General features: G+C 43.3%; 2 protein-coding genes and 1 pseudogene across 4 annotated transcripts in view; 2 read left to right on the top strand and 1 right to left on the bottom strand.

Moving 5' to 3' along the window:
• TAF9B (TATA-box binding protein associated factor 9b) overlaps positions 1 to 1,405 on the top strand; it is a 14,735-nt gene extending 13,330 nt beyond the window's left edge. For both annotated transcript variants that reach the window (XM_079765254.1, XM_079765255.1), the window contains one exon: positions 1 to 1,405. This exon is cut by the window's left edge and continues 776 nt beyond it. The gene's annotated coding sequence lies outside the window, so the exon portion shown is untranslated.
• Positions 1,406 to 11,112: 9,707 nt separating this feature from the next.
• Positions 11,113 to 52,114, bottom strand: PGK1 (phosphoglycerate kinase 1). The gene is made up of 11 exons (XM_079765252.1): positions 51,959 to 52,114; positions 26,860 to 26,910; positions 23,223 to 23,378; positions 22,963 to 23,107; positions 18,785 to 18,888; positions 18,035 to 18,154; positions 14,356 to 14,470; positions 13,942 to 14,121; positions 12,341 to 12,518; positions 11,969 to 12,067; positions 11,113 to 11,593 (listed from the first exon to the last, which is right to left on the bottom strand). The coding sequence occupies exons 1-11, from the start codon at positions 52,021 to 52,023 to the stop codon at positions 11,553 to 11,555; spliced, it is 1,254 nt and encodes a 417-aa protein (XP_079621378.1). The 5' UTR covers positions 52,024 to 52,114; the 3' UTR covers positions 11,113 to 11,552.
• Positions 38,016 to 41,916, top strand: LOC307095716 (charged multivesicular body protein 1b-like; annotated as a pseudogene). Its single transcript has one exon. The product of its transcript is annotated as a charged multivesicular body protein 1b-like (transcript).
• Positions 52,115 to 72,089: the final 19,975 nt, after the last annotated feature.

Consider the following 72,089-nt stretch of genomic DNA (forward strand, 5'->3'; position numbering starts at 1 on the left):
TAAAACTTTTTAACCCAGGAAAATCTTATACGCCCAGTCATCTTATACGCCGGAAAGTACAGTATTTGTTTCTTGGTGTTCCCTAACTTCCTACCTCCACAACCTCGTTTCTAGATCCCATTCATTTTCTGCACCATCTCCTCCCCATAGGCTTAAGTTTCTCCCTATTGCTCTTAAATTTAAAAGGCCAAAACTGGAATTTTAAAAATATCATTCCTAATAATACACCTTAGTACCATTTTCATATATTTAAAACCTGTTTTATATGCCCACTGTTCTACAGTTCACTTTAACTTGGATGTTTCCATTTGCTTTTTCTCTCTATACCAGAGCAATTTGTTATCCTTTGCCTTTTATGCCCATTGAGCTTTACTCTTTTTGATAGGTAGTTTATATTCAGTCTTATTTTCCAAGTTGATAACTCCACCATATTTCACATTTCTAAATTTAACATAGATGATGCTGTAGCTTAAAATCTGCCTTGATGAGTATATTTAATATTTACACTGGACGTAGGCAAAACCACTGAAGAGCAAGTATTTTCTTCCTTTTTACCACATGCATACATGCTTTGATCACTACTGCTTGAACTTCCCTCCTATTGGTATAATTCAGATCATTTCTTCTAGTTTGTTGCTGAGGATGTCACACTTAAGATGGGATCACAACTGAAAGTTTTCTAATGGTTTTCCTTCCCGTAGAAGGCCAACAACAAATTAGTGACGTGAACTGCACTTAGATACACTCTGCTGAGATTTCCCAGTAATGTTACTAAACACCTTTCCCTTTTTATACACATCTAAATACCTTATTGGGAAAGATTGCTAAGCTTTCAAAAATATAAACAGGTTTGTGCAATTTCTGTTTAAGTAAGTTTGACGTATTCAACATATGATTACTTTTACAGAATTTCCTGTAATGAATTTTCATATTTGAGGATTTTCAAAATTTAAAAACACAAACAAGTTTTATCTTAGGATGCCATTTGATAGAGAATTACTCCAGTAACAGGGAAGAAATGTATTATTTTGAGTGCTTTTGGATGTTAGGAAAAGGTGGTATCAAACTTATAAAAACAGATCTGATCAACATCATAGGAGAGAAATGTTCATTATATATAGCATAGAAAATCATTACTTGAATGTTCTCAGGGAGGCAGCATGTCAAAAGGCCTAAGTTTTAGTCCTGGCTCCATCCTTTACCAACAGTGTGACCTTATTTTACCTCTGAGCCTTGTTCTCCTCACTAGTAATAGGAAAATAACACTGACCCTGCCTACCTCACAGGGATGTTGTGAGGGTTAATTGATATATGTGAAAGTTCTTTCAAAATTGTAAAATGTTATATAACTAATGAATTGTTAATGTATTTGTTCCAAGATTATTAATAAAATTTGTTTCATTTATCTTTCTTTTTTGACTTACGAGCATCATCCTGTACACTAAACAATTGCGGGTTTTGATTCCGGGTCAGGGCACATACCCCGGTTGCAGGTTCTATCCCTGGTCGGGGCAAGTCAGGGGACAACCGATTGATGTTTCTCAGATCAATGTTTCTCTTTCTCTCTAAAATCAATAAACGCATATCCTTGGGTGAGGATTTTTAATAAAAGATACAAGGAAGATGAACAAGGCCCAGTAATTCTGAGGACCAAAAAGCAATTAAGATTTAATGGATGAATTAATTCTAAATCAAGGAACTGTTTGCTTTTATTTAGAACCAGCATGACTCTAAATAGTGAAGCAAAATAAAAAAGAATAGAGATTTAAATATGTTTAAAAAATAACATGCTGTCTTTGGTGGGAATTCATACATGTAATTGATTGTTCATTCACTTACTAGGTCAGCCAGTGGGTGTATTGCTCTTTGAGACGAAGACCACTTTATCTTGCAGATAACCCTTCCCTAACTACCTCCACCTAAACTAGCTTTAAGAATGACTTAAGGCAGCTCTTGTCCTCCAGCTTCTAGGTGGATTTTTTAAAATGTACTGATGGTAATTGAGGCGAGGACATTGTTATCCCAAGTTCGTTCTTTCACAAATAGGAAACAAGTGTCTTATCAGAGTATGAATATAGGAATATAGCCAGCATGTGGGAGAATGGAAAATATAAGGCACACTGTGATCTAAGAAGTCCAGAGTGCAGGGAAGTTAAGTACTCAAAGGCAAGGAAGAAAACACTAATCAGAAGAGCAAGTACAAATTCATGTGTATAATATGCCACCACATATATCTTACCTTATAATAGACAAATATGCAAATTGACCGCACCTTCGCTACGCCCAAGCCACGCCCACCAACCACGCCCCCCCGGAAACCGTTGCAGGGATGTTGGGGTGTGGCGGAGCCCAAGGCCGGGAAAGCCTCGGGCGGAGGCTTTCCCGGCCTTGGGCACCAGCGGGGAGCCTGCACGGATCGCAGGAAACGACTGGGGGTCGGCTCCTGCGATCCCTAGCAGGGACGCTGGGTGCGGCCGAGCCCAAGGCCACCGCCCAGGGCCAAGCCCCAACCCTGAAAGAAGGCAGAAGGCGGTGGCCACAGCCAAGGCCTGGGTCCCTGGTGCAGGCAGCCAGGTGAATGAAGGTCTATTGCACGAATCTTTGTGCAAACGGGCTACTAGTCTTAATATATTTATATGTATATGCACACATAGATAATGCTTTTTATACGCAGTAAGTAACTCCACATTGAAGGAAACAGGTCTTAGAGTGGTTGTTTCTAAGGAGGGAAACGGGCAGCTAGGGAACTTGGGTAGAAAGGAGTCTCATTCTGTACCTCTTTTTTATTTTTTCTTATGTCCTACAGGGAAGGTTTGGTCATAAAAAAGGAAAAGAAGGGAAGCAGAAAACACTGAGCCAAAGGGATTGAATTAGTTTATGACATGAAGAGTATAATCTTGTCTATATACAGGCATGCATATATTGTCTATGTGTTGAAAGTGAATATGCTACACTTGAGCCTAAACATTGGCCATGTTTTATCAGTAATACCTAATTCTATATTAATTCAGGAAGCACATCCTGGCACTATTCTAGTTTATATGCTCATAAATTGTCCTCAAAGAGTTGTAAACTACTTCAGGACAAATGTTATCTTACATTCCCTCCATTATGTCCTAAGCATAAAGCAGGTACTCAAATATTTGCATTTCCCCATTCATCCTCTGGATTAATGACCCAAATAAATGGGAAGTCCTGGAAGCAGAGTTTAGTAGAAAGTACTTAAAAGGTACAATCAGATTGATGGGTGGATAAATTGGCAGTTATAGAGTCTAAGTGCTAGGTTTATGTGTTTTTACAATTTTTTCAATTCCTATGTACATTTGAAATAAGATATTAGGGGAAAAATAATGGGGGGGGAGGGGTGCGGAGACATCAGTATGCTAAAATTCTGGCCCAGCTGTGACTTTAATTGGCTGGATCTATGGGTAGCATGTCTGGGTCTCATCTTCAAAAAGAAAATTAGGCTAGAATTTCTGCTTTTCAAACCAAGGTACATCATACCATTAAAGTTATGCAGAAACATGGTGCATTTTAAAATTAATTACAACTATAGGGACAATATTAATTAAAATACAAATGTATTTTTAAGAAAAAACATTGAGCCATAAAATTTTATTTTGTTAAAAAAAAAACCACTAAAATTTTCCTTTGCTGTTTTCTCCATTAGTTAAACAAAAGAGTGCTAGTCTAGAAGCATCATTTCAGAGAGGCACAATAAGAAGCACCAGCCATTAGAGTCAGACAAATCTGGACCTGACTACCTGCTGTTATTTACTAGCTCTGTGATCCTGCCCAAGAGGTCAAGTATTTCTCTATCCATAAAGGTAAAATAGATATTTAGTATGCAAAATGTCCAGCAGAGAAGTTCTGGTTAAACATGGACTTTTGAAATTTCATGTTTACGTCTGCTCACTCCAGAAACCCCATTACAATGACAGGAAAGGAAAAGGAAGGTAAAATTATTTAGACAATAAAGAATTAGAATGTCACTAGAATTGCTTCTTGGTCTTTTGGCTAAGATCAAGTGCAGAATGATTTTCAGCAATGACAATGAAACGAAATCTTCAAATCTGAAAAACTGATATATAAGCTGAAATTCTGTAGTCAAACAGGCAAGTTTGAATAAAGATATTTTCAGATGTATAAGGTCTTAAAAATATTGCCTCCCAGGCACTCTTTCTCAGGAAGCTAGTTGGAGTTTCATGTCTCATAAGAAGAACAGTAAACCAAGAAAGAGGGGAGAAAGGGAATACAGGAAAGGGGAGTTCCAATGCAGGTGAAAAGAATCCCCAAGAGCGTTACCTAGAGGGCAGCCAGGATAAACTGGAATGGGAGCACAGAGAACTCCTCCAACAAGGCCATCTCTAATAAGGTGTTATGTTATGGTTTGTTTCAGGGGAACATTTATTTTAATTTAAAAAAGTAAATAGAAAACACATGAAAATTTAAGCAACTGGATCTAAGTTACTTTTTTAAATATGTAAACAATCTTAAGACTTAGTTGATTTTTGTTACAATAAAAAATATAAAACTTTGTTCAATAAACACAAATACATAAAAGAAGGTGAGATAAAAAATATGAGAATGACAATATGACATATCAAAACTTCTAAGATGCAGCAAAAGCAATAATAAAGAGGGAAGTTTATATCGTTACAGGACTATCTCAAGAAACAAATAGAAATTGCAAGTAAACAACCTAGCATTATATCTTAAAGAACTATAAAGTTAGAACACGATCAACCCAAAGTCAGCAAAAGAAAGGAAATAATAAAAATTAGAAAAAAATTGAATGAAATAGAGAACAAAAAGACTATACAAAAAATTAATATAACAAAGAGCTGGTTCTTTGAAAAGATTAATAAAATTGACAAAAATCCTGCCTAGATAAGGATAAAAGAAAAATGACTCATTTAAACAAAATCAGAAATGAAAAAAGTTACCACAGACATCACAGATACACAAAGGATCATACTAGAATACTATGAAAGACTATAGGCCACCAAATTCAATAACCTAGAATAAATAGGTAATTTCCTAGAAAAATATAAGCTCCTTAGACTGAATCACAAAGTGAGGAAAATGAAACCATCAAAAACTTCCCAAAAATAAAAGTCCAAGACCAGATAGATGGTTTCATGAGTGAATTCTACCAAACACTCAAAGATTTGAAACCTATTCTTCTCAAACTCTTTCCAAGAAGTTGAAGAAGAGCCAATACTTCCTAACACAATTTGTGAGGCCATTGTAACTCTGGTACCAAAACCTGGCAAGGATAACACAAAAACAGAAAACTACAGACCAATAATATCTCTGATGAATATAGATGCAAAAATCCTAAACAAAATACAAGCAAATCAAATACAATAATACATTTTAAAAATAATACATCATAATCAAGTGGGTTCATTCCAAGGGCACAAGAATGTTTCAACATACATAAACTGAACAATGTAATACACCACATTAACAAAACAAAGGATAAAAATCATATGATCTTAATAGATGCAAAAAAAGCATTTGATAAGATATAACATACATGTATGATTAAAACACTCAATAAAATAGGAATAGAAGGAAAGTACCTGGACATAATAAAGGCCATGTATAACAATCAGTCAATATCATACTCAATGGTGAAAAACTGAAAGGTTTCCCTCTAAAATCAGGAAAAATACAAAAATACCACTCTTACCATTCCTATACAACATAGTTCCGGAAGTCCTAGCCAGAGCAATCAGGCAAGAGAAAGAAATAAAAGGCATCCAGATTGGGAATGAAAAAGTAAAAGTGTCACTTTTGTAGATGACATGATTGTGTATACAGAAAACCCTAAAAACACCAATATTAGAAAAATTAAACAAATACATTATAGGATACAAAAATCAATGTGCAAAATCCCCTGCTTTCCTATATATTAAAAATGAAACTTCAGAAAAAGAAATTGAAAAAAAATCCTTCTGCAATTGCAACAAAAATAATAAAATACTTAGGGATAAACTTAATAAAAGATATGAAGTACCTATATAATGAAAACTACAAAGCATTATTAAAAGAGATTAAAAAACACAACAAAATGGAAAATATCCTGTATTCATGGACTGAAAAAAATCAACATAGTTAAAATGGCCATATTACTCAAAACGATATACAAATTTAATGCAATCATCAGATTTGTATTGAAACATAAAAGATGCCAAACAGCCAAAGCAATCCTGAGAAAAAAGAATGAAGCCAAGGTATCACACTACCTGACTTCAAATTATACTACAGAGCTGAGATCATCAAAACAACATGGTATTGGGAGAAACCAAGATGGCGGCATAGGTAAACAGCTAAACTGCTGCCTCGCACAACAATTTCAAAACTACAACTAAAAGACAAAATGTCTATCACCCAGAACCACGGGAAAGCTGGCTGAGTGGAAGTTCTACAACTAGAAGGAAAGAGAAAAGAGCATTGAGACGTGCACAAGCGCTGAAAAGCTGAGGTACGGAGGCGCACGAATCGGGCTGGCGGCAGGCGACTGGGTGCATTGCTTTTTTCAACCCAAAGGGAGACAAGCTCCCGATTACTCCAAACTCCAGTTTCGGGGGTGACGCTGGGAACCCAAACTCCTACGGGGAGAAGCTGGACTGTCTGCCATCGGGTCGGAAAGTGAGGGTGACTTTCTTGCAGAGGTGCGCCCAGCAATCATTGTTTACTGCGCTGGGGCGCGGGATACGGGGACTTGGAAACGCGGAAACGCAGAGACAGCTGACTGACAGCCATCACTGTTTGCCACGCCCTAGCCTAGTGACTCCCTGAGACCCCGCCCCGCACAATCTACAAACCCACCCAAGCTCCACACATATAAATGGCCTGCCCTATCACAGCTTAACCTAACAAACTGCAGCTCTGGTCAGACAGCTCCAAAACCTCCAAACCCCAAGCAAAGAGGAGAAAACTGTAGTTCTCACTGTAGCTCCTGCTGGGTGGCCTCAGACAGTAGCTGACCTGCACCCCATTGGAGATCCAGAAGCTAGTGTATCTAGTGGTCAGTGTGAGACGACACCAGATTTCAACTACTCAAATCCATAAGTGACACATTCAAGAGGCAGACTTAGTGAGTACCAAAGCCCCACTGAAACAAGTCCTGCCCCATAAGTATGTCTCCAGCACATCAGTTCTTCCATTATAGACACAGCGGGTCCTCACAGCCAATTGGCCTAGAGGTCAATTCCTCCCAGTGACACCAACAACAATAAAGAATTAACTACAAGGCTGTACACACAGTCCACAAAGGGGTACACCAAGAGTGTCCACCTCAGGTAACTGGGAGGCCGACCCACTGGGCCATATAGGACACCTAGCACACAAAGCCACCCTACCAACTCAGGGAAGCAGCGAAAATGTGGAGACAAAGAAAGAGATCACAAACAAAAGAAATGGAGGAAAACAAATGACTGGATATAGAGTTCAAAACCACGGTTATAAGGTTCTTCAAGAATTTTCTAGAAACCACCGATAAATTTAACGAGACCCTCAAGGATATGAAAAAGGACCAACTAGAAATTAAACATACACTGACTGAAATAAAAAATATTATACAGATACCCAACAGCAGACTAGAGGAACGCAAGAATCAAGTCAAAGATTTGAAATACAAAGAAGCAAAAAAAAAACACTAAACCGGGAAAGAAAAAAGAATCCAAAAATTTGAAGATAGTGTAAGAAGCCTCTGGGACAACTTCAAGCGTACCAACATCAGAATTATGGGGGTGCCAGAAAAAGAGAGAGAGCAAGATACTGAAAACCTATTTGAAGAAATAATGACAGAAAACTTCCCCCACCTGGTGAAAAAAAAAAAAAAAGACTTACAAGTCCAGGAAGTGCACAGAACCCCAAACAAAAGGAGGACCACACCAAGACACATCATAATTAAAATGTCAAGAGCAAAAGACAAAGAGAGAATATTAAAAGCAGCAAGAGAAAAACAGTTAGTTACCTACAAGGGAGCACCCATACGATTGTCAGCTGATTTCTCAACAGAAACTATGCAGGCCAGATGGGAGTGGCAAGAAATATTCAAAGTGATGAATAGCAAGAACCTACAATCAAGAGTACTCTACCCAGCAAAGCTATCATTCAGAATGGAAGGTCAGATAAAGAGCTTCACAGTTAAGAAAAAGCTAAAGGAGTTCATCACCGCCAAACCAGTATTATATGAAATGCTGAAAGGTATTCTTTAAGAAGAGGAAGAAGAAAAAAGTAAAGATAAAAATTATGAACAACAAATACATATCTATCAACAAGTGAATCTAAAAATCAAGTGAGTTAAAAATCTGAGAAATAGAATAAACTGGTGAATATAATAGAACCAAGGGCATAGAATGGGAGTGGATTGATAATTCTCAGGGGGAAAGGGGTGTGGTGGGTACGGGAAGAGACTGGAAAAAATCGTACACCTATGGATGAGGACAGTGGGGGGGAGTTAAGGGCAGAGGGTGGGATGGGAACTGGGTGGAGGGGAGCTATGGGGGGGAAAAAGAAGAAACAATTGTAATAATCTGAACAATAAAAGATTTATTAAATTAAAAAAAAACAGCATGGTATTGGCAGATAAATGGACACACAGACCAATAGAACAGAACTGAGAGCCCAGAAATAAAACCACATGTATATGGACAAATAATTCTTGACAAAGGAGACAAAAACACACTATGCAGAAAAGAAAGCCTCTTCAGTAAATGGTGCTGGGGAAATGGGAAAAAGCCACATGCAAAAGAAAGAACTAGATTTGTCCCCACATATACAAATTAATTCAAAATGGATCAAAGAGACTTCCAGTCAAGATGGAGGCATAGGTAGAATTCCTTCTTTTTTTACCACAGCCTAGTATTCCATTGTGTAGATGCACCACAGTTTTTTAATCCACTCATCTGCTGATGGGCACTTAGGCTGTTTCCACTCAGCACAGAAGCTGCCATGACACACACTGGCCATTTACAGAGAAATGGCACCGCAGACCTGGTGCCGACAAACCAAGACTCGGCTTCCCCCAAGTGGGACACAGGCCGTGCCACCACCCTAGAGCGACACCCCAACAAATTGCAGCCAATGCTACCAAGACCCCATGGTGCAAAATGTGGCCCAACACCCAGCCCAGCCCTGAACCGGTGGTGGCTGTGGGCACCGGGTAATGACATCACATAGCAACGCCCAGCTTTCTCTCCCTAGCGACTGGCCTCCTTGGAGTTTCTTCAGCCCAGGAAGCCACCTTGCTTTATAGCCAGGTGCAAACATTTTAGTTTAACCAAATGTTTGTGAAGCGTTTTCCCGTGCCTCATCTCATTTGATCTTCACATTAGTCCTAGAGTAGGTAGATAGGAGACTTGGTAGAATCCTATTTTCTTTTCATTAGCAAGATGTAAATAGCGATATTAAAGTATTTCTTCTAATTAATTTCCTTTCAATGTGCACGAATCCGTGCACCAGGACACTAGTAAAATAAACAAAGGCTGTTATAAAAAAAAGAAGAAGCCACATTAAGACTGGTATGGTGCTTCCTGAAAAAAATTAGAGTTACCTCTTCTGGATATCTACATGAAAATTTTGAAACCATTTATTTGCAAAGATATATGTACCACTATGTTCACTGCAACATTATTCATGGTGGCCAACACATGGAAACAGCCAAAGTGTTCAATACAGGATTGGATAAAGAGGATGTGGTACCTATATATAATGGAATACTACTCAGCCATAAGAAAAGATAAAATAGTGCCATTTGCAACATGGACGGACCTTGAGGATATTATGGAAGTGAAATAAGTCAGTCAGAAGAAACTAAACCAAGAACTATATGATTTTACTCATGTGGGATATAAAACTGAAACTCATAGACACAGACAACATATGGTGGTTACTAGAGGGTAGGGGTTGGTAAAGGGTAAAGGGGGGCATATATATATTGTGACAGAAGATGATCTGATTTTGATTGGTGGGTATACAATGCAATATATCATGTATCAGAGAAATGTACACTTGAAACCTATATAATCTTATTAGCCAATATCACCCCAATAAATTTAATTTAAAAAAAAACAACAGAACTCCTAAATAAAGATATTTCCTGTAAAAAAAATAACAAAAGTCACATAAGTAAATGTAATCATAGCATATGACATAGCTCAGCTGTGAATAATACTTACAATTGTATAATTTAATCTAGAATTATGATAAAACTATATTGGGAGAATGAAGAATAGAAGTACTGTGGAAGAGTCTATAAGTGAGCTAATTGTCCCATGTATAAAATTAATAGACACCTTTCTTAAAAAAATATCAAGAAGTTAACAGAATAAGCATAATACTTAAAATATGGAGGCAAATACCATAAAAAAAAAAAAAGCTAAGAGTTGAAAGTGAAAGTGATCACCTCTGGGGAGTGGGAATCACAAGTGGGAGGAATGAGATGAGGCCTATTTTTCTGTTATAAGCCTTGACTTTAAATTATATTCATGTGGCTCTGGTCAGTGTGGCTCAGTTGGTTGAGCATTGTCTTGTGCACCGCAGGGCATATAACCAGGTTACGGGTTCAAACCCTGGTCAGGGTGCGTGTGGGAGGCAACCAATAGATGTTTCTCTCTCACACTGATGTCTCTTTCTCTCTTTCCCTTCCTCTCTTTAAAATCAATAAAAACATATATTCAAAAAAATTAGCCCTAGCTGGTTTGGTTCAGTGGATAGAGTGTCAGCCTGTGGACTGAAGGGTCCCGGGTTCAATTCCGGTCAAGGGCACATGCCTGGGTTGTGGGCTCAATTGCGGTGGGGGGTGTACAGAAGGCAGCCGGTCAATGATTCTCTCTCATCATTGATGTTTCTATCTCTCTCTCCCTTCCTCTCTGAAATAACAAAATCTATATATTAAAAAAATTACATTCATGTGTAACAGATAAAAATAAAATGTAAAATAAAGTATCACAATGTGTGGCATAAAAGAGTAGACATTTATCTAATCCCACCTCCCCACCATGGATGCCCCATTTCTTCCATTCAGAAATGTAGATAATTTGATCCTTTGAAAAGTCTGTTCTCACTCTAACAAAGTATGACAGGAAAAGAATCCCAGTTTCAATGAATACTTTTATTTATTTAACAGATGACCAACTTTGTCTCCCTCTCTCCCTACAACTGGAATTTCACCTGGTTTTCATGCGAGTAGCAAACAATGACAAAGCTAATAAGAATAAGCTACTCCAAGAAGAGAATTAAGCTAACAGCTTACTTTTTTTAACAGACAAAATATAAATATATGCACTGTAGAATGCATAATGGTTTAGTCACTAAGAAATTCAAATGGGATCCTGAAGAATGGAAGCAAGTCTAGGGTGCAGTAAAGTTGAGCTGAGATGTTGTGCAACCGTTTAAGTGTTCCTGGGCTGCATCTCTTGGCCATTAGCTGAATCTTGACATGGGGGAAGATTTTAGCTAATATCAAGTAGAGATGTGGAAAGCACTAAGTTCACTAAGGGGATGTGCACAGGAACCAAAAGGCAGGAAAAATATTAAACATTGCTGAGAGCATCCACCCCAGGAAGGACTTTACCTGTTTTTGAGAGAACACACACAAAGAGACAGTATTACTATAGTATTCACTAAGCCAGATCTGTCACTTTCTACCTTCCCAATAATATGTCAGCTCTTCTTTACGATATATGGCCAGGAGTTGGCTATCTTTTACAATTTGGGTCCCAGTTCTACTAGACCATAACCTCTTTGAGAATAAGTTTTCCCATAGGCCCCTCCCCACCTCAAATGGATGTCAGGAGATTAATTTCAAGCTCCTCCATTTGTAATGCCCAGCTAAAAATGACTGCTAATGACAATACTACCTACTATCACCACTCCATTCTACCCACCTCTCACTGCATAACCCTCATCCTTCCCCCAAATAAGCCAAAAAATCAAGGAAGAACCTCACCTTCCAGGAGCTCTAAACTGGCACCACCCCCAGTGCTCACATGGCTGACTTTATCCTCTGTGTTCCATTTGGCACAGCAAGTGGCAGTGTCTCCACCACCTGTTGAATGGAAGCCAAGTAAAAATGGGAAAGGAGGAAAAAAAGAATTGGCACCAAAACTTCAGAGTCATGTACTTGCAAGCCCAAACCAGAAGCTGATGAAACCCCAACTCCATCTCATTAATAGGTTCCTCCATAAATAATATAACTGTTTAGCTCTCAAGATTCACTGTGCCAAGAAACCCAGGAAAACTTACCTATTTCCCTTCTACTTTCCTCTGATCAGAATTCTGCCAGCTCACATTGGTAGGAGCTCCATAGATGACCCCTTACCTATGATGGTGATGCAGCCCCTGGAAGTGGCTTTCACCACCTCATCCATGAGGGCTTTGGTCCCTTGGGCAAAAGCTTCCCATTCAAATACGCCCACAGGTCCATTCCACACAATCTGCTTAGCCCTAGTGACAGCCTCAGCGTACTTCTTGCTGCTCTCAGGACCACAGTCCAAGCCCTATGGGATAGAGTTAATAGAGAGGATGAGCTACCAAGAAAATCTACTTAGAGAAACAAATATCACCTTTACCAAAACCAGAACTTAAGGCTGAACACCAGAGTTTCTTCTAGAACCAATATACTCTTCAGTCTTTTAAAATTATAAACATGTTCATGCCCTTTATGGAAGATCAAGTCTAAGGGAAAACCTCAAAGGTTTTTGATAAAATAACTTTCTTAGCCACACTATTATCATTGTGTATTATTGTGAAGAACTAGATTGGTGGTTTTCGATCAGGGTCAGTTCTGCCCCTTCCCAGGGGATACGTGGCAATGTCTGGAGACATTTCTGGTTGTCACAACTGGGGAGTGGGGGATGCTACTAGCACCTAGTAGCCAAAGATGTCTTAAACACCCTCTAATGCCATAACAGTCCTCCATAACAAAACAAAAACTACCTGAGATGTCAATAGTGCCAAGTTGAAAAACACTGAACAAATCAGTGGTTCTCAAACTTTGGCATACATAAGAATCACCAGGAGGGCTTGTTTGAGTATAATTGCTGGGCTCTACCCCACCCCCGCCAGAATTTCTGATTCAGTAGGTCTGGGGTGGGCCCAGGAACTTGTTTTTGTTGTTGTTGTTGTTTTTAACAAATTCCAAAATGATAGTAATGGTTCTTGGGACCACACTTTGAGAAACACTGAACTAAATAAAATCTACATGACTAACAAAAGAAAATGACTAAGCAAACTAGTATGTCAACATGATACAATTTTATACAGCTATTAAAATTGAGAACACTACAATCAACTAAATTAGTCTTGAATATACACATACATTTTTCCTTGCTTGTAATCAGTATATTTTTACTATCTTTATATTTTCATAGATTTCTTATACCGGTTTCTACATAGCAAAACAAAAATTCAAAATAGCCCCATCCCTAGCACATAGTTAAATACTTAAGAAATCAACAGATGAACAAAAATGGTTTTGTCCCCACATTACTTATGAAGACAACAGCAATCTGATACCATTGCTTTTCCCCCATGGATTCTCCTCTAAGGAGGATCTCAATGCAACATTTGGAGCCTTCTCTAACAGACCTCCTTGGAGATTCTTTTAAAATGCTTGTTGGTTGGCCCAGCCGGCGTGGCTCAGTGGTTGAACATTGACCTATGAACTAGGAGGTCACGATTTGATTCCTGGTCAGGGCACATGCCCAGGTTGTGGGCTCAATCCCCAATGTGGGGCGTGCAGGAGGCAGCCAATCAATGATTTTCTCTCATCATTGATGCTTCTATCTCTCTCTCCTTCTCCCTTCCTCTCTGAAATCAATAAAGATATTTTTTTTTTTAAAAAATGCTTGTCGGTTGGTTGAATGAATGATACCAAAATATTTTTGTTCACTCACACTATCAACCACCCAAGTGACTCACCATCCAGCCAACAGGTATGCCAGAAGCCACAGTGGCTTGGCCAGTCTTGGCATTCTCATCAAACTTGTCAGCAGTGATAAAGTCAACCGGCAAGGTAATCTTCACACCATTCTTCTCAGCTTTGGCCATCAGGTCTTTGACAATCTTGGCTCCCTCTTCATCAAACAGAGAAGTGCCAATCTACACAAGGGACCAAAATTATGAGGATCAGCCTCTATACTAAGAACACGATTACCTCACAAAGTAGACAGGAAGAAGATACAATACAATATAAAAGAACAATTCCAAGATAAAAGAAAAACAACTTGCCAAAATAAATAAAAATGGGAGTTTTTAGGGCTCATGTCAAAAGCTGGTTTTCTTTCTATTTCTCATCAAGAGCTATTTCACATCCACTTGTCATTGGTTTCCTACCTCCATGTTGTTGAGCACCTTAAGGAAGGTAAAAGCCATTCCACCACCGATAATCATCTCATTGACTTTGTCCAGCATATTATTAATCAGCTGGATCTTGTCTGCAACTTTAGCTCTAGAAGGGAAAGCAAGAATCATCACCAAAAGAACAAATAATTGGCAAACAAAGTGATAATACATAGAGCCTGAGTTTTTATATCAAGGCACAGAAACAGAGAAATGTCCCACAAAGTGACGAAAGTATTGGCTAACTTTGCCTATGTTTCTTTAACCCAAAAGGCCAATTCATTTCTAAGAAATCCTTTTATGGTATGGCTCTAGACCAAAAATGGCTAAGAAGACCTACTATCATCTAAAGCAGTGATGGGCAACCTTTTGAGCTTGGTGTGTCAAACTTCGCCAAAAAACTGAGCATAACTCAGGTAGTGTGTCACTTTGAGGAAAAAACATTATTTCGCAAATGTTTCATCCTCAGGAGCAGCAAATGTTTCATCCTCGGCATGCGGCCGCCTCAGCGGCCGCGTGTCATCAGAAATGGCTACGCGTGTCAGTGCTGACACACGTGTCATAGGTTCGCCATCACTGATCTAAAGGAACCATGAGTTCCAAATAGGTCTATTTTGTCTCTTTTCCCCAAAAAAATCAGAGGGTCAAGATTACTAATTATGCCTGAGCAAGATTGCTAATTGTGTGTTTCCCTGAGCCTACTCAAAACTGTCTTAACTCTAGAGCAAGGATCAGATTATTTACCAAACTAATACATACTGAGCAAAAATAGAAAGATACGCACTGGGACATGCTTTATGGCATTCATTATTCTTTTGGACCACCTGATCCAACATATTTACAGAGTACCTATTATGTGCCAAGCACTATTCTAGGTCTCAAGAAAAATCACTTGACAAAAACCAAGACCCTTACCCCTTTGGTAGAGGGAAATAAGACAATAAATACAGATGTCCTTCCATCTCCCTGTGAAAGAAAAAAGCTCTAACGAAAAACGAGTTCACTTGAAGCACAACCTTTAATGTCCCTCACTAAGTAATAGCTTGCCTTCCATTCACATTCCTATATATCTAAATCCCACTTAAATGAACAAATCACCTGGGCTTATTTCCTCTTCATTCAATAAAAAAGATGATGGCTACCTTGTGAGAGGCACTATGCTAGGATTTGTGAAACAGGGTTTCAGAACAATAGTGATGTGGGGAAATGGATGACAAGAGACTGTTTATCTCACTTCTGAAGATTGGTCATCATGAAGGGTCAGAATGGAGTAACTGTTATACAGAGAGAGAAGGAGGGAGGGAGGGACCTGGGGAGAAAATAAGAGGAAAGTAAAGAGACTCAAACTCTTCTAAAGAATGTGGGATATAACTCAAATCCCCTACTTCTTCAATAAATCAATGGAATGAAAATACTAAAGAGGGGACTGCCCTAGCCGGTTTGGCTTAGTGGATAGAGCATCTGCCTGTGGACTGAAGGGTCCCAGTTTTGATTCCAGTCAAGGGCACATGCCTGGGTTGCGGGTTCAATCCCCAGTAGGGGGCTTGCAGGAGGCAGCCAATCAATGATTCTCTCTCATCATTGATGTTTCTATCTCTCTCTCCCTCTCTGATAATCAATAAAAGTATACTTTTAAAAAAAGAAGAAGAGGGGACTATCACAGAATAAAAGATACCTAACAACCAAATGTAATACATGGACTTTATTTGGATCCTTATTCAAACAAACTGTAAAAAGACATTTCTGAGATGATAGATAACTTCTGAATACAGATGAGGTACTATAGATGAAAGTGTTAAATTTTGTTAGGCCGTTATTTAAAAGAAGTATCCTTATCAGTTATGAGATGCATGCAGAAGTATTATAAGTGAAATTATATGATATCTAAGGCTTACTTTATTTTTTTTATCCTCACCCAAGGATATGTTTATTGATTTTAGAGAGAGAAAGTAAAAGAGAGAGAGAGAGAGAGAGAGAGAGAGAGAGAGAGAGAGAGAGAGAAAGGGAAAAAGAGATAGAAACAATGTGAGAGAAGCATCAATTGGTTGCCTCCCATATGCACCCTGACTGGAAATCAAACCCACAACCTAGGTTTGTGCCCCAACCCGGAACTGAACCCACAATTTTTGGTGTGCTGAGTGACGAGCACACCAAAAGCCGGCCAGGGCTAAGGCTTGCTGTAAAATACACTTGATAAAAAAAAGCGTTAGACAGTAGATGAAACAAGATTGGCAAAAATGTCAAAAATTGTTGAAGCAGGGTGACAGGCACCTGGGGGTTTATTATACTATTCTCTCAACTTCTGTGAGTGTTTGAGTGCTTCCACAATAATGTCTTTTAATAAAAAGTAAAATTTTTCCCAAAATCATTAATGGTCTAAGGAGACTACACTGCAAGAAAGGTGGCCAAAAACAAACAAACAAACAAAAAAAAAACCCTCCACATCAGCTTCCCCAAAACAAGTATTTCAAGCTGAGTTTAAAACCTAATCATAACCACTAGGTGGCACTCACTCCCAAATTCCATGTCTACAGAAGGTTGGAAAATAAGACAGCTCAATTCCTAATCTCCAGGGAAGCAACAATCAGTCTGAACTTTATAAGGTCACAAGACACAGATGACCCGTAGCCACCTGAATTATTTTTAGGACCCTGAAACTGGGCTCACAAAACCTGGAGAGCAATTATGCTATGTGAAATTGACACTCAACTCCAGAGTCAGCTTTCATAGGGAAATGCTGAGCGTGTTCATTCCCATGAGAACTAAAGCCCTGCTCATAGAAGGGTCAGAGGCTCCCAGTCATAAAGAGGCTGGTACCTAGTTAGCCATGCCAAGTGATAGGAAGTTATCTTTTCCAAGCAGTGCCAGGTCCCTGTCCCTACTCTATTGCCTAAAATTTACCCAGCTAGCCTCTTGACCCACAATTCTAAAATTTCTATTTTAACTAAGCCATCACAATATAATTATTCACATAGTATCTTTACCCATAGGAGAAAATATAAAATGGTATGTGATCTGGAGAAATGAGTTCTAAATGATATATTAAACACAAATGAGGAGATTCTCCTAGTTTTTCCTGGCCAGATTATATGGCTATGAAAGGCTCAAAGGCATCAAAAATTAAAATTGTTCGATGAGCACCTGTGGTGGACCTTTCCCATTCTTTTCTCCAGAACCATTTTTTATTCCTTCTCAGCCCTATTCTCTGTCCCAAGAGGCTGACCTGCATGGACTTCCTCAAGGGACTCCCTTGCCCTCTGGCTTCTAGTTGGGTTGCAGCCAACTGGGGGTGAGAGGAGTACATCAGTAGGAGATTGAAGGGACATCAGAATATTATTTCCCTGGCTCCCTCCATGACATATATCTATCCCTATGTCCCCTGTCCTATCAGAGAGCCCTCTCCATACAACTACCCTCTCTGGATTTTGGAAACCATTCCCTCTCTTTGTCCCTTCAGGCCTAGGGATGGTAATAGCTGTTGCTTGGCCCAGATTACTGCACTATCCCCTTTAAGTTTCTCTGAAAGCTACCCATACCTTTGTAGATAGTCTCTTTATTAAATTCTCCTCTATTACCCAGTTTGATTGTGCTATCTGACAATAAACACCCAAGTTATGGCCTCCTACCAGGCAAACACATTACTGAAAGCATAATCTTGAAGAGTTCTTCATACCCGCCCAGGATGGCCAGGAAGGGTCGCTCTGGGCTTTCCAATGCCTTGGCAAAGTAGTTCAGCTCCTTCTTCATCAAAAAACCTCCAGCTTTCTGTGGCAGATTGACACCAACCATAGAGCTAGAAAAGACCAGAGACATTCAAATTGTAGTCAGTCCCTACCAATTCTCCCAATACTAGACACCATCTCCTTATCACTGAAATACTTTGGAGATTCCAGGAGACCATGATTTTCATCCCTAAACTGCAACAAAAACACTTAGGTATAAATTTTTTACTAATAGTGCAGTGTCAAGGGGCAAATGAAAAGCAATTGCCTTAAGCAGAATTTAATATACCCAATTATTAGTAGTCTTCAGGCCAAGGGTTTAATTCCAATAAATAATCAGCCAGTTGATGACAAGAGAAGATTCCTAAATTTTCTTCCTACTGACAGCATAAGATTCTGATCCCAAAATGTTCACAGAGGGTGAACTTTACATGAAACATCCACAATGAGAACGAGCAACTGCTTACTGAAGCTCAAAAAAAGCTCCAATTCTCAACTTTTACTTTTATTTCCTCTTTGGATCAGAGACATGCCATGCCACTCAACAAGAGCCACAATCTAAGTGGTAGCTACAATTAGAGATAGGATCTATAGGATCACAGTATAATACAGATGTCTCTAAAAGCAACCCAGAGATTGGGCTGCTTGAGTAAACAGAAGAATACTGTTCCCAGCTCAATATCAAATAAGACTCGTAGTACCTGTGAGCTCGGTGAGCAGTGCCAAAAGCATCATTGACGTAGACATCCCCCAGCTTGGACAGTGAAGCTCGGAAGGCTTCTACTTTAGCTGGATCTGCTTTAACCTGCAGAGGAAAAAAAAAAAAAGGAAAAACCAAGAACAGTAAATGTTGATGGCTGCAAAGACAACTATAAAAGCATTTCATACAAAGAGTCTTCTTGAACATTCTCTAAAGACCCTGAGTTAGTGAGACATCAATATTTACAACTAGCAACAGGGTCTGCTCTTTCCTCCAAGTATTCCAGGTCTTTTGGTCAACTTTACATGTTTTTGCTCTCCTTTGCCTTCCCTCAAATTGCAAACCTAAGATTCCTGACCTGTGGTTTAACTGCTTAATCACATAAGGCTAATAACGACATCTCATTTTTCACTGGCCTCTCCCCTACTTCTAGAACAAGATTCTGATTAGTCTTCTCTCTCCTTGATTCATTTCCTCATTTTTAACATATTCTCCTTATAAAAGAGAGGAAAGAATGCTGGCTACCCAAGCCTTTCTGCAAAGGGAGAGGTCCTCACACATATTCCTCATGAAAGCAACAACAGCAGGCTGGGACAGAGCAGGCAGACAGAAACATGACAAGAGAAAAGGACCTCAGAAACATTTTATGCTGACTAAAAGGAGGTATTTTATATGGCCTTTCCTGAAGTTAGGCATTTGAGAAAATAAGAAATACACTTCTGCCGAAACCAGTTTGGCTCAGTGGATGGAGCGTCAGCCTGCGGACTGAGGGGTCCCGGGTTCGGTTCCGGTCAAGGGCATGTACATTGGTTGTGGGCACATCCCCGGTGGGGGGTGTGCAGGAGGCAGCTGGTTGATGTTTCTCTCTCATCAATGTTTCTAGCTCTCTATCCCTCTCCCTTCCTCTCTGTAAAAAATCAATAAAATATATTTAAAAAAGAAATACACTTCTACAAAAAAAGAAGAGAGGAACAAAAAGTATAAGTAAAATAGAGGGCTCTGAAATATCAGCTCACTATCCAGGGATACCACCTCCCAAAGGGGACGAAAAGCAGGGTGGCAGGATGAACAAAAAGTCTCTGGGAGGAGACGACTAAGCAAAGATGCACAGGAAGCCAGATGAAGGGAGAGATGACATAGCACAAAGCAGATGTTCATTTTAGTCATTGCCCATTCCCATCCTCCTACGTATCAAGATGAATGCAGCTGCCACAAAGAATATGAGAGCTTTCTTCTAATGACCCAAAGAATACAGGCGCACTAATGCTAAAACTAAAGACTGCAAAGCCCCCATAATCTCTCTAGAATGGAATATCATCAGCTACTGGTGACTGGAAGATGATTCATATAGTAATGAAAACAATGCCTCAATGGCAGGAGACCTGAGTTCTAAGCCCAGTTCTGACACAAATTCACAGCGTAACTTTTGGAAAGTTGCTCTCTATCCCTAAAATCTTCCCATATTAAAAAGGCATAATAACCCCTCTATTCAAGAATTATTTGAGGCAAAATGGCAAATTGAAAGCTCTTCATGAAAAAGTGCTTTAGAAATTAATGATAATAATCAGAACCCACTTCTCATTTTTCTTCTGACGATAACTAGAAGAGAATGCCCCTAAAAGACCAATGCAGAGACACTGGATAAAGGAAACATTTTATGTCCTCGCTTTGTTTTTACCCATTTTAAACTCATGACCTGCTCCTGAAACTTCAAGCATTGAAAGCTATTGGACACTAAAGTCAACTAAAGAAAAGTCATAGACTAGCGTAGTTAGTTCCTCACTTCCTTAATAAAAGGTTTTGCCTCAATTTTTCAGTTGTCTCCTGCCCTAAGTCCTAGAGTCTGTGCAGCTCGAGTTTCAGTCTAAAAGGGCACCAAATTTTAGGTCAGCATTTTACTTCTACTAGTAAGATCATGCCAAAGGCACGATAAGGCAAGACGACCAAAGCCTGTGGTGCTAAGAAAAGAAACTGCTTGAAAGAAGGCACTCCAGTGACCTTAAGAAATGTCAGGCCCTAGCTGGTTTGGCTCAGTGGATAGAGCATTGGCCTGTGGACTGAAGGGTCCCAGGTTCAATTCCAGTCAAGGGCACATGCCCGGGTTGGGGGCTTGATCCCCAGTAGGGGGTGTGCAGGAGGCAGCCAATCAATGATTCTCTCTCGTTGATGTTTCTATCTCTCCCTCTCCCTCTGAAATCAATAAAAGTTAAAAAAAAAAAAAGAAAGAAATGTCAGAAGAGTGAGACACTAGCCTCAGAGCATCTTGTTCCCCAAGACACAAAAGACCTTAAGAATGCAAAGCACTCAAAGGATGCCTTTAGCTTCCCTTCTACCAATAAGGCAAATCCCAAATCATCCTCCAAGAGCCAGCTGTATAATATTTGAAATATTTAATATTTGAATTCCAGTTGTCAGGTCATAGTAACTTGGTTTTGTGAGTTACCTATCTATGGTTGCTTTCAGAATTTTTTTTTTTTGGTTCCTTTTTTTATTGTGTGTGTGTTTTTTTCCCTATGGTTGTTTTTGCATGACAACAGCAGAGTTGAGTAGTTCCAACAGAGACCATACATGGTTGTGATTGACTGTATGGCCCACAAAGTCTAAAATATTTACTGTTTGGCCTTCTACAGAAAAAGTTTGAATATCTAATGGACTGAGCTATATATAAAGCTCAGCAACAGAAGAACCACTGACTCTAACTTTAGTCAAATGACTGCCTTTCTAAGACCCAGTTTCTTTTTTTTGTTGTTGACTTGAGAATGAGGGAGGGAGGGAAGGTGGGCGGGCAAGAGAGAGATTTGTTGTTCCACTTATTTATGTATTCATTGGCTGATTCTTATATGTGTCCTGACTAGAGATCAAACCGCAACCTTGGCATATCGGGAGGACTCTCTAACCAACTAAGCTATCTGGCCAGGGCTGAAATTTAGTTTCTTTATGAAATGATGATACTTATACTTCCTGATCTTAAAGAGAAATCCAAAGAAAAAATGCTTTACAATTCTTAAGAAAAATGCCTTAAATCCAAAGCATTATCATTATGACCATCATTTACCCAACTACAATCATTGTCCCTTTCCACTTGACTTAGGAAAGTACTTTTTTCTGCTCACAAATTCTTTTATAAGGAAACCCAAATTAGCCCAGCCAGTATGGCTAGTGATTGAGCATTGACCTATGAACCAGTAGGTCGTGGTTTGATTCCCAGTCAGGGTTCAATCCCCAGTGTGGGATGTGCAGGAAGCAGCCAATCAATGATTCTCATCACTGATGTTTCTATCTCTCTCTTCCTCTCTGAAATCAATAAAAATATTTTTTTAAAAAGAAAACCCGAATTATATCAAATTTAACCTACTGTTTTAAAAATACCAAGCTCAAGTTTTAAGTTAATTCCCCCCCTTCTAAATAAGAACAGATTGTCCTTCAATAACATGCTAGGTCCTATTGCTTAGGAAAACTGTTCCAGCCTTGAAAAACAAAAGAAAATGTAAAATTGACTCTGCTGGAAGAACACCTGGGGTGCATGGACACTCATCCCCAAAACCATCTATGAACATCTGCACTCAGCACTTGGGAATCACAGCCTACCCTTTGATAGGATTATGACATCGTATAAGAAAGAAAATTATTGTATACCATAGGCCAGATGTATGACAAATGGACAGTTGGAAACAGCATGTTCACTGAATACTCTGAAACCCAAATGTTACTCACATATTTTTCAAAGGTTTTCAAAACCCTTGAACCTCTATTCCTTAACCTAGGTGGTGGTTACACAGGTGTTAGTTTACTTTTGGATAATTCATCAAGCTGTGCATTTGTGCATTTTGATATGTATGTTACACTTCAATAAAAAGGTGTCTATGGAAAAATAAACATGAACTTCCTCTATTCTTCAATCAGTCTCTTACAGACTCACAGCACTGTCAAAAATCACAGGTCCACCCTAGCAGGCTTAGCTCAGTAGGTAGAGCATCAATCAGCCTGTGGACTGAAGGGTCCTGGGTTTGATTCCGGTCAAGGGCACAAGTCCAGGTTGTGGGCTCAATCCCCAATAGGGGGCATGCAGGAGGCAGTCAATCAATGATTCTCATCATTAATGTTTCTATCTCTCCCTCTTCCTTCCTCTCTGAAATACATAAAAATATACAAATAAATTTTAAAAATCGCAGGTCCTACCTTGTTCCCAGAAGCATCTTTTCCCTTCCCTTCTTCTTCCACATGAAACCGAAGGTTCTCCAACAGGATGACAGACCCAGCAGCTGGGGCAGCACAAGCTTTCTCCACTTCGGGCCCCACGCAATCCTTCAAGAATAAAACATCCCTGGGGAGAGCATGAGATGGAGAGACTTAAGCAGTCTGAAAGTTAAGAACCAGTAACAATATGCTTGACCACATCTCCTGTCCCAACGTCCACCAGCACCAGAGCTGGCACTTACTTGCCCAGCAGAGATTTGAGTTCTACAGCAACTGGCTCCAAAGAGTACTTGTCAGGCATGGGGACACCATCAGGCCGACCCAGGTGGCTCATAAGAACAACTGACTTGGCTCCATTGTCCAAGCAGAATTTTATACTTGGGATGGCAGCCTTGATTCTGCAACCAGAAAAAGACAGCAGGTAGAACAAGGTTACTCCTAGAAATTAGTGGGAAATATGTCATTCATGGCCTCATAAAACATAAAGCCCATTTTCTTTTCCAAATTCCTTCAAATGTACTTTCAGCAATTCACTGATGGTCCTCAGATACATGTTCAGGGGAAGAAGTTAATTACAATGCCCACCCTCCAACTAGGATTATACATTCTCATCATGGTTTGCACCTTATGCAGGAGGCCTCTCCCACCCCATTTCCCATGGCCCCTCCCCCTGGCCAGCCACCCCTGATCGGCCTCTCCCACCCCATCGAGGGCAGGGTGGCCAGCCAACACCCACCCTCCACGGCTGCTCCCCCAGCCAGCCCCACCCCCGATTGGCCCCCAACCCCCCATCGGCCGACAGCCCCTCCCCCCGGCTGGCCAGGCCCTGATCGGGCCCCGATCATGGCGGGCCGGCCGGCCAACCTCCCGCCGTCTCCTCCTCCCAACAGGCCGGGCCCTGATCCGCCGATTGGGGCCAGGCCAGCCGGACCCCACCCGTGCACCAATTCATGCACTGGGCCTCTAGTCTATATAATAAAAGCCTAAGTGACCGTTATAGTGGAACAACCAGAACGACCAGTCGCTATGATGCGCACTGACCATCAGGAGGCAGACGCTCAATGCAGGAGCTGCCCCCAGGAGGCAGTACAGGCAGTACAGGTAGAACAAGGTTACTCCTAGAAATTAGTGGGAAATATGTCATTCATGGCCTCATAAAACATAAAGCCCTTTTTCTTTCCCACAGGGGGAGCGTGGCTCAGCCAGAAGCCAGGCTCATGGCTGGCAAGCACAGCGCCGATGGCGGGAGCCACTCCCGCCTCTGCAGCAGCAAGCAGGTGGGTGGTAAGGAGTGAGGGGTCTTGGACTGTGAGAGGGATGTCCACCTGCCATCTTAGGCCTGTTCTCCCAGGGGAGCAGGCCTGAGCCAGCAGGCTGACATCTCATAGGGGTCCCAGAATGTGAGAGGGCATAGGCCGGGTTGAGGACACCCCCCCTCCCTGTGCACAAATTTCATGCACCGGGCCTCTAGTAAAACAATTAACAAAATATATCTATCTCAGATGGTGATAAGAACTATGGAGAAAATAAAGCAAAGTAAGGGGACAAGATTGAATGGGGAACAGAGGTGGAGGGGATTTTAGGAAGGGTGGCCAGGGACAGTCTCTGATAAGGTGACATTTCAGCACAGCAGAGTATGGAGTAACAAAAACCAAGTTATGTTTCTAAAAAACCTATGCTATTTAGCATATATAAAAAAATCCTTTAGCCGAAACCGGTTTGGCTCAGTGGATAGAGCGTCGGTCTGCGGACTGAAGGGTCCCAGGTTCGATTCCGGTCAAGGGCATGTACATTGGTTGCAGGCACATCCCCGGTGGGGGGTGTGCAGGAGGCAGCTGGTCGACGTTTCTCTCTCATCGATGTTTCTAGCTCTCTATCCCTCTCCCTTCCTCTCTGTAAAAAGTCAATAAAATATATTTTAAAAATAAATAAATAAATAAATAAAAATAAAAAATCATTTATACCAAATAAAGAGTAAATCTATCAGGTATAAAGTTTGCCCAATGAAAACAAATTAATATTCAGAGCTATCCTTTGTCAGCAAGTTCAATTATTTCTAAACCCCATGGATTTCCAAACATGAAAAGATCTACTCTGACATGTTTTTCTATTTTTTATTCATAAAATACCTTCATAGGCAGCCATATTTCCAATCTTTTCTGTGTAGTGTAGAAAATAATGTAACTCAAGAATGGTCAGAGCTGCCTTGTACAAAGACCTTACACTATGGTACAGCAGAAATGTTCTTGGCAGACAGCCAGGCTCTATTTTGGGGCCAATATCTGAGATAGTTCTGGGTCTAGACATGAACAGTCCAATATGATAGCCGTCGGACACATGTGTCTCTTAGATGCTAGAAATGTGACTAGCCCACATTGAGATGTACTATAGTGTAAAACACACGCCAGATCTCAAAGACTTAATACCAAAAAAGGTAAATGTCCCTTTGATTATTTTGCAGATTACATATTGAAATGATTATTTTAGACTTACTGAATTAAATAAAATATATTATTAAAACCAAGTTCACCCATTTCTTTTTACTTTTCTCATGTGACAACTAGAAAATTTTCAATTACGTGTGGCTCATATTATATTTACATTAGACAACACTAGTCTAATAATTGAAAAGCACCTTTCAAGCTCAAAACTTTCATTTAAAATTTAAAATATTGGAGGAGGGGGCTGGGAGGTGGAGGAGAGATTGAAAAAAAGAAAGAAAGAAAGAATTCATGGACATGGACACAGTGTGGTAATTACCAGGGGAGTGGGTGGGAAGAGGTAGAAGAAGGTAAAGGAGAGATAAATGGTGATGGAAAGAGATTTGACTTGGGATGGTGAACATACAATACAGTGTACAGATGATGTTGTAGAATTGTGCCCCTGAAAACTATATAATTTCGTTAACCAGTGTAACTGCAATAAATTCAATAAAAAGAAAAAATAAACATCTTTAGAGTGGTAAAAATAAACAAAACTTAAAATAAAAACCTTGGCCCTAGCTAGTTTAGCTCAGTGGACAGAGTGTCAGCCTGTGGACCAAAGGGTCCTGGGTTTGATTCCAGTCAAGGGAACATGCCAGGGTTGCGGACTCGATCCCCAGTACGGGGGGGGGGGGGGGGGGGGCGTGTTCAGGAGGCAGCCAATCAATGATTCTCTCTCATCATTGATGTTTCTAACTCTCTCTCCCTCTCTTTTCCTCTCTGAAATCAATAAAAATAAAAATATTTTTTTTAAACTTGTATCACAATCTAGTCAAAGCAAGAGCAGTACTACCACTTAAAATTTCTGCTTCTCAGTCTACACAGATTGAAAATATTACTTCTAAAGTCTTTTCCCTTAGGTCAAAATTCTCAAAAACTGATTTTATCTGGACCAAAACTGAAATAGGAGTTTATAATACTACATATAACCTTAATAATTATTAGTAATTTAAAAATCCTTCTCTTGCACAGTTCATTTTGCAAGGGAAGACAAGAAACCTTAAACTCTGACATTCATTAAAAATGCATAACCCCAAATTCTTCAAATTTTCAAAAATCGGGGGCAGGAAAAAAAATCACTTTCTTAAGATGATTTTTTCAATTTCTACATTCTCATTAAGAAAGCTGACCAGGGAGCTATTGAAATCTTGCTTGCTGGCATATGTCATCAATTTGGCACAAATAAATTCTCATAAAAATTCTCCAAAAAAACCACAAAGAAAGAAGACCAAGGGTAGTTTGGTGAAAATCCATGTTCATTTATATCGCTTAAATTATCCTAGTTGTATGATAAGAAAGGAAAACCACTTCATCCTTTTTTTTTTTAACCATTTCATCCTTCATAGCTACACCAACACACATCATAACCTAGCACAATGCTTAGCAGGAACCTTACCTCTGATTGTTTGTTATCTGGTTGTTCTTCATAGGAACATTGAAGTCCACTCTAAAAAGGAAACAAAATTTCAGGTTCAGAATCATGATCAATGCATTATTCCCTCAAAGATTAGAAAAGTACTTTTAGTGAACCAGTTAAAGAAGTTAGAAGTTCAAAAATCACCTGAAAATTAAAAAGCGGTATAAGGAGAAACCAAGATGGTGGCATAAGGTAAACACCTAATGTTGCCTACCACAACAATTTTGAAACTACAACTGGAAATCAGAGCGCACACCATCCAGAACCACCGGAAAGCTGGCAGAGTGGAAAACCTACAACTAGAGAAAAAAAGAGAGGGGGACGCTGAGCCTCAGGAGCTGTGGAGGTGTGGAGATCCGTGAGCGCGGAAAGGGCGGGCGGCTGAATACACAGCAGGCTTGCTCGCAGTGTGCGGAGAGGGAGGGCAGCAGACGCTGCGTGGCTAGCTTTCTCGTTTGGGAGAAAAACAAAACCTCCCGACTACACTGAAATCCAGCTGCGGTCGGGGAGAAACTGGGCTGTTTGGCAGCAGGCGAGGCTTGAGAGCAGCCTTCTCTCAGAGGCGCGCAGCCTTTGATTAGGGCACGGAGGAACCGGCCCTCTTAGGGCGGCGCGGACGGAAACCAAGTTTGTCTGCGCCATTCTGAGACTCCGCCCCATCCAAGCTGAGCACAGCCCTCCCAGTGGCTGGATTTCTCGTTCGGGAGAAAAACAAAACCTTGGGTCTGCACTGAAATCCAGCTGCGGTCGGGGAGAAACTGGTCTGTTAGGCAGCGGGAGAGGCTCGAAAGCTGCCTTCTCTCAGAGGCACGCAGCCATTAATTCGGGCACGGAGAAACCGGCCCTCTTAGGGCGGAGCAGACAGGAAACCAAAGCTTGTCTGCGCCACCCTGAGACTCCGCCCCATCCAAGCTGAGCACAGAAGCTCTCCCAGCAGAGACACTGCTGATCCTCACAGCCAACTGGCTTGGAGATCAACTCCCGCCAGTGATACCAACAATCCCAACCACTCTGAACTCCAGTTTCTGGGGACACGCGGGGGACCCAGACACCTACGGGACTCTCAGCCATCGGTCGGAGAGTGAGAGTGACTTTTCTGTCGGTGTGGACGACACCAGATTTCAACCACTCTCATAAGGGACACATTCAAGAGGCAGACTCAGTGAGCACCAAAGCCCTACTGTGTCTCCAGCACAGCAATTCTTCCGTTATAGACACAGCAGGCCCTCACAACCAATTGGACCAGAGGTCAATTCCTCCCAGTGTACCAACAGCAATCAGGGCTTTTAACTACACCAAGACTTTCCACTCAGCCCACAAAGGGGAGTACCAAGAGCGACCACCTAGGGTGATTGGGGAAGCTGAGCTACCGGCCCCTATAGGTCACCAACCACACAAAGCCACTCCATCAACACAGGGAGGCAGCCAAAATGTGGAGACATCGAAGTATGTCACAAGTAGGAGAGATAGATGAAAGCAAACTAATGGACGACACAGTGTTCAGAACCATATTTATAAGGTTACTCAAGAATCTTCTAAAAACCGCTGAGAAACTTGAAGAGACCTTCAAGGACCTAAATGAGAATACCAAAAAAATGGAAAAGGACCAGTCAGAAATTATGCATACACTGTCTGAAATAAAGAATATACAGAGTAGACCACCGCACCCGAAGAGTCAAACCAAAGATCTGGAATATGAGGAAGAAAAAAACACCCAACCAGAGAGGCGGAAAGAAAGAAGAATCCAAAAGTGTGAGGATAGCATAAGGAGCCTCCGGGATGGCTTTAAGCGTACCAATATCCGAATTTTTGGGGTGCCAGAAGAGAGAGAGCAAGATACTGAAAACCTATTTGAAGAAATAATGACAGAAAACTTCCCCCACCTGGTGAAAGAAATAGACTTACAGGTGCAGGAAGCACACAGAACCCCAAACAAGAGGAATCCAAAGAGGACCACACCAAGACACATCATAATTAAAATGCTAAGGGCAAAAGACAAAGAGAGAATCTTACAAGCAGCAAGAGAAAAACAGTTAGTTACCTACAAGGGAGCACCCTTACGACTGTCAGCTGATTTCTCAACAGAAACTATGCAGGCCAGATGGGAATGGCAAGAAATATTCAAAGTGATGAATAGCAAGAACCTACAACCAAGACTACTCTACCCAGCAAAGTTATCATTCAGAATTGAAGGGCAGATAAAGAGCTTCACAGATAGAAGAAAAAAGTAAAGATAAAAATTATGAACAACAAATACATATCTATCAACAAGTGATTCTAAAAATCAAGTGAATTAAAAATCTGAGGAACAGAATAAACTGGTGAACATAATAGAATCAGAAGCATAGAATGGGAGTGGATTAATAATTCTCAGGGGGAAAGGGGTGTCTGTGTGGGGGGTATGGGAAGAGACTGGACAAAAATCATACACCTATGGATAAGGACAACGGGGGGGAGGGAACCGGGTGATGGGGAGATATAGGGGAAAAAAGGAGAAACAATTGTAATAATCTGAACAATAAAGATTTATCAAAAAAAAATAAAAAAGCGGTATAAGGAGTCAAGATAATGGTTAGCCATGCAGAGGAGGATGATGGTAGTGACTGAGATAGGACACCAGAGGGGTCTTAATGGGGTTCTGGTAATGTTCTATTTCTTGACTGGGATGATTGTACAAATATGCTCATTTTATGATTCCTCAAGCTTATGATTTGTGTCCTTTATGGTATGTATCTCATACTTTAAAAGAGAAATTTATAAAAATTAAAAATAAAACTTAACTGAAATAACAGGAACTAGCCCTGAAGGCCTGGGTAGCTAAAACCTATTCTATCTAGCAGTCACAAACAGTGGCTGGCATTGTCCTGCACTAGAGATTGGAAGTCATAGCAGACCTACCTAATACACAGACACAAACCCAAAAGACAGCCAAAATGGGGAGACAAAAAAAAAAACACAACAACAACCCAGAAATGAAAGAACAAGTGAATTTTCCAGAAGAGGAGTTAAATGAAAGGGAGAAAAGAAATTTATCAGATATAGAGTTCAGAATAATGATGGCAAAGATTCTCAACATGAGAAAAGATATACTAACTATGAAAAATGATATAGCACTAATAAAGAACACAGTGGAAGGACTACCGAGCAGATTAGGACAAGACAATGATTAGATCAGTGAATTAGAAGACAGGGTAGAAAAAAATTACTCAATCAGAAAACCAAACAGAAAACATTTTTAAAAAACAGCAGGACAACTTAAGGGAAAGGGACACCATGAAAAGTAACAACATTCATATAATGGGTATGCCAGAAGGCGAAGAAAGTGAGCAAGGGATAGAAAATGTGCTTGAAGAAATAATGGCAGAAAACTTACCTAACCTGGTGAAGGAAAAAGTCACACAAGTTCAGGAGGCACAGAGAATCCCAAGAAAGAAGAACCGAAACAGGCCTATGCCCAGACACATCATAATTAAAATGCCAAAAATTAAAGACAAAGAGAGAATCTGATAGGTAGCAAGAGAAAAGCAATTTGTTACCTACAAAGAAGCTCCAATAAGACTGACACCTGATTTCTCATCAGAAACTCTACAGGCAAGAAGGGATTGGCATGAAGTATTCAAGGCAATGAAAAGCAAGAACCGGACACCAAGATTACTATGTCCAGCAAGATTACCATTCAAAATAAATGGTGAAATAAAGAGCTTCCCAGACCAGAAAAAGGTAAAGGAGTTTATCACCACCAAACCAGCACTACAAGAAACGCTAAAGGGACTGTTGTAATGAGAATAGAGAAAGAGAGAAACATAGGCATATATAATTAAAATGGCAATAAATAAGTACCCATCAATAACCTTAAATATAAATGGATTAAATGCTCCAAACAAAATACATAGGGTATCTGAACAGATAAAAAAAAAAAAACATGACCCAATTATATGCTGCTTACAAGAGACCCACCTCAGAACAAAAGACTCACACAGGATGATTGAAGAAATGGAAAAAAATTATTCCATGTAAATAGAAACAAACAAAAAAGTTGTGGTAGCAAAACTCGTATCTGACAAAATAGACTTCAAAATGAAGGCTATCACAAGAAAAAATAAAGGTCACTACATAATACTAAAGGGATCAATCCAGCAAGAGGATATAATCCTGGTAAACACATATGCACCCAATATAGGAGCACCTAAATATATTTTTAAAACCTGCTAGAGGTCTTTAAGGGAGAAAACGACAGCAAGACTGTCATATTAGGGGACTTTTAACACCTCACTGATTTCACTGGTTAGATCTTCCAGACAAAAAATTGACAAGGAAACAGAGACTCTAAAAGACACACTGGATCAGATGGATTTAATTGACATTTATAGAATAATTCACACCAAAGCTGCAGAATATACATTCTCCTCAAGTGCACATGAGTCATTCTAAAAGAAAACATGTTAGGACACAAAATAAGTCTCTACAAGTTCAAAAATCTGTAAGAGCTAATATGCAAATGGTCACCACACCCTCACACAATCACGTCATAACGGCTCACACACTCAACACTGGGGAGAGAAGAATGGGGATCAGCCAGGCACAAATGAGCTCGTGAGAGAGGAATGGAGACCAGCCAGGCTGAAGCCCAGGAGAAGGACAAGCCGCACGGCCTGTGGTCCCAGGTGCCAGTGGCTGGGGCTACAGCCCGGGGGAGGAACAAGCCACCTGCCCCGTGGTCCCAGGCACCTGTGGCTGTGCTTGCACCTGCACCCCAGGAGAGGGACAAGCTACCTGCCCCATGGGCCCAGGTGCCTGCGGCCGCAGCCCAAGCAAAGCCACCCACCCACGGTCCCCTGCGGCTGCGCATGGCCCGGGCAAAGCCAGCCCGGGTCCCGGGTGCCTACAATGGTGGGAGGAGGGAATCCTGGGTCCCGAGTGAGGGGCAAGGCAGAGGCAGTTAGGGGTGATCAGGCCAGCAGGGGAGCAGTTAGGGGCCATCAGGCCGGTTGGGGAGCAGTTAGGGTCGATTAGGCAGGCAGGCAGAGGTGGTTAGGGGCGATAAGGCAGGCAGGCAGGCGGTTGGGAGCCAGCGGTCCTGGATTGCGAGAGGCAGTCGGACATTCCCCGAGGGGTCCTGGATTGGAGAGGGTGCAGGCCAGGCTGAAGTACCCCCACCCCCATGCACAAATTTAGTGCACTGGACCTCTAGTCTATATATATAAAGCCCTAATATGGAAATAGACCGAACGTCAGAACAACCAAACAACTAAACAACTGGTCGCTATGATGTGTGCTGACCACGAGTGAGTGCACACGGAACATGGCGGGCGTCAGCAGCAGGCAGCAGAGAGCAGAACATGGCGGGTGTTGGCCGTGGTGGGATGGTGGAGCAGGTGAGCGGCGGCGCCAGACCAAGGCGGGACACCAGTCGCTGTCATCGGGGCAAGCCTCTGGTGGTTACTAAAAATTCTTTGCTCCTGTGTGCCACAGTCCCGCCCAGCACTCGCACCTGCTGCCGGTGCAGGCCCCGCTCACACCCACTACTGACATTGGAGCTGCCGCTTGCACCCACTGCCAGCGCCCGGTGCTGGTCCCAATTGCTCAGTGCTATCAGCTGGTGCATGTGGTGGCTACCAGCCTCAATCACACCTGAGGGCTTCTCCACCTCTCCCTGCTCCAGAGGGGCGATCAGGGCAGCAGCCGCCGCCGTGCGCACCTGCTGACAGCACAGGACCCACTCACACCCGCTGCTAGCACCAGCCCCAATTGCTCCATGCCAAATTAGCGGGTGTGAGCGGGACTGGCACCGTCAGCGTGTGGGAGCAGCAGTGGCGGGAGCGGGGTTGGCGGCAGAGAAGAGATTGGGGACCGCGGCAGCAGGGGCTGGGTGGGGGTGCATAGGATGGGCCGATACCCGCCCCTGTGCCCACCGCAGCCTCGCAGCCTACAGTTCCTTTCAAGGTGCACAAATTTGTGCACTGAGCCCCTAGTATTTAAAAAATTCCAAGTATCTTCTCAGACAACACTGGAATGAAATAAGAAATCAACAGTCAAAAACATTCAAACACATAGAGGCTAGATATCATGTTATTAAAGAACTAGAGGCCTTGTGCACAAATTAATGCACGGGTGGGGTCTGGCCAGCCCGCCCTGATTGGTGCCGAGGGGGGAGGTGCCACGAGTGGATGACCCGCTCCCAATCGGGGTGGCAGGGGCTGATTGGGGATGGGACTGGCTGGGGGTAGGGGCTGCAGGCAGTTGGCCAGCTAGCCCCACCCCCCGGTCAAATTCCCAGTTGAGGGGACAATTTGCATATTAGCTTTTAATTATATAGGATGAATGGGTTACCAATGAGATCAAGAAAGAAATTAAAAAACTTCCCAGAAACAAATGAAAATGAACACACAACTAACCAAATTCTAGGACATAGCAAAAGCAATCCTGAGGACATAGCAAAAGCAATGGAAAGGAAAGTTCATAGTACTACAGGCCTACTTCAAAAAACAAGAAACATTAATAGTAAACTATTTAACCCTACAACTTAAAGAATTAGAAATAGAACAATAAGAAAAGCCCAGAGTAAGTAGAAGGAAGGAAATAATAAAGATTAGAGCAGAAATAAATGACATAGAGGTTAAAAAAATAATACCAAAAAAATCAATGAAACCAAGAGCTGGTTCTTTGAAAAGATAAACCAGATTGATGAACCATTAGCCAGACTCATCCAGACACAAAGAGAGGACCCAAATAAATAAAATCAGAAATGAAATTAGCAAAGTAACAACTGACACCACAGAAATACAAAGGAGTGTAAGAAAATACTATTAATAACTTTATGCCAACAAGCTGGACAACGTGGATAAAATGGCTAATTCCTAGAAAAACGCAATCTCATAAAACTAAATCAGGAAGAATCAGAAAACCTGAACAGGCCAATAACTGATGAAATAGAAGTAATAATCAAAAAACTCCCAGCAAACAAAAGCCCTGGTCTGGATGGCTTCACAGAGGAGTTTTATCAAACCTTCAAATAACAACTAACACCTATTTCCTCAAACTATTCCAAAAAATCCAAGAGGAAGGAACACTTCCAAGCTCTTTTTATTAGGCCAGTGTTATCCTAAGTCCAAAACCAGATAAAGCACTACAAAAGAAAGAGTACTACAGGCCTGATGAACATAAATGCTAAAATCTTTAACAAAATTTTAGAAAATCAGGTCCAGCAATACATTAAAAAAATCATACACCACGTCCAACTGGGATTTATTCCAGGGATGCAAGGCTGGTACAATATCCGCAAATCAATAAATGTGATACATCACATAAACAAATTGAGAGTCAAAAATCACATAATCATATCAGTAGACGCAGAAAAAGCATTCAACAAAATCCAACACCCATTTTTGATAGAAACTCTCAGCAGCCCTAGCTGGTTTGGCTCAGTGTACAGAGCATTGGCCTATGGACCAAAGGGTCCTGGGTTCAATTCCAGTCAAGGACACATACAGTGGTTGCAGACTGCTCCCCAGCCCAGGCACTGGTCGGGGCTTGCGCAGGAGGCAACCAATCGATGTGTTTCTCTCACATCAATGTTTCTCTTTGTCTTTCCCTCTCCCACTCTCCCTAAAAATCAATGGAAAAATATCCACAGGTGAGGATTAACACACACACACACAAACTCTCAGCAAAGTGGGAATAGAGAGGTCATATCTCAACACAATAAAGGCCATATATGACAAACCTACAGACATCATACTTAATGGGCAAAAACTAAAATCATTTCACCTAAGAACAGGAACAAGACAAGGATGTCCGCTTTTACCACTCTTATTCAACATAGTACTGGAAGTCCTAGCCATAGCAATCAGACTAGAAGAAATAAAAGACATTCAAATTGAAAAGAAGGAAGTAAAACTCTCATTATTTGCAGATGACATGATATTGTACATAGAAAACCCTATGCCCTAACTGGTTTGGCTCAGTGGATAGAGCGTCAGCCTTCGGACTGAAGGGTCCCAGGTTCAATTCCGGTCAAGGGCATGTACCTTGGTTGCGGGCACATCCCCAGTAGGGAGTGTGCAGGAGGCAGCTGATCGATGTTTCTCTCTCATCAATTTTTTCTAGCTCTCTATCCCTCTCCCTTCCTCTCTGTAAAAAATCAATAAAATATATTTTTAAAAAAAAGAAAGAAAGAAAACCCTAAAGACTCCACCAAAAACTACTAGATTTAATAAAGGAATTTGGCAATGTAGCAGGATACAAAATTAACACCCAAAAATCTATGGCATTTTTATTCACCAACTAGAGGCCCAGTACACGAAATTCATGCATGGGTAGGGTCCCTAGGCTTGGCTGGTGATAAGGGCCGATCGGGGTCTTCCAGCTGCCGGCCAGAGCCTTTCTTCCCTGGCTGCCGGCTGCCTGCCGGGGCCTTCCATTGTTCCGCGCCTACTCCTGGTGGTCAGCACATGTCATAGCAAGCAATCGAACTCCCCTGGGGACAATTTGCATATTAACCTTTTATATATAGAGAGAGAAGATAATGAATTCTCAGAAAGAGAAACTAAACAAACAATCCCATTTACCATTGCAACAAAAAAAAATAAGATACTTAGGAATAAACTTAACCAAGGAAGTACAAGTAAAAGACTTGTACTCAGAAAACTACAGGACATTGAAAAAGAGAAAGAGAAGATATAAACAAGTGGAAGAATATACTGTGTTCATGTATTGGTAGAATCATCATCATTGAAAATGTCTATACTACCCAAAGCAATCTATAGGTTCAATGCAATCCCTATTAAAATATCACAGCATATTTCACAAATCTAGAAAAAATACTCCAAAAATTTATATGGAACCAAAAAGACCCCGAATAGCTGCAGCAATCTTGAGAAAGAACAAAGTTGGAGGGATCACAATACCAGATTTCAAGTTATACTACAAAGCCACCATAATCAAAAGAGCCTGGTACTGTCAAAAGAACAGTAATATAGATCAATGGAACAGAACAAAGAACCCAAAAATCAACTTAAGCCACTATGCTCAATTAATATTTTACAAAGGAGACAAGAACATACAGTGGAGTCAAGGCAGTCATTTCAATAAGTGGTGCTGGGGAAATTGGACACATGAAAAAAAATGAAACTAGATCACCAACTTACAGCATACACAAAAATAAATTCAAAATGGAAAAAAAGCTTAAATATAAGTCATGAAACCATAAAAATCTTAGAAGAAACCATAGGCAGCAAAATCTCAGACATCTCTCATAGCAAAATGTTTACAGACACATCTCCTGAGCAAAGGAAACTAAGGAGAAAATAAACAAATGGGACTAGATCAAAATAAAAAGCTTCTGCACAGCAAAAGAAACCATGAACAATATAACAAGAGAGCCCACTACATGGAAGAACATATTTGCCAATGATACATCTAATAAAGGGTTAATATCCAAAATATATAAGGAACTCATACTTCAAAAGGAAGACAAACAATCCAATTAAAAAATGAGCCCAGCCGTCATGGCTCAGTAGTTGACCATAGACCTATGAACCAGGAGGTCACGGCTCAATTCCGGTCAGGGCACATGCCCAGTTTCCAGGCTCAATCCCCAGTGTGGGGTATGCAGGAGGCAGCCAATCAATGATTCTCTCTCATCATCGATGTGTCTATTTCTCTCTCTCCCTCTCACTTCCTATCTAAAAACAATAAAAAAAATAATTTTTAAATGGGCAAAGGACCTAAATAGACACTTCTCCAGACATACAGATGGAGAAGAGACATATGAAAAAGTGTTCTAAATCACTGATCATCAGAGAAATGCAAATCAAAACGACAATGATGTGTCACCTCACACCTGTCAGATTGGCTACCATCAACAAATCAACAAGTGTGGCAAGGATGTGGAGAAAAGGGAGCCCTAATACACTGATGGTGGCAATGCAGACTGGTGCAGCCATTATGGAAAACAGTATGGAGTTTCCTCAAAAAATGTAATATGGAACTGCAATTTGACCCAGTTATCCCACTTCTAGGAATATATACTGAGAGACCTAAAACACCAATCAGAAAGAATGTATGCACCGCTATGTTCATAGCAGAGCAATTTACAATAGCTAAGATCTGGAAACAAATGGGACTAGATCAAAATAAAAAGCTGCCCACCAATAGATGAGTGGATAAAAAAAACTGTAGTACATTTACACCATGGAATACTATGCAGTAGTAAAAAAGGATCTCTTACCCTTCGAGGCAACATGGAGGGACCTAGAGAGTATTATGCTAAACAAAATAAGCCAGTCAGAGAAACAAGTATCAAATGATCTCACTCATATGTGGAATCTAATGAAGAAAATAGATCCAGAGGCAAAGAAGCACAGAACAGACTGTGAAATCACAGAGGGAAGGCGTGGGTGGGTGGGAAGAGATCAACCAATGAACTTATATGCATATATGCATAACCCATGGACATAGACAATAGGTTGGTGAAGGCCTGGGGTAGGGGGTGGGTTGGGATAGGGGTCAATGGAGGGAAAAAGAGGGCATATGTAGTATTTTCAACAATAAAGATTTTTTTTAAAAAACTGTTCTATCTAAAAAGATTTTTATGTGGGCCTAGCATGATAGTATCTAATAATGGTGACAGCTGGAGGTGTGAGGGATAATAAGGAACACAATCTTAATTCTGATTACTTTGACATTATTTCTGGGTCGTAGTGAAGCTAACATCACTCAAAAGAAAAAAAAATTGCCTGGCTAGTGTGGATCACTGGCTGAGCGTTGACCTTTAAACTGTGAGGTCACAGTTCGATTCCTGGTCAGGGCACATGCCTGGGTTTTTGGCTCAATCCCCAGTGGAGGCATACAGGAGGCAGCCGGCCAATGATTCTCTCTCATCATTGATGTTTCTATCTTTCTCTCCCTCTCCCTTCCTCTCTAAAATCAATCAAAATATTTTTTAAGAAGATAAGTTATCTGTAAAAATAAAACGCATCAAGAGAATATGACACTTTTCGGAAAAAGTCTGGGGCTTCGAGACCCGAACAAACCCAGTGTCCAAGATGAAATTGATACAGTATCCTTCAAACAAACCATAGACAATAAAAATAAGATAGGCTCTTTCAAAGTGCCTGAGAGGAATGAGTGGAACACATGACCTAGCCCACCAGACAAATGGGCAATTAGGAAAGAAGTGATCAGGATGGCACAAGCAAAAATTTACTGCAGTGTCTCCTTTCTTACCCAACAGATTAATGCTTTACCATTTTTAAGAACTGGTAATTCCTTCCCTCTTCTGAATTCCTGGGAACCTCAACTTACTTCAATCTGACTGAAAACAACGTGTGGTAGCTATTTGTAAGATCTATGTTTTGCCTGCCAAGATCTTTTCTAGGTGATCTGTAGAATGTGAATGATAGTATCTACCTCACAGTTATGGTGAGAATTAAATGAATTATTGATTTGTAAAGTGCTTAGAATACCTGCTATACAGTAAGTACCATAAAAGTGGTAACTATTATTATATATGTTAATGCTTCTCCTATGCCATAATTCTGTGATTTAAGAGGCAGATCAACCATTACTAATGTTAACCTAAAAATAAGAGGCCTTTCAAAGTGAGAGGCAACAAGCAATTACAAAGATCACTAGGAATGCTATTCAGGATTCACTGATTCATGCAAAAGCTCAGTGTTTCATTTAGAGATCGAGTCAATGGGTATTTTTGAGAAACAGAAGGGGAATAATTACATCAATAGAAGGAATTGATGCAGATAAAATAACATAGTGGTGATATTAATTCTAAACAATGTTTTTAATTTTCATTCCAGTAGTCATCAGACCCAAGTCACAAGAACTGCTTTCTTTTATCTTTGCAGTTTTCTGGGACAAAATGTTGTCCTAAGTCTGGTCCAAAGGTTATTTTCCCTGTTTTATTTAACCTTCTGAAGATTTGAGGCATAAGAAGTACAAGGCAGTTCCTGTGGCATGGCAAGTCCAGCTCCATTTAAAAATGGCTCCGTTTATATTACTCTTTACACTAAAAACATTTAGCATCACACGTTAAGGAACTACAGGAAAAGTATGACCTAGGTCAGTGATGGGCAACCTTTTGAGCTTGGTGTGTCAAACTTCGCCAAAAAACTGAGCATAACTCGGGTAGTGTGTCACTTTGAGGAAAAAACATTATTTCGCAAATGTTTCATCCTCAGGAGCAGCAAATGTTTCATCCTCGGCATGTGGCCACCTCAGCGGCCACGTGTCATCAGAAATGGCTACGTGTGTCAGTGCTGACACGCGTGTCATAGGTTCGCCATCACTGACCTAGGTCCTAGGCAAAAAGACTGCTGCATGTTTGACCATAAAACTCAATTCCTAGCCCTAACCGGTTTGGCTCAGTGGCTAGAGCGTCGGCCTGCAGACTCAAGGGTCCCGGGTTTGATTCCGGTCAAGGGCATGTACCTTGGTTGCGGGCACATCCCCAGTAGGGGGTGTGCAGGAGGCAGCTGATAGATGTTTCTCTCTCATCGATGTTTCCAGCTCTCTATCCCTCTCCCTTCCTCTCTGTAAAAAATCAATAAAATATATTAAAAAAAAAAAACCACACTCAATTCCTAGTCCTTCCTCTCAAAGACTGAGGCCTGGCAGATGATTACAAGATCCTAGACCTACTAATAATTCCACCCAATATCCTATTCCCTAGTCCTGAACAGGCATACTTCAAAGATAATGCCAGTTCAATTCCGGACCATCACAATAAAGTAAATATCACAATAAAACGAGTCACAAATTTTTTGGTTTCCCAATAAATATAAAAGTATGTTTAGCCCTGGCTGATGTGGCTCACATGGTTGAGCATAGGCTATGCACCGAAAGGTCGCTGGTTCAATTCCCGGTCAGGGCACAAGCCCAGGTTGCAGGTTTGGTCCCAGGTCAAGGTGCGTGCAGGAGGCAACCAATTGATGTATATCTTTCACACTGATGTTTCTCTCCATCTCTCCCTCTCCTTTCTACTCTCTCTAAAAATCAATGGAAAAATATCCTCAGGTGAGGATAAACAAAAAAACAAACAAAAACACTTTAATGCGCCCAGCCAGCATGACTCAATGGTTGAGCATTGACCTATATGAACCAGGAAGTCATGGTTTGATTCCCAGACAGGGCATATGCCTGGGTTGCAGGCTAGATCCCCAGTGTGGGGCATGCAGGAGGCAGCTGATTGGTGAGGTGATTCTTTCTCATCATTGATGATTCTATCTCCTCTCTCTCCCTCTGAAATCAATAAAAATATATATTAAAAATACTTTAGCCTTTCTGCCTCCCTTCAGCGCACCTCTCCCTGGCCGCCCACCCAGAGGAGCCGTCGGACTATGTCTAATATAGAGATATACCTGTTCAACCTGAAGTTCGAGGCCAAAGAACTGAGCAGAAGTGCCAAAAAATGCAACAAGGAGGAAAAGGCCAAAATTAAAAAGGCCATTCAGAAGGGCAACATGGAAGTTGTGAAGATACATGCCAAAAATGCCATTCGCCAGAAAATCAGGCAGTGAATTTCTTGAGAATGAGTGCGCAGGTCGATGCGATGGCTGCCAGAGTCCAGACGGTGGTGACGATGGGCAAAGTGACCAAGCCAAAGGCCAGGATGGTTAAGTCGATGGATGCGACATTGAAAACCATGAATCTAAAGAAGATCTCTGCCTTGATGGACAAATTCGAGCACCAATTTCAGATGGTGGACCTCCAGACGCAGCAAATGGAAGACACGATGAGCAGTACGACGACGCTGACCACTCCCCAGAACCAAGTGGATATGCTGCTCCAGGAAATGGCAGATGAGACCGGCCTGGACCTCAACATGGAGCTGCTGCAGGGGCAGACCAACTCCGTGGGCACGAGCATGGCCTTGGCAGGGGGAGGATGAATTATCCCAGAGACCAGCCCGCCTGCAAGATCAAGTGTAACGACAGAATGCACTCTTGAGGTTTCCTGTCTGTGGCCACCTTCTGAAATGCTCTTTGTATATTAGAGAGATATTGCACACTACAACCTTTGAATCTGCCAGAATGCTGAAATACTCTTAAGATGCTTCTACCTTTGGGTTTACAGTGCTCTCGGGTACATTAAGAAATTCCAGGCTGCCCTAGAGGTTTGGCTCAGTGGATAGAGCATAGGCCTGCAGACTGAAGAGGCCCGGGTTCGATGCAGGTCAAGGGCACGTACCTCGGTTGCGGGCTTCTCCCCAGCCCAGGCCCTGGTCGGGGCACATGCAGGAGGCAACCAATCCATGTGTTTCTCTGTCTTTCCCTCTCTCTTCCACTCTCTCTAAAAATTAATGGAAAAATATCCTTGAGTGAGGATTAAAAAATAATAATAAATTCTTTTAAAAAAAGAAGAAGAAAAAAGAAAAGAAATTCCAGGCTTCTCCTGCCTCCCCGGGGAGACCTCCTATGCCTACCTGTGCTCCAGGGGCTTCTCAGGGCTTCATTGCGAGAAGGGGCTGATAGAGAAGTCAACAGGGGACCTGGACGCACTGGCCTTTGATGGACGGACCTACATCGAGTGCCTCAATGCTGTGACGGAGAGCGAGAAGGCACTGCAGAATGACCACTTCGAGCTGAGCCTGCGCACTGAGGCCACGCAGGGGCTGGTGCTGTGGAGCGGCAAGGCCATGGAGCGGGCCGACTACCTCGCACTGGCCATTGTGGACGGCTGCCTGCAGCTGACCTATGACCTAGGCTCCCAGCCCGTGGTGCTGCGCTCCACCACACCTATCAACACCAACCGCTGGCTGCAGGTCAGGGCGCACAGGGAACAGAGGGAAGGCTCTCTGCAGGTGGGCAACAAGGCCCCCGTGACGGTTCCGCCCCACTGGGCGCCACGAAGCTGGACATGGACAGAGCCCAGTGGCTGGGAGGCCTGGAGAGACCGCCACTGGGCCCAGCCCTGCCCAAGGTCTATGGCACAGGCTTCGTGAACTGCCTGCAGGGACACGGTGGTCCACAGCGGCTGCTGCACCTGCTGGAAGACATAGTCACCAAGCCCAAGCTCCGGTCCTGTCCCGCCCCATGAGCCACACTGCAGCCCCCTGCCCACCTTGCTGTAATCTATAATAAAAGTGTAATATGCTAATTAGACTGGACATCCTTCTGGATGTTCTTCCGGACGACCTTCCAGATGAAGCCGAGGCAGAGGAGGCAGCCACTGCGATGATGGGGGCCAAGGCAACCGGGGCTGCAGCAGGGGCCAAGCCCCTTGCATGAATTTCGTACATCGGGCCTCTACTTACTTTATATTTTTGTAAACGTGTTGCTTTCTTGGAAAAAAAAAAACACACAAAAGGAATTCTAGGCTTTCTCCACCCTTAACTGGATTTTAAAGTTCTGTCTATCTTGTAATAATGTGTATTTTTATGGCTGCCTTTTAACAGGACTAGTTAATTTTTGTGTATATGAATCTTCATAAAAAATTTTATCAAATCTCAAGTTCCTAGCTGGTTTGGCTCAGTGGATAGAGCATCAGCTTACAGACTGAAGGATCTAAGGTTCGATTCTGGTCAAGGGCATATGCCCGGGTTGCAAGCTTGATCCCCACTGGGGGGCTTGCAGGAGGCAGCCAATCAATAATTCTCTCTCATCGTTGATGTTTCTAACTCTCTCTCCCTCTCCCTTCCTCTCTTAAGTCGATAAAAATATATTTTAAAAATAAAAGTATTTTAAAAACAAACTCTTCCTTTGTGCCCTAGCTGGTTTGGCTCAGTGGATACAGCATCAGCCTGTGGACTGAAGGGCCCTGGGTTCGATTCCAGTCTAGAGCACATGCCTGGATTGTGGGCTCAACTCCCAGTAAGGGGGCGTGCAGGAGGCAGCCAATCAATGTTTCCCTCTAATTACTGATGTTTCTATCTCTCTCTCCCTCTCTGAAATCAATTTTATGTGTGTGTGTATGTATATATATATATATATATATATATATATATATATATATACTAGAAGCCCGGTGCATGAAATTCATGCACTGGAGGGAGGGGTGTCCCTCAGCCCAGCCTGCACCCTCTCCAATATGGGACCCTCAGGGGATATTCAACTGCCAGTTAGGCCCGATCCCTATGGATCGGCAGTCGGACATCCCTCTCACAATCCGGGACTTCTGGCTCCCAATCACTCACCTGCCTGCCTGCCTGATTGCCCCTAACCGCTTCTGCCTGCCAGCCTGATCACCCCCTAACCACCCCCCTGTCAGCCTGATCGATGCCTAACTGCTCCCCTGCCAGCCCAATTGCCCCTAACTGCCCTCCCCTGCCGGCCCGGTCGCCCCTAACTGCCCTTCCCTGCTGGCCATCTTGTGGCGACCATCTTTGTCCACATGGGGACAGCCATCTTGCGCGAGGATGTGAGGGTCGATTTGCATATTACCTTTGTTATATAGGATAGAGATATCTATCTATATATCTATATCTATATTTATAGATATAGATATATATACACACTAGTGGCCCAGTGCACAAAATTCATGCACGGGTAGGGTCCCTAGGCTTGGCCAGTGATCAGGGCCAATCGGGGCCTTCCGGCTACCAGCTGGGGCCTCCCTTCCCCGGCTGCCGACCAGGGCCTTCTTTCATTGTGTCGCCCCCTGGTGGTCAGCGCACATCATAGTGAGCAATCAGTCTCCCAGTCAAACTCCCATGGGGACAATTTGCATATTAGGCTTTATATATACTAGAGGCCCGGTGCACAAAATTCGTGCATGGGGGCGGCGGGGGGGGGTTCCCTCAGCCCGGCCTGCACCCTCTCCAATCCGGGACCCCTCAGGTGATATATGACTGCCTTTCCCAATCCAGGACCTGTGGCTCCTAACTGCTCGCCTGCCTGATCACCCATAACCCCTCTGTCTGCCTGCCTGATTGCCCCTAACTGCTCCCCAACCAGCCTGATCGCCCCTAACCACCTCTTCCTCACTGCGTACTCAGGACCCAGGATTCCCTCCTCCAGCCGGTCACAGGCACCGGGGACCCGAGCTTCCCTCCCTCTGACCGGCCGCAGCCACAGGGGACCATGGGCGGGTGGCTTCACCTGGGCCACAGCTGCAGGCACGGGCACCAGGGACCGCAGGGCAGGTGACTTGTCCCTCTCCCAGGCCACAGGCACAGACGCAGCTGCTGGCACCCGGAACTATGGAGCCGGCAGCTTGTCCTCTCCTGGGCCGCAGGCGCAGCCACTGGCGCCTGGGACTGCGGGGACCGTGGAGCATGCAGATTGTCCTTCTCCTGGGCCGCAGCCTGGCTGGTCCCCATTCCTCTCTCACGAGCTCATTAGTGCCTGGCTGGTCCCCATTCCTCTCTCCCCAGTGTTGAATGTCTAAGCGATTTCAGCATGAGGGCATGACAACCATTTGCATATTAGCTCTTTATTATATAGGATATTTTTTTTAAGAACTATTCCTTTCCACTTACAACTTGGCTAACTGTTAGCACAAGAAACCTCGCTTCTGGCCTATCTCAGCTTTTGACATGCCTTCCTCACTAAGCTTAATTATTTCTAGCTTTTCATTTAAAGTGAAATGTGTTGCTCTCCCTTTCACTTCAATACTTAGAGGTCACTGTACTAGTATAGTTATTAACTGGACTAATTTTAATTTTGTTACGTCTCAAGGAATAGGGAAGCCCAAGGAGAGGGAGAGAGCAGTTAGAACAAACACAATACTTATTAAGTTTGCTGCCTTAATATGGGGAATTCATGGCACCCCAAAACAATTACAGTAGAAACATCAGAGACCATTAATCACAAATCACCATAACAAATATAATAAAAATTTTTGAAATATTACAAGAATTACCAAAATGTGAGACACACAAAGTGAGCAAATATTGTTCGAACACGGCACCTGTAGACTTTCTCAATGCAGAATTGCACAAACCTTCAATTTGTAACAAAAACAGAATATCTGTTAAGTGCAATAAGACAAAAGACATGTCTGTACTCTAATCTACCTCACTGAAGAGCAGCCTTTCCAAAAGTGGGTGGAGATAATAATTCTATTATTCAAACACTTTAATTAAAGAAAGTCCCAAAATAAAGGTAGTACATATGCCTTTGAAGAAATAAATACACTCTCCTTAGTTTCAGGCTACTTGATTCTGATTCAAAAGCATATTCTTTAAATATCCTGAACATGGTTATAAAGTGCATTCCAAAAAGGATAGAGTATTCCATTACCACGGGTCATTTTCTCCCTCTGCGGCCTCCCAGAAGGCCCGTGGTCAAAAGGGCTAAGGGCAAAAGGCAGAGCACAAGCCACCCCTTATAGTGTTACTCCCTACCCTCAAGCCCTTACAAGGAGGAAATTCTTTGTACAGAAACACTCAAGAATCTGTCTTATCTATCCAAGTTTACATAGCTTACTGATGAGAACTGGACTTATACTTTCTTCTCATTGCCTGTGGATTACCTCCGCTATCATCTCCTCAACTCTCAACAATAGCTCTCCTTTATTTTTCTTTTCTTTTTTTTTTTTCCAACTTCCAGCATCATTTATTTTTCCTAGAATTTGGATACAATTAACTGCAATTTAATTCAATACTATTTAAGCCTCACTTTAGGTTCTTAAACTACCTCAGCATTTGTAAATGTGAATTCACATTCCAATAAAACTGGGAAAGTAAAATTTGATATACCAACAAATTTACTCAATATTGATGTAACTACAAAATTTTTCCTTTATTTTTCTTTATTGATTTTTAGAGAGAGAGGAAGGGAGAGGGATAGAGAAATAGAAACATCGATGAGAGAGAAACATCATCGATCAGCTACCTGCTGCACACCCCCTACTGGGACTCGAGCCCATAATCTGGGAATGTGCCCCAACTGAGAATTGAACCTGGTGACCTCTTGGTTCCTGGGTCAACACTCAACCTCTAAGCCACACTGGCCAGCCGGGCAACAGCTCTCCTTTTAGCTCCTTCTCTCGGTGGACTCCACCAAAGAAACTGCTCTTGCCTACACATTCCACTTCTTCAATTCCATGTAAAATATGCACTCCTTTCATTTCCACTTCCCTGAAACACTCAGGCATGAAATCAGATTTCACTACACACCTATCAGAATGGCTGAAATAAAAAATAATGACAACACCAAATGCTGATCAAGGATGCAGAGACTGATCACATACACTGTTGGTGGGAATGTAAAATGGTGTGGTTGCTTTGGTAAACAGTATGGGAATTCCTCAAAGGTTAAGCATATGACCTAGCAATTCCATTTCCAGGTGTTTACCCAACAGAAATGACAACATATGTCCATACAAAGACTTGTGTACGAATGAATGTTCAATGTTCACAACAGCTTTATTTGAAGTAGCCCAAAACTGGAAATAACCCAGATATCCTTTAATGAGCTAAACAAATGGTAGAACATCCATACCATAGAATACTCTTCAGTAATACAAGGACTGAACTATTTTTAAAAAAAATATTTTATTGATTTTTTACAGAGAGGAAGGAAGAGGGATAGTTAGAAACATCGATGAGAAACATTGATCAGCCCCCTCCTGCACACCTCCCACTGGAGATGTGCCCGCAACCAAGGTACATGCCCTTGACCGGAATCAAACCTGGGACCCTTCAGTCCACAGGCTGACACTCTATCCACTGAGCCAAACTGGTTAGGGCAAGGACTGAACTATTGATAGATGCAACAACTTGGAGAAATCCCGAGGGCATTATGGTAAATAAAAAAAGCCAGCCCATCAGCAGATGAGTGGATTATAAAACTGTGGTACATCTACACAATGGAATACTATGCTGCAGTAAAAAGGAACTCCTACCATTTGCAGCAGCATGGATGGACCTGGAGAGCACTATGCTAAGCGAAATAAGTATATCAATAAGTATATCAGAGAAAGATAAATATCACATGATCTCACTCATTTATGGAATATAATTAAAAACAAACTGATGAACAAAAACAGATCCAGAGACAGAGAAGCTTCGATCAGATTGTCAAACCTCAGAGGGAAGGTAGGGGAGGATGGGGGTAAAGGAGAAAGATCAACCAAAGGACTTGTATGCATGCATATTAATCTTAACCAAAGGACACAGACACCAGGGGGTGAGGGCATGAGTGGGGTGTGGTGGGGGGGGGGGGCAAGGGGTGAATAAGGACACATATGTAATACCTTAATCAATATAGAAAAATTTTTTTTAAAAAGCCAATGCCAGCCCTAGCTGGTTATGCTCAGTGCACAGAGTGTCGGCCTGCAGACTGAAGTGTCCCGGGTTCGATTCTGGTCAAGGGCACATACCCGGGTTACGGGTTTGATCCCCAGTGGGGGGCGTGCAGGAGGCAGCTGATCAATGATTCTCTCTCATCATTGATGTTTCTATCTTTCTCTCCCATCCTCTCTGAAATCAATAAAAATATATTTTTTAAAAAGCCAATGCCAAAAGGTAACATACTATGTGATTCCACTTATGTAACATTTTTGAACTGACAAAATTTTAGAAAGAGAGGACAGATTAGTAGTTACCAGAGATTAGAAATGAGGGAGAGGGGCCATGACTCTAAGGGGGTATAGCATGAGGGAGATCTTAGTGGTAATCAAACAAAACTAGCTTTGTATCTTAACTGTGGTGGGAGTTACACAAGTCTACACACGTGATAAAATAGCATAGAACTATATGTTTTATTCTAAGGTCAACTTTCTATTTTTGATATTGTACTATAATTATGTTAAGATGTATCCAATAGGGAAAATTGGGTGAACACAGGATCTCTCTACTATCTTTGCAACCTCCTGAGAATCTATAATTATCTAATCTAATAATAGACAACTATGCAAATTGACTGCACCTTCGCCACGCCCACCAGCCAGGCCACGCCCACAAACCAATCAGGACGAATATGCAAATTATCCAAACAAAGATGGCGGCTAATTTGCATATCGCGACAGCGTAGAAAGAAGCCAAGAGCTGCAGAAGGGAGCAAAGCTGCAGAGAAGCAAGCAAGCCAGGGGGAGGAGAAGGGAGGAGCGGAGGCGGGGCCGGGGGAGAAGGAAGTTGAGCAGGCGGGGCCTGGGGAGAAGGGGCGGGGCCGGGGGAGAAGGGAGGAGCGGAGGCGGGGCCGGGGGAGAAGGGAGGAGCGGAGGCGGGGTCAGGGGAGAAGGGAGGAGCGGAGGCGGGGCCAGGGGAGAAGGAAGGAGCGGAGGCGGGGCCGGGGGAGAAGGAAGGAGAGCAGGCTGGCGGAGAAGGTGGGGCGGGGGAGAAGGGAGGGGCGGAGGCGGGGCCGGGGGAGAAGGGAAAAGCAGGCGGGCTGGCAGAGAAGGTGGGCCGGGGGAGAAGGGAAAAGCGGAGGCGGGGCCAGGGGAGAAGGAAGGAGCGGAGGCGGGGCCGGGGGAGAAGGAAGGAGAGCGGGCTGGCGGAGAAGGCGGGGCGGGGGAGAAGGGAAAAGCAGGCGGGCTGGCAAAGAAGGCGGGCCGGGGGAGAAGGGAGGAGTGGAGGCGGGGCCAGGGAAGAAGGAAGGAGAGTGGGCTGGCGGAGAAGTTAGAAAAGCAGGGGGGCTGGAGGAGATCGCGGGGCGGGGGACAAGGGAAGAGAGCAGGCAGGGTGGGGTAGAGTGCAGCAGGAAACCCTATTGCAGGATTTTTCCTGCAATGGGAACGCTAGTTTCAAAATAAAATGTTAAAAATATTGAGTTAGTAGGAATATCAAGTCTCTATCAATCATCTGAAATCTCAGGAGTCCAAGCCCAGTTCCAATAAAAGCTCTCAAAGGAACCATGTCCACCCTTGATTCACTGCCCCTGACTGAAAAATTGGGATATCATGGCTGTCTTAGAGGTTTTTTTGTTGTTTTTTAAATTACTTTATTGATTAAGGTATCACATATTTGTCATCAAACCCCTCCCCCGTTCCCTTCCCAAACCCCCCCACACGCAAGCCCCCCTCCCCCTGTTGTCCGTGATCACTGGTTAGGCTCATATGCAAGCACACAAGTCCTTTGGTTGATCTATCTCCCTTGTCCCCACCCTCCCCTACCTTCCCTCTGAGGTCTGACAGTCTGATCGATGCTGTTCTTGTTCAGTCTATGTTGTTCATCTTTTCCCCCAGATGAGTGAGCTCATGTGATACTAGGAATACACTTATAGGAACTGAAAATGAGACAAGCAATAATAGTTATGCTGAGAGGCAAATGAATCAGTCTATAGTGAGTTTCTTTCTGGGCCAACAGTTCTTTTGAGTGAGGTTTTTTATCTGCTCTCAGTTTTTCCTCTCCGCTTCTTTTTCCACTACATCAAGGCTTGCTTAACAAGTTACAACAGGTTAAAGAGAATCAGTGAGGTTTAAAAAAAAAGGGGGGGGGGGCGGCAGACAAGCAAAAGGGAAGTGTTTCAGTCAGCAACGGAGTATGACTGGCATCCTATGAGAGGAAGAAAATGACATTGCAAAAATACGCAGGAAGCTTATACCAAGGTAAAGTCAATTGGTGTCCTAAAAAACTGAAGTGGAATCTGGTAATTATTCCGTTTCCTGGCTATCTTAAGTTCCATCGACAAAAAAATTTCCCTTGGTGATCAAAGCAGGGGCCAGAAGTCTCAACAAACATCAGAGTTCTTTTTTGTGGGACAGAGAGGAGGTTAAGTGAAGCAGCCATTACTCAGGAGGCCCATTTCCAAAACACTGCCAGCAAAGACCACATAAGGACATTGAAACAAAAAGAAATTTGACAAAGCATGGCTGCCTAGGCAATTCCAAAGAGTAGGGCTACAGTGTGACTCTGTTCAAAAAAGATGTGTTAATAATCAGGGAACAAAGTAATTTACTTCCTCTCCTCAGGCCACATAAGTAGAATTTATCCAGATTACAGTAGGGGGGAAATTATAGATTGCAACTGTCAGCAAACAAAAAGTCTACTTTAATTTGTCTTTGCTCATTATGTCCCAGTATTCAGAGGATCTGCTCAGTAGCTAAAGAGACTCAATTCTAGTTCTGGCTCTGCCACCAACTTGCTAGTTCAGTGACCTAGGACGGGTCATTTTCCATCAGCAAAACAAGACTAGCCAATCGTTTCAAGACTCAGGGTCAATCTGAATGAAACTTTGAGCCCTTGGGCACAAAGGTATTTCATGTTAGATCCAGAGTGAGAAAAGATAAGCACCTTCTCTAGTCCCACTCCCAGCCATCCCAGTTAATTCCTCAAGCCAATTTCCCAGGGGAGAGAGGAGATAAAGCCCAAAATGGAAATTGCAGAAAAGGGACCTGTACGATGCCCCATTTCTTGTCTTTCAGCTGGTACATGCATCTGGAAAGGTCAGGCTCGAGCATAGACGAGATCGGAGGAAATAATTAAACCTCAGATCTAGTTGCCAATGTCCACCTGTCCTGTTTTTCAGAGGATCCATCCCCTTTCCTTAACATCATCTAAGGGGTAGAAAGGGCCCTTGTCTAATACCAAGGTGACTGTAAGTAATTCCTACTTTGTCCAGATTGAAAAGGCCAAGGTTATTTGGGAAAATGTGGATACAGGGTGTTTTTCATGGCCATAAGTTATTGAGTTCTTCTATTTCCATAGCAAGGCACAAAGGCCACTTGCAAACTAACAGTAAGCCATAGTGAAATTAGAGGGGAGAGCTACATGAATTTTGGGGTACCCATAAAGTTCTCTAATTCATAGTGCCTTCATATGTTTAAGCTAGGGTAAAGGAAGAGTCCCCTACTATCCTACGTGTCTGCTAATATCCAAAAGATACCCTCACTTGAACCAACTCAAATTGGGAAAGGGCCTGAAGCACACCATTCACATGCCTGCCATCAATCATTTCCCAAAAAGGACAAGCCTGCAAAACGCCATCAAAGCAAGTCCTTATGGCCCCCCCAAAAGCACCACCTTTGCATCCTTTCAAGATATGTAACAGATGCCTGGCGGGTGTGGATCAGTGGTTGAGCATTGACCTATGAACCAGGAGGTCACGGTTGGATTCCCAGTCAGGGCACATGCCCTTGTTGCAGGCTCGATCCCCAGTAGGGGGCGTGCAGGAGGCAGCCGATCAATGATTCTCTCTCAAGAATGATGTTTCTCTCTCCCACCCTCTCCTTTCCTCTCGGAAATCAACAAAAAATATAATCTAAAAAAAGAGAAGTAACAGTCAAATATATCAGTTATATACCTAACTGTCCTCATGCACTTTGCCCCTGGCACGCACAAATGTACCACACGTTACAAAAAGAATGTACAAGCTCCATACACCATTCTAGTAACTGGGGCAAATAAGTGAGAAGCCATATTGGTAAGTGACCAGGGATCCACATGTGCAGAGTAAGAGACCCCCAAGTATATGGGGAGCCCTCCCCATTTCTAATATCCTGCTTCTCTAGCCACCTGTGAGGGTGAGGTTGGAGAACAGCAAGAAAGAGTAGCCACACCCTGCTCTACCATTACCCAGCATGTGTCACAATCCTGATGCAAACCCCAACGCCCCGAGTCCAAAGACCAGGTTGGGCGGCAGAGGCCTGTTACATAAGCTCTGCAGGGCTGCCATCGGTGAGCCCCACCCGACTTCACCCTCCTACCCCCGATGCTTTAGGGGGTTCTACTCCTGAACATCTATATCAACAACCTCTGGGAAAGATTTCTTTTTTTGCAAGGACCTTTGAAATGTAGGCCCTTTCTCTTCGCCTGGGATGGTCTAGGGCGGGGAAGGGAAAGTAACCAAATGACCTTTCAAGGTCCCTGCCTTGGGGCCTAGAGATTTGCAGGATATGCCTTAAGCCCCACCTCGCCAACTGGGAACTGGAGGAGACGGACCTGCATGGCAGGCATGGAAATGAGGGCAAAATGGTTCTCGGCAATCTGAGCTGTTCCTCGGTAGATCCACCCCAAAAGGGCACCTACAGCTCGTTTACTGGGTTGGGAGAAACGAAGTTAGAAACCGTCACACTCGGAAAAGCCTCAGCCACAATGGTCGGCAGCATCGCCTGGTATGGCTAGAGCCCATAGGGCAGAGCCCAGGACCAAAAGCGACTTTGGGCCGGCGGGAAAGCAAGTCGGCGCGGGCCAGAGAGGCTGCGGCAGAGCCCCGAGGAAGCGCGGGCAGATGTGCAGAATTACCTCATGACGACCCGCTTGCCCTTCACGTCCAGCTTGTCCAGGGTCAGCTTGTTAGAAAGAGACATCTTGGCAATACAGCAGCGCAGAGAGCCCGCAGACCGGCCAGCGACGGAGAGAGCAGCAAATGTCCGACTCAGACCGCGTGCAGACCTCTAAGTAGCGCGCGGGCCCCGCCCCCGCCCCGCCCCGCTCCCAGCCCCGCCCCTGCCCGGCCGCCGGTCGGCCCCGCGTCGCTAACAGCAGCCACTATTGGACGCAGCCGAAGGCACCGGCGCGCTTCAGTTGCTCCGAATCGCTGTCAGTCTGTGAGGGCGCTGGTGGGACGTGCGGCTCACACTTGTCACGTACTACACGCAGCGACCCACTGGGAACTTTCCTAAGGGCGGGAGCGGGAGCGGGAGCGGGAGCGGGAGGCGGCGCCCGCTGGTGGAGGGGAAGGAGGCGTGTGGCCTCGCAAAGCAATGTGAACAGAGGCCCAAGGTCGCCGCTAGACTCTCCGCCGCCTCACCCAGAGCAGCTGCGACGCCACCCAAACCCCTGACATTCTGGGAGAAAGCACCACCCCCAGCCCCCACCCCTTAGAGTTCCCGGCAGCTCTACCAAGTTCATGCAAATGAAATTCCACATAAGGCTGCTGACTGGTTTTAATAATCGAGACTTCTTAGAAGTCCAGGTCCCTCCTCCTCCCTACCTTTTTTATAAGAAAAAGTGCAGCCCGGATGGTGTGCCTCAGGGGTTGCCATGATTTGATTCCTGGTCAGGGCACATGCCTGGGTTTGGGGCTCGATCCCCAGTAGGGGGCGTGCAGGAGGCAGCCGATCAATGATTCTCTCTCAACATTGATATTTCTCTATCTCTCCCTCTCCCTTCCTCTCTGAAATCAATAAGAATATATTTTTTTTAAAGAAAAGTGCAATGTAACTGTTCTGGTTACAACACAAGGCTAATGGCAAGCACATAGCATATTTCATGCATTAATGCGCACAAAACTCTGAAGTAGGTACTGTCATCCTCATTTTACAAATCAAGTAACTGATGCACAAAGAAGTTTACTGGCTTGCTTAGGGTCTCAGATCTTGTAAGTGGTGGATTCAAACCTAGACAGTCAACATGTAGAGTCCATACACCTACCTATACTATAATACAGTCACCATTGCTAGGAACTAGGTAGGTGAGTGTCCAACATACTTACACAGTTAGCTGAAGTGAAGTCAGAAATACAAAAATTTCCCATGTATAGTGCTCAAAGTCCAGGTAAGATGTAGGCAATATTACTTCATAGAGCATTGGTATTGAGACAAGTGTGTCTGTCTGATAATGAGACTCAAGTTTAAAGTTACTAGTATATGATAAACATTTGTTTCTTTCAATCCTGTCATTGGGAAACCTCCACAGAGTTACTTCCAAATGAATTTACATTTGAGGCCTCCCCATGATCAGTTCTGCATACATATGGCACTTATTTCATTCCACCTAGGATATTGTGGTGGTGGGAAACAATTCCTTTTGGGTAAGATTGACTAGCAAATAAAGGCATCAGCAGGGAAAGCAAAACAAGCATACAATCTGACAATCTGAACTTAACAATACTTCCCAATTATTGAACACTTACTGTGTGCCAGACTCTGCTAAGGGCAGAATATACATGACTCACTCCTCACAATGAGAACATTGAAGCCCATAAAGATCTGGAATATTATCCCCTTTAGATTTGAAACCACATCACAGATGCAAAGATCTTGATGGATAGGAAAGAGTTTGAAACAACACAAAAAGTCCAATGTTGCTGGGAAATAGAGTGGGAGGAAGAGAGGTCTAAAATTATACTGAAAAGCAACATAAGCAGGGACCAGATCTTTTGAACATAATAAGCATGATGAAGAGGTGATTTTTTATCCTAAGAGCAATGAGAAGCCATTTGTTGTAGTCCCTGTTGCCTACCCGACATCCATTCTCCAGTCACCACCTTCCTTGCTAACAGAAATTTGATTTGATCATTGGGTCAGTGACAAATACTCAGAGAACATAGGCTTATTTCACAACCACAAGGGAAGAATCATAATTTACCTAAATTAAGCATGGTTATCCTATTTCCCTTTGTCATGAATTGGTCTGGGAATGGGTATTGACTCATTTTGACCAATGATATATAAAGAGAAGTCCACTGACCCTTTCTGGGAAGGAATTTACTCTCTCATAAAAGATAAAGCAGCTAGAAGACCAAGGTCTTTTTATTTTTTTTTATTTTTGCCCCTACTCCAGATCTTCCTAGGGATACTGTCCTATGAGAACATTATGTTTGTGATTTATGGTAGTTTTAAAATATGTCCACAAATTGTTTGGTACTCATGCTTTTAAAAGGTGGAGGCTAATTCCCTCCCCCTTGAGTGTGGGCTGTACTTACTGACTCACTTTTGATGAATAAAATGTAGTAAAAATGACTATGTATGACTTCCAAGACTAGATCATAAAAGACATTATGGATTCTTCCTTGCTCTTTCTCCTGGATCATTCACTGTGTGGAAGTCAGCTGCTATGTCATGAGGACACTCAAACAGCCTGATGCAGAGGCCCAGGTGGTGAAGAACGGAGGCCTTCTGTCAACAGCCAGCAAAGGAAGAATTGAGGCCTCTTGCCAGTAGCCATGTAAATGAGCCATCTTGGAAATGGATCTTCCAGGCCCACTCAAGCCTTCAGATGCTTGCAGCCCTGGCTAACATCTTGATTGCAATTTCATCAGAGACCTTGAACCAGAACTACCCAACTTAGCTATTCCCAAATTCCTGACCCACAGAAATTGTGATATAATAAATGTTTGTTGTTTTAAAGGGCTAAACTTTTGAGGGTTTTTGTTATTCAGCAATAGATAACTAATACAGAGTTCCATCAATGATTTTGCTACCATAAAGGTAAAGGTAAATAATCACCAACATGTTGAGGATGGCGAAGCAGACCTATAGAACAAGCCTACTGAATTAACCAACCATGGCACTACCCTACTACCCAATTTCTTGTCATTAAGATTAACAAGCCCTGTAATTTAAACATTGCATTGAGTACAGCAGTGCCCCCTTTTTCACAGGAGATATGTCCCAAGACCCCCAGGGATAGAAGATTTGTTATTACCATAGATCTTACAACCTAAGATCTTTTTTTAACTTATTAAGCCCAGAATTTTTACCTTTGCACTTAAAGGAAGTACTTTACAGCTTCTCTTAGGTTTATGCGAATTGCCAGCATCTCTACTCTTGCACTTTGGGGCCATTATTAAATAAAATAAGGGTTACTTGAACACAAGCACTGTGATACATACCATGACAATCAATCCAATAACTGAGACAGCTAACTAATCAGTGGAGAGTAACTAATTGGTGAGGAGCTTATGCAGTGTGTATGTGCTGGGCAAAGGGATGATTCATGCCTTGGGTGGGACAGAGCAGGACAGCATGAGATTTCATCATGATACTCAGAATGGCGCACAATTTAAAACTTAGGAATTGTTTGTTTCTTTTGAATTTTCCATTTAATATTTTTGGGCCTCGGTTGGCTGTGGGTAACTGAAACTGCAGAAAGTGAAACCACAGGTAAGGGGGGGACTCCTGTATACTGTCGCTTGCAGCTGAAAACATCTTCCTACACTATTGAAGGGATTTAAGCAAGAGTAGTATGATCAAGTTTAGAATTTTAAAAGTTCATTCTTGGGAGAGTTTCACCTCTACCAATGGGGTAATCTTGAACTATGTAATTGAAACTAATCATCCCATTGAGAAATAGTAGAAAAGCTAGACAAAATTTTAAAAGCATCTGTTTGAGTTTTTGGAGAACTATCAAAGGCAATGAAATATTATGAAGCCAAGATTCAAGAGGAAAAAGAAACCTATATTTGGGAATATCTGCCCCCTCTCCCCCAAAGACATCTGCCTATTCCAGAAGATGCAGCAGAGAGATTGTGCATAGCTTTAGTTAGACTCATGGAGATAAGAGGGGGGAAATTGGACTTCAGGGCCCATGAGGAAGAAAAAGCTATGATAAACCCCACAGGATTTGACTTGCAACCCTTAAGGACAACACCTTAGGAATAGGGGTGAATAGGAAATAGACTAGACCTCACAAGGGCTTCTTATCATCTCAATTGAGTAAAGTGATCTGGAATTTCCAATACCTCTAGCCTAATAGTCCACTGGCAAGAAACAAATGTGAAGCCTTTCTGGAGGAAGACAACATTAACAAGAGCCTCAAATTATTTTTCATACACAATGTCTAATATTCAATAAAAATAGCAAAGTATATTATCTATTGCTATTTACCCCAAAACTCAGAACTTTAAAACAAAACAAATATACTGTATACGTACAGTATATCAGTTTCTGTGGGTCATGAATTCAAGAACATGAGGCCTGTGTGGTTGTGGCTCAGGGTCACTCAGGACATTGCATTTATCTGAAGGCTTGACTGGGACTGGAAGATCCCCTTCCAAGACGGTGCACTCACACGGTTGTTGTCAGGAGGCCTCAATTTCTCACCACATGGGCCTCTCCATAAGGCTGTTTGAATATCCTCATGACATGGCAGCTAGCTTCCCCCAGAATAAATGATTCAAGAGAGAGGACAAGGAGGAAGCCACTATGCCTTTTATGACCTAGTCTCAGAAGTCACACACCATCATTTCAGCCATATTCTATTTGTTAGAAGTAACCACTAATTCTAGCCCACACTTAGGGGAAGGGAAATCGAATTTCACCTCTTTTTTTTTAATATATTTTTATTGATTTTTTACAGAGAGGAAGGGAGAGGGACAGAGAGTTAGAAACATCGATGAGAGAGAAACATCGATCAGCTGCCTCCTGCACACAACCTCACCGGGTATGTGCCCACAACCAAGGTACATGCCCTTGACTGGAATCGAACCTGGGACCCTTGAATCCGCAGGCCGACGCTCTATCCACTGAGCAAAACCGGTTAGGGCCGAATTTCACCTCTTGAAGAGAGAAATATAGAAGAGAAAAACATATTAAAACCACCATACACACTTTGCCTGGGTCCTAATTTTGCCGATGCCTATATCTGATAATATCCTACAACACACATTCCTTGGCCCATGAAGAGATGAACATAACTACTATGAGGAATATTAAAGACAGTATATTTCAGCCATTGTGGCCACTGCCTAGATTTCTATGCATGTCTCACCTGTGCTGATATTTTCATGTAATAAACATTTTGCAGTTGGTAGCAACTCTGAAGGTCCCACAGGTCCAAAATTCTACCTTTTATACTATAAAAATGCCTTTTAAGGCATCTAGCTTCTATTTTAATATTCAACAAGGGATCACTCACTACATTAAAGGACACAGGTACATTATGGGATGGGTATAATTATTATAACATTTTTATATTGAACTACAATCTAGGATACAATCAGCAAAATAATTTGCAAGAAAATAAAGAGGGTGCCCGGCCAGTGTAGCTCAGTTGGTTGAGCATTGTCCCATGCACCAGGAGGTTGCTGGTTCAATCCCCTAGTCACAGCACATTCCTAGATTATGAGCTCAATCCCAGTAGGGGGCATGCAGAAGGCAGTTGATTGATGTTGTTTCTCTCTCATCTATGTTTCTATCTCCCTTCCCCTCTTCCTTCCTCTCTCTCTAAAAAAAATCAATAAAAACATATTTTTTTAAAAAGAAAATAAAGAATGTGGGAAAATCTACAGGTTAAAAGAAGCATGAGGCATATAAAACAAATGCAATGTGTGGTCCCTGTTAAGTTCCTAATTCAAACAATCCAACTGTAAATACACACAAACACACACTTATAGGACAACCTAGAAAATTAGAACACTGACTGGATATTTGATGGTCTTAAGGTATTTGATAAAAAATGTTAAGAATGATAATGGTATCATTGTTGTAATTTTTTAATTTACTTGTATTTAAGTATAGCTGGTATACAATTTTATATTGGTTACATTAGTTTCAGGTGAACAATATAATGATTCAATACTTTTTTAAAATATATTTTATTGATTTTTTTTACAGAGAGGAAGGGATAGGGATAGAGAGTTAGAAACATCAATGAGAGAGAAACATCAATCAGCTGCCTCCTGCACACCCCCTACTGGGGATGTGCCCTTGACCGAAATCGAACCTGGGACCCTTGAGTCCATAGGCCGACGCTCTATCCACTAAGCCAAACCGGTTAGGGCTGATTCAACATTTTTATACCTTACACTGTGATCACCCACTAAAGCTAGGGATCATCTGTCACCATGTAAACTTATCACAATATTGTTGACTAGATTCCCCTTTCCCTAAAGAGAACTTATCACAAATACTGAAATGTTTTCAACAAATTTAAAGAAAAGTTACAAAAAGAACTCCCATATACCCTTTGTCCAGATTTTGATAAATTAATTTTATATTCTAGTTCTCTTTCTCCCTCTCTCTCTCCACACACATACACAATATTTTAAAACCATACTCCTTTACCCATAAATACTTTAGTGAATATTTCTGAAGAACCAAGATATTCATTTACATAACCACAGTACAATTATGAAAATTAGAAAATTTAAACTCAATAAAATGCTATAGTGTAATATATAACCTCTTTGAAATATTTCACATTTTTCTTAATAATGTCCTTTATAGCAAATATTTTGGTCTCAGATCCAACCTAAGTTCATATAGTTTTTTTTTAATCCTCTTTAACCTGAAACAGTTCCTTAGCCTTCTTTGTCTTCCATGTCATTGACTTTTTTTTAACAATACAGACCATTTATTTGTTGACTCACCCTCAATTTGAATTTGTCTGATACTTTCTCATTATTTGATTGACTCAGGCATATGTGTTTTGGGTGGTAATACTATGTAAGTAATATTGTGTCCTCAGTGCAATAATATTAGGAGACAAATGATATTGGCTGGTATTATTATTAGTGAAGTTTGACAGGCTTCACTACTGTAAGGTTATACTTTTCCTTTAGTGTACTCAATAGGTATTTTGTGAGAAGATAGGTTGAGTCTATGTATTATACATCTTGTTGCTCACTAGTTTTAGCATCCATTGATGATTCTTGCCTGAATTTAATGTTGCTATGATAACTGGAAAATGAATTTTGATTCTATCAATCCTTCTACATTTATGAGTTGGCATACTACAATGAGAAAGAGTTCCTTACTTCCTTTATTTCCTTATTTATTTATTATTAGTGTATACTTATGGATCTTTATTTTATTCCATTATTTACAAACTATTACTATTATTACTTTGATGCTCAAAGTACTCTAAATTTGACCCTCACAGGGCCTTTTGACATGTTTCCATCATTTTTTATAAGTACTTCTGGCACATCTTGTACTTTATCTTCCCTAGTCCTGAATCACCCATTCCCCCCCAGCCCCCCCCCCCCCAAAAAAAGTCCTAATTTCTTTAAGTGTGGAATGGTATTTTAAAATCAAGATATGGCCTGGCCGGCATAGTTCAATAGCTGAGTGTTGATCTATGAACCAGGAGGTCATGGTTCAAATCCCAGTCAGGGCACATGCCTGGGTTGCAGGCTCGATCCCCAGTAGGGGGCTTGCAGGAGGCAGCCAATCAAAGATTCTCGTCACTGATATTTCTCTCTCTCTCTCTCTTCCTCTTTCTGAAATATATATTGATTTCCACCCATATCTTCATTAAAAAATATATATGTAAAAAATATATGTATTTAGCACGTGGGAGAAACCAAGATGGTGGCATAGGTTAAGCACCTAACCTGCAGCCTGGCACAACAATTTCAAGAATACAACTAAAGGTCAAAACGGACATCATCCAGAACCACAGGAAAGCTGGCTGACTGAAATGCCCACAACTAGAAGGAAAGAGAAAACCACAGGGAAAATCAGAGGAGCCGTAGGAGCCTGAGGTATGGAGACACTGGCGGAGACACGAGAACGCGCGCGTGCGGGGAGGACGGAGCCGCAGAGGACGGGGCGGCTGACGGCCTGGCCGGCGTTCTCTAGCGGGAAGGAGATAAAAGCTCCAGATTGCGCTGAACCCCAGCTCCGACTGCACTGAACCCCAGTTCCGGGCGAGACCCTGGGAAGCCAGGCTCATACTGGGGGAATCTGGGCTGTGGGGCGGAGGCACAGAGGAGCGGCGAAAGGCAGAGCTCCGGAGGCGCGCACGTGAATGCGCACAGAGGACGGACTGTTGCCTATGCCGCTGAATTGCCCTGGCGGGGAGGAGACAGGGGCTCTGGACCGTGCTGAACCCCAGTTCCGGCTGCGCTGGGCCCCGGCTCCGGGCAAGACCCTGGGAAGCCAGGCTTATGCTGGGGGAACCTGGGCTGTGAGGCGGAGACGCAGGGGAGCGGCGAAGGGCAGAGCACCAGAGGCGCGCACGGGAATGCGCGCAGAGGATGGTCTGTTGACTGTGCGGCTGGAGTGCCCTGGTGGGAAGGAGACAAAGGCGCCAGACTGCGCTGAGCCCCAGTTCCGACTACACTGAAACCCAGTTCCAGGCGAGAATCTGGAAGTCCAGATTCACTGGGGGAGAGACTAGACTGTTTGGCGGCGGGCGAAGCTCCAGGGCGCTTTTCTCTCAGAGGTGTTTGCAGGGAGTACAGAGGGACACTGAGACCTAGGAACCTCATAGGGCGGGGCTGACAGGAAGCCAAGGCTGTAGGCTCCACGCTGAAACTCCGCCCCATCCAAGCTGAGCACAGAGGCTTTTACAATTTTGCAAGTCTAGTTGAATAAGGCGGTTTCCCGGTGTAGACACAGCTGATCCTCACAGCCAATTGGACTGGAGGTCAAATCCTCCCAGTGTACCAACAGCAATCAAGGCTTAACAACACCAAGACTTTGCACTCATCCCACAAAGGGGGATACCAAGAGCGACCACCTAGGGAGATTGGGGAAGCTGAGCTACCGGCCCCTATAGGTCACTGACCACACAAAGCCACTCCATCAACATAGGGAGGCAGCCAAAAGCTGGAGACACTGAAACAGGTCACGAATAGAAGGGATGAAGGAAAGTAAACTAATGGATGACACAGGGTTCAGAACCACATTTATAAGGTTACTTAAGAATCTTCTGGAGGACTGAGATGGCGGCATAGGGCAGACGCCTGATTGTTGCCTACCACAACAATTTTGAAACTGCAACTGGAGGGCAGAGCAGACACCATCCGGAACAATGGCCGGAGGAGTTGCTGGGAGGGGGTTGATCGATAGGAGTTGGGATCAGGAAGACAGGGCCCCGCTGGGTCCCGGATCTGGGTGTGCTCGCCCGGCGACTGGTTGCCGCTGCAGGCCCAAGTGCCACTGCAGCGACCTTGGACCGGCCCGCCACTGTGCACCGGGCGCACTGGAGCTTCACCGAGCCCGCTGCCCGGCGAGTTCCACGGCGGCCGCCCCGGAGCTTTGAGAGGATGGCCGAAGGAATTGCTGAGAGGGAATTGACCGACAAGAATTGGGATCAAGAAGACGAGGCCCCGCTGGGTCCCAGGTCCGGGTGAGGCCGCGCGTCCCTGGGTCCGGGTGAGACCACGCGCCCCTGGATCCGGGTGAGGCCACATGCCCCTGGGTCCAGGTGAGGCTGGGTCCCAGGTCCGGGCAAGGCTGCGTGCCCCTGGGTCCGGGGGAGGCCACGCACCCCTGTGCCCGGGTGAGGCTGGGTCCCGGGTCCAGGTGAGGCCGTGCCCCTGGGTCCGGGTGAGGCTGGGTCCCGGGTCCGGGTGAGGCCGCGCACCTGGGTCCAGGAGAGGCCATGCACCCCTGGGTCCGGGTGAGGCTGGGTCCTGGGTCCGGGTGAGGCCGTGCCCCTGGGTCCAGGAGAGGTCGTGCGCCCCCAGGTCCGGGTGATGCCGCGCACCCCTGGGTCTGGGTGAGGCCACGCACCCCTGGGTCCAGGTGAAGCTGGATCCCGGGTCCGGGTGAGGCCGTGCGCCCCTGGATCCGGGTGAGGCTGGGTCCCGGGTCCGGGTGAAGCCACACCCCTGGGTCCGGGAGAGGCCACGCGCCCCTGGGTCCGGGTGAAGCTGGATCCCGGGTCCGGGTGAGACCGTGTGCCCCTGGATCCGGTGAGGCTGGGTCCCGGGTCTGGGTGAGGCCGCGCCCCTGGGTCCAGGAGAGGCCACGTGCCCCTGGGTCCGGGTGAGGCCACGTGCCCCGGGGCCCGGGTGATGCTGGGTCCCAGGTCCGGGTGAGGCCGCGCGCCCCTGAGTCTGGGTGAAGCCACGCCCCTTGATCCGGGCGAGATCAAACCAGAGGGAGTCGGACCTGCATTACCACCATTGGTCCACCACCCAGAGCTGAAAAGTCAGTGCCGACATGTACACATACGGAACTGGTGGACATTGAAATTGGGTCTCAAAAGAACTGTTGGTCCAGAAAGAAACTTACTACAGACTGATTCATTTGCCTGTCAGCATAACTATTATTGCTCGTCTCACATTCGGGTCTTATAAGTATATTTCTAGTAACACATGATCTCACTCATCTAGGGGAAATGATGAACAACATAGACTGATGAACAAGAACAGACCCAGAAACAAGGAGGCATCGACCGGACTGTCGGGCCTCAGAGGGAGGGTAGGGGAGGGTGGGAATAGGGGGGAGAGATCAACCAAAGGACTTGTGTGCATGCATACGAGCCTAACCAATGGTTAAGGACAACAGGGGGGTGGGGTGGGGGATGGGAATAGGGGGATGAGGACAAATATGTGACACCTTAATCAATAAAGAAATTAAATATATATATATATATATATATATATATATATATATATATATATATGTGTGTGTGTGTGTGTGTGTGTGTGTGTGTGTTTAAAATATATATATGTGTATATTTTTTTTTAAATGAAGATATGGGTGGAAATCAATATATATTTCAGAGAGAGGAAGAGAGAGAGAGAAATATCAGTGAAAAGAATCTTTGATTGGCTGCCTCCTTCCACAAAAAAAAAATAATATATATATATATATATATTTTTTTTTTTTTTAAATAAAGATATGTGTCATTAGTGTGCTCATTACCACTCAACACATCACCACCTCTAGGCCTTTCCAGAAAACAGATACTAAAATATTTAGAGAGAAATTATATGATGTCTGGGATTTTAGAATATTGTAATAGGGATAAGAGGGAGTTGGTGGAGGTATACATGGAACAATATTGGTCATGCATCTATCATTGTTGAAGCATGGTGATAGGTATAGGGGGTTTATTATTCTATTTTATCTACTTTTGTATATGCGTGGAAAAGCCTTAAAGTGTGTTAAGGTCTATGCCGAGGCTGACCAGCAGCACCTGAATGACAGATGAACAGATTACTCCGACACAGTTTGTGAAAGAGAGGGCTAAGGGGCTTGCCCAGCTGAAGAAGCCAGGCTGCCTGGATTGCCTGCCTCGTTAGACCTTTATTGGAATTTTAACTTTAGATACAGTCAGTAGGGTGAGTAATCTTGGGAGGACACACGTGTTTACATTGTCCTCTAGGCAAGGGCATCCAGGGATTAAGCATAAGGATTCCAGTAAACACCCGGGGGTCTGCACGTGCACAGACTTGTTTGGAAAGGTCAAGGAATAATTAGGGGTGCCACCTTCAACACTCCCCTAAGTCTCCCTTAAGTCAGAGTTCTGATAAACAGGGCAGGCGGCCTTCCACACACTTCCCTTTTCTCAGAATGTCTTCCTTACAACTTTCCAGCCAAGTCTCTTGTGCTCCCCAACATCTCTACTAAGATCTGCCTCTTTTAACCTACTACTCCTGCCATTGATTTTATTTTTCATTGAATTTATTGGAGTGACATTGGTTAATAAAATTATACCTGTCATTAATTTTTTTCATTTTTAAAATATATTATTATTGATTTTACAGAGGAAAAGAGAGGGAGAGAGAGATAGAAACATTAATGATGAGCGAGAATCACTGAGTGGCTGCCTCCTTCACGCCCCTACCAGGGATCAAGCCCACAACCTGGGCATGTGCCCTTACCCAAAATCGAACCATGACCTCCTGGTTCATAGGTCGATGCTCAACCACTGAACCACACCAGCCAGGCCTGCCACTGATTTTAGTTCTGCTCTCTGGGGTCACACAGAACACATGCACTCTTTCCGTGTCTCTGGTAGAAACAGAAATGTTTCTCCCAGATCCCCCTGTAAGGAATGACTTGCTACCTAGCTGTGGGGGATGGATTAGCCTCCAGCTGTCAGCTCCTTCAGGATGGACCTCAACTGCAAGGACCTGCCCTACCGGAAGCCACACATTCCCTAGGTCAGCCTGCATATGGTGACTGAACAAGGATGGGATATAAAAGCCTGGCCATTTTGGCATAATGCAGGACACTCAAAGGCAGTACTGGCTCCAGAGTCCTTCACCAGGTTTAGTGAAGCTTTGCTGTACCTGCATAACATTCTGACTTTTCCCTCTAATTCCTCATTTTTACCTTTCTCCTACAGGCATCAATTCCTGATAAAGAGCTAACTGAAAATGGATCATAGATCTACACATAGATCTCTATCTACGTAAAACTATAAAACTTTTAGAAGAAAACATAGGACAAAATTCTTGTGACCTGAGGTTAGGGAAGAATTCTTAGATATGACACCAAAACCATGATGCATAAAAGAAAAAAAGATAAATTAGACTTGATAAAAATTTAAAACTTTTTCTCTATGAAAATAACTGTTGATAGAATGAAAAGACAGGCCACACATTGGGAGAAAATAGCTGCACACCATATATCTAACAAAGGACTTATATCCAGAATATATAAAGACCTCTCATAACTCAATGGCAAGAAAACAAACTCAATTTTTTTAAATGGTCAAAGGACTAAGACACTTCTATAAAGAGGATAAACAGGTGACAAATAAGCACATGATAAAATGTTCAACATAATTTGCCATTAGGAACATGCAAATTAAAACCACAATGCGATACCTATTAAAATGGCTAAAATAAATATAAAAATAATAATACCAAGTGCTGGCAAGGATGCAGGGTCACTAGCACTCTCTTGCATTGCTGGTGGAAATGCATAATGGTACAGCCAATCTGGAAAACAGCTTTGCAGTTTCTTATAAAATTAAACCTACATTGACAATATGACTCACCAATCCCAGTCCTAAGTATTTACCCTAGAGAAATGAAGACTTATGTTCATACAAAAACATGTACACAGTTCTAGCCAGTTTGGCTCAGTGGATAGAACATCGGCCTGCGAACTGAAGGGTCCAGGGTTTTATTCCTGTCAAGGGCACATGCTTGCGAGGTTGCAAGCTTGATTCCCAGGCAGCCAATCAATGATTCTCTCTCATCATTGATGTTTCCATCTCTCTCTCCCTCTCCCTTCCTTTCTGAAATCAATAAAAATATATTTTTTTAAAAAACATGTACACACATGTTTATGGCAGCTCTATTCATAATTGGTGAAAACTGAAAACAATCCAGATGTCCTTGAATGCGTAGGCAAACTGAGGTACATCCTTAAGATGAAATACTGTTCAGAAATACAAAGTAATGAATCATTGCTACAAACAAAAATTTGCAAAGGAATCATTTTTTTTTATCTTTATTGTCGAAAGTATTACATATGTCCCCCTTTTTCCCCCATTGTCCTCTTCCAGACTGCCGCTGCCCCTCACCCCAGGCCTTCACCACCCTATTATCTATGTCCATGGATTATACATACATGCATACAAGTTCATTGATTGATCTCTTCCCAACCACCTACCCTCCCATGCCTTCCCTCTGAGGTTCAACAGTCTGTCCAATCTTTATATGTCTCTGGCTCTATTTTTGTTCATCAGTTTATTTTATTCATTAGATTCCACATATGAGTGAGATCATGTGATACTTACCTTTCTCTGACTGGCTTATTTCTCTTAGCATAATGCTCTCCAGATCCATCCATGCTGTTGCAAATAGTAAGAGTTCTTTCTTTTTTACAGCTGCGTAGTCTTCATTGTGTAAATGTACCACAGATTTTTTTTTACCCACTCATCTATTGATGGGCACTTAAGCTCTTTCCAAATCTTAGCTATTGTAAATTGTGCTGCTATGAACATAGGGGTGCATACATTCTTTCCGATTGGTGTTTCAGGATTCTTAGGATATATTTCTAGAAGTGGGATCACTGGGTCAAATGGCAGTTCCATGTTTAATTTTTTTTTCCTTTTTTTTCTTTATTACATACTAGAGGCCCAGTGCACAAAATTTGTGCATGGATGGGGATTGTCCCTCAGCCCAGCCTGCACCCTCTCCAATCTGGGACCCCTTGAGGGATGTCCAACTGCCCGTTTAGGCCTGCTCTCATAATCCAGGACTGCTGGCTCCCAACTGCTCGCCTGCCTGCCTGCCTGCCTGATTGCCCCTAACTGCTTCTGCCTGCCAGCCTGATCACCCCCTAACCACTCCCCTGTCAACCTGATCGATGCCTAACTGCTCCCCTGCCGGCCTGATTACCCCCAACTGCCCTCCCCTGCTGCCCCGATCGCCCCCAACTGCCCTTCCCTGCAGGCCTGGTCACCCCCAACTGCCCTTCCCTGCTGACCCAATTGCCCCCAACTGCCCTCCCCTGCAGGCCTGGTCACCCCCAACTGGCCTGGTCACCCCTAACTGCCTTCCCCTGCAAGCCAGGTCACCCCAACTGCCCTCCTCTGAAGGCCTGGTCGCCCCAAACTGCCCTCCCCTGCCATCCTGGTTGCCCCTAACTGCCCTCCCCTGCTGGCCTGGTTGCCCCTAACTTCCCTACCCTGCTGGCCAGATCGCCCACAGCTACCCTCCCCTGCCAGCCATCTTGTGGCGGCCATCTTTGTCCACATGGAGGCAGCCATCTTGTGCGAGGGCATGAGAGTCAATTTGCATATTACCTCTTTATTATATATGACTAGAGGCCTGGTGCACGAAATTCGTGCATGGAGTGGGGTTGTCCCTCAGCCCAGCCTGTACCCTCTCCAATATGGGACCCCTCGAGGGATGTTCGACTGCCTGTTTAGGCCCGATTCCTGTGGGCAGTCGGATCCCTAAACGGGCAGTCAGACATCCCTCTCACAATCCAGGACTGCTGGCTCCCAACTGCTTGCCTGCCTGCCTTCCTGATTGCCCCTAACCGCTTCTGCCTGCCAGCCTGATTACCCCCTAATCACTCTGCTGCCAGCCTGTTTGCCCCCAACTTCCCTCCTCTGCCGGCCTGGTCACCCCTAACTGCCCTCTCCTGAAGGGTTGATCATCTCCAACTGCCCTCCCTTGCAGGCTTGGTCCCTCTCAACTGCCCTCCCTTGCAGGCCGGGTGTCTCCCAACTGCCCTCTCCTGCTGGCCATCTTGTGGTGGCCATCTTGTGTCCACATGGGGGCAGGATCTTTGACCACATGGGGGCAGCTATATTGTGTGTTGCAGTGATGATCAATATGCACATTACTCTTTTATTAGATAGGATAGAGGCCTGGTACAGGGGTGGGGGCCAGCTGGTTTGCCCTGAAGGGCGTCCCGGATCAGGTGGGGGTTCCCTTGGGGTGTGGGGCGGCCTGAGCGAGGGGCCTTTGGTGGTTTGCAGGCAGGCCACGCCCCCTGGCAACCCAAGCAGAGGCCCTGGTATCTGGAATTTATTTTCCTTCTACAATTGAAACTTTGTAGCCTGGAGCTAAGCCAAGCCTGGGGCTCCCTCCAAGGCCGGCAGCCATTTCTGTTGGGGTTATAATTGAAACTTTGTTGCCTTAAGCGGGTGGGCCCGGCCAGGGTGTGCGGAAAGCTTTGCTTCCCCTGTTGCAGGTGGCAACCCTGGCCTGCTCTCTCAAGCTCCATTCTGCCGCCATTTGTTTGAATTTGTTTACCTTCTATAATTGAAACTTTGTAGCTTGAGTGGAGGCTTAGGCCTGGCAAGGGCAGGCGGAAAGCTTGGCTTCCTCTGTTACCTAGGAAACCTTGCTCTCTGTGGCTGTAGCCATCTTGGTTTGGGTTAATTTGCATACTCGCTCTGATTGAATGGTGGGCGTGGCTTGTGGGCGTGGCTTGTGGGCGTGTTGGAGGTATGGTCAATTTGCATATTTGTCTATTATTAGATAGGATGGGTGCTGAATTTTATCAAATACTTTTTCTGCATCTATTGATATGATCATGTGATTTTTAACTTTCATTTTTATGTGGTATATCATGTTTATTGGTTTGTAAATATTGTACCAACCTTGCATCCCTGAAATAAATCCCACTTGGTCATGGTGTATGATCTTTTTAATATACTGCTGGATCCGGTTTGCTAATATTTTGTTGAGGATGTTAGTATCTATATTCATCAGGGATATTGGCCTATAATTCTCTTTCTTTCTAGTGTCTTTATCTGGTTTTGGAATTAAGATAATGCTAGCCTCATAAAATGAGCTTGAGAGTCTTTCTTCCTCTTGAATTCTTTGGAATAGTGTAGAGAGAATTGATAAGGATCTTCAAATGACTTTAAGAGGGCTAAGTGGCCTCTTATGTTCAGACTTCCTGCTAGAGTCACCAAAGGAGGACTTCATGAGGGTGAAAGTGAAAAGAATTATAAATTGCCCAGTCAGTGTGGCTCAGTGGTTGAGTGTTGACCTATGAACCAGGAGATCGTGGTTCGATTCCCTGTCAGGACACATGCCCAGGTTGTGGTCTTGATCCCCAGTGTGGGGCATTCAGGAGGCATCCAATCAATGATTCTCTCTCATCATCGATGTTTCTTTCTCTCTCTCTCTCTCTCTCTCTCTCTCTATCTATCTATCTATCTATCTCTCCCTTCCTCTCTCTGAAATCAATTAAAAATATTTTTAAAAAAATAATAATAATGAAGAATTATAAATTTATTAGGTCATCTGCCAGACAGATAGGCTGAATTCCAAATGGTGCCAGCTCTAAGGGACTGGGGAGTCAGAGTTTTTAAAGGACCCTAGGTGGGCTTTTTCAGTGGTGAATTTTCTGGGCGGGTCTGGATCTTGGGCAAGTTACTGGTCTTAGCAAAGGAAATGTGGTCTAAGCAAAAGGGAGTGTTGGTTGCTAAATATGGTGATCTAAAAGTCAGTTTCTCAGGGGAGGGGATATTGATCCAATTATTTGCTCAGACCTAATGAGAAGATAAAAGAGGAGGGCTAGATATCAGGGACGGGACCATGGTGGGGAGAAAGTAGAACCATAGAACCACGGAAACCGAACCAACAGGTTGTAGTTGTTAAGGCAACCCAGCTGGGCAGAAAGAAGGGTGTGTGTAGGAGAGGTGCGTTTTAAATGTATGGATGTTACTAAGACAGGCAGCTTGCAGATAACCAATCACAGGCAGTGAGGTGTATAACCAATCCCAAGGATGTTGCTAAGGCAGAATTCTTTGAAAAAACCAATCAGGAGCTAGCAAGGTATGTATCTACCCTTATACAAAGAAACACACTCCCTCCTCTTCTCTGGTGCACTGGGCTCCTGAGAGGAGAAATGCTCCCCTGTGCCCACGTGGCTTATGGCCATGTGGGACTACACACATGGACTAATGGACTTTGATTAGCTTGGATGCTGACCCTCACCCTGCTGCAACAAGGAATGGCAGCTCTGGACACTGGCCTGCTTTTGGAACCGCAGCTGCACCTTTTCCAGGACTGGCTTCTCTCAATAAACTTTGCTTCTGCTAACTGTTTTTGTCCACAAATTCATTCCTTGATTTGCGAGACAACAAACTCAGACCTGACCACCACATTTTGGTTTCACTAACATCTCCATCATGCATTGAACCTACCAAGTATGTAAACGCTATCATTTAAGGCAATGCTTTAGTAAAAGTTTGGAAAGCCTTGACTAGATAGGGAGTTGGAGAATTAGCTTATTAATTACCACCCAATAACACCTTATTATAAATTAACCTTTCATCTAGGGTCCTGAAAAATAGAAACAAGAAATTATTAGATTTTCATTCTGAAATGGAAGCTAAAGAATAGTGCAATTGCCTGAACCTGTTTGGCTCAGTGGATAGAGCATTGGCCCCAGGGACTGAAGATTCCCAGATTCAATTCTGGTCAAGGGTAATCTACACTAATAAAAGAGTAAGATGCAAATTGACTGTACCTTCACGATGCCCACCAGCCAATCAGGAGTGAGTATGCAAATTAATCCAACAAAGATGGCGGGCTAATTTGCATACACAGGCGCCGAGATGCCCAGGGCAGGACTCTTGCGTCGTCACCATGGTGATGATGCAGGCGTTCCGCACCACCCCAGCTGCTCTGGGCCTCTGGGCAGCGTGGGAAGGCGGAAAGGCAGCTCCAGGCCTGAGCGAAAAGGCAGCTCAGGCTGGAGAGAAGGTGGTGCCAGCAGCCAACGGAAGGAAGGCCCATTCTTGCACGAATCTTCATGCATCGGGCCTCTAGTCTACATAGATAAAAGCCTAAGTGACCACTCGACTGGTAGCTATGACCTACAATGACCACCAGGGGGCAGATGCTCAATGCACAGGCATGGAAACATGGAACAGACTGATGAATCTCAGAGGGAAGGGGGAATGGGGGAAGGTGGGAAGAGATTAACCAAAGATCTTATATGTATACTAGAGGCGTGGTGCATGGATCCATCCACCAGTGGGGTACCTCCGCCTGGCCTGTGCCCTCTCGCAATCCGGGACCCGTCAGGGGATGTCAGAGAGCTGGTTTCAGCCCAATCCCCTCAGGTCAGGCCGAGGGACCCCACGATGCACATGTGCACCAGGCCTCTAGTGTTAACGTAGAAACATTCAAACCTGTAAAGAATATTTGTGAGTTTATTTGAGCCAAACTGTCGACATTTGCCAGGAAGCAGAACCTCAATGAATTGAGATAATGCTCTGGAGAATGGCGGGTTACATTTATATTTATACATTGCAATTAAAGGAAGGGACGCTGGTGGGTTACATGAAATCCATTGGTGATAGACTAGAGAAGCAGGAGAAAGCAAAGTGGGGAATCCCTGGGATTGGATAAAAAGTAAAATAATAGACACATACTTAGGTGGCTGCAGTAAAAATTAACATGATAATAATGAAGGAATTTGTGGTATCTGTCCTGGCACCCAGGTACATTAGGTTGTGCCCCAAGGGGTTCAGAAAAAGGAAAGTTACAAGTTACCCAGACATTTCAAGGATATGTTATTACAGATGCAAAAAGACAGATAGGCTCAGTTAAGGTAAAGGTTGACCTTGTCAGTGAAGATACCGGCCTACGATGTAACTACCCACCATAACTGCTTTTAGTTTAAGTTTAATTTCAGACCATCATTTGTGATTACTTTAGGTCTCTGAGTTTGCACGACCTCCATGCAGGCTTTCCCTGAGCTTGTCAGGTTAGCATGTGGCCCCTTTCATCCACAGCATGTACCTCAGTTGCAGGCTCCATCACGGTCCTGGTCTGTCTCTATGTCTCTACCCCTCCCTTCCACTCTCTAAAAATCAATGGAAAAATATCCTCAGGTGAGGATTAACAAATAAAAATTTTAAAAAAGAATAGTGCAATGAACACTACCAGAAGAAGGCAGGCTTGGGTGAGTGTTAGGGTCACCGAAGGAGGAATGCAGGGGCCAAAAGGGGTGGAGAATTATGAATTTATTAGGTCATCTGGATACCCAGATGGGCTGAGCCCCAAAATGGTGCCAGCACCCAAAGATGGGAGTCAGAGGTTTTTAAAGGACTCTAGGCAGGCTTTTTCTGGGCTGAGAATTCTCTGTGCAGGTCCGGATTCTGGGAAACTCCGGAGGGGAGAGATAATGGTCTTAGCAAGTGGAATGTGGTCTAAGTAAGTGGAATGTCCAATGTGAAGTGGCCTAAAGGTCAGTTCCCAGGGGCGGGGGTATTGATTCAATTCTTTGATCAGACCTAACAGTGACTAATAGGGGTTGGGGGCAGGAGATGAAACATTAGAGCCTGGGAAATGGCAGAGTAGACAGGGAAAAGGAGGGGTCATGACAAAAACCCAGTCTGGTTCCATGTAGCTTGCCACACTTATGTCTGAGCCCTACCAACATTTACTAAATCATATGGCAGATGAAACTCCATATGATACAAAAATGTAATGCAAATGAAAAAGGAGCTATAAAATTTATCAAGCACCCATTGTGAATCTAATAATGTGCAATACGTTTAGAGAACTGCAGCTTTCTTTTTTTTAAAA

Source organism: Cnephaeus nilssonii (assembly GCF_951640355.1).
Source record: "Cnephaeus nilssonii genome assembly, chromosome: X".
Lineage (NCBI taxonomy): Eukaryota > Metazoa > Chordata > Mammalia > Chiroptera > Vespertilionidae > Cnephaeus > Cnephaeus nilssonii.

Bases quoted from the DNA above. Each gene is read 5' to 3' on its own strand.
- PGK1 (XM_079765252.1), bottom strand. From the start codon at position 52,023: ATGTCTCTTTCTAACAAGCTGACCCTGGACAAGCTGGACGTGAAGGGC. The intron at 23,379-26,859 runs GTAAGGTTCCTG...TTCTGGTTGCAG, and splicing joins CAGATAACAAACAATCAGAG to AATCAAGGCTGCCATCCCAA. The intron at 18,889-22,962 runs GTAGGACCTGCG...TTTCCTCTGCAG, and splicing joins AAGATGCTTCTGGGAACAAG to GTTAAAGCAGATCCAGCTAA.